This window comes from Halyomorpha halys, unplaced genomic scaffold (genome assembly GCF_000696795.3).
Source record: "Halyomorpha halys isolate HHAL.00 unplaced genomic scaffold, Hhal_1.1 Scaffold8.1, whole genome shotgun sequence".
In the NCBI taxonomy this organism is placed as follows: Eukaryota; Metazoa; Arthropoda; class Insecta; order Hemiptera; family Pentatomidae; genus Halyomorpha; species Halyomorpha halys.
In genome coordinates, this window is record NW_027111933.1 from 39,605 (window position 1) to 96,760 (window position 57,156).

Sequence of the window (57,156 nt, forward strand, 5' to 3'; positions counted from 1 at the left end):
AAATATGGTTTTGTTTATTTATGTTGTTCTTTGCTGACCGCACCCCCCGACAAACTTCTCCAATCATTAATCTACGGTCAGCTATCTACACCTCAAAAGTGATTATAAAAATAAATAAAAGTTAGAAAAAAAGCAGTAAAGTTTTTCGAATGTGCCCGCTTCCCTGCAGTACAAAACATGAAAGTACTCCCTTCTGGTAACGTGGAAACAGTATTCTTACTAAACAGTCAACTTGGGTTAATTGATTGTGCGCAAAGTTCTTGATAAAACACCACATAGAACAATATCATGGCATGTATCTGAAGCACAACTAGTGCCATTGTATCACTCAACATGGAATTAATGCAACACGTTGAAAATATTTGTGCGTTTATATAATTTTATCTGAGTTAGATACGTTTTTGACGTATTGGGACATGAATCAATTTACAAATATTTAATTATAGCTTTCGAGAGCAAAATATAAAAAAATGGATTTGGTGCTGCACAGCCGGGTTCCAACCTGCTACGATGTTTCCGGGTCAGTTCCAATTTCCTGCGGATTCTTGGCTCCCTTATTTTTAATCTCGCTGATGCCTGCTAAATTAAAAAGGTGAAAAGGTCCTGAAATCAGAATGACAAAGCACTGCGGTTTCCAACGGCCATAATGCCTTACGCTTCGTCGGCTTCAACAAGATTTCCTCTACAGTAAGCAGGTCTAGATTAAACCCATTTTCATCATAAATCGTATTCTATTTTTCATATGTGTGTATGCAGTCAGCAGTGACAGGCAAAAGAAAAAATATAACAAAATACATGTTTGGTAAAAAGATACTAGATCATTTTTCCAATTGCCATTTGCCTATTGGATTATACCTTCCAGTCAAATTCTCACTCCCTGGCAAAGCGTAAAAGTCATAAGTTATTCAGGCAAAACTGAAAAGTTAAATGAACGATTTTTCTAATTACTTTTTCAAACAATTCATCCACTTAATAATAATTAATTTGATAGCTTTTATGTAATTGAAATAAAAATTGGTACCTCCCCGTACCGTTCTGTCATCCCTCGGTTATACCGCTACTAATGTAAAGCACGCCTTCAGCGGACCCACCCACCCTATTTATCTTAAAATACCCCTATGCCAATAAAATGACATTTATCTGTTACATATGTCATTGTTTTATATGTAGATACTTGTTTTTGAATAATAAAAGGAGGATAAGAGAGAAAAAAATTTGCTTGACAAATTAATCTATTGATCTGTACAAATTTTCAGAAAGTATTTTTTTTGTTCATCCTGTGTATTCCCTCGATAGCTCCGTGATAGTGCAGTGGGCAGTACTAGTTTTAAAACAGTCCTTGTTCACTAAACTAGGCAATTAGTTGTCATTGTGAGGCCGGGTAAATTCCACTCCTCATTGCCCAATGCTGCTGTGGCAAAAGATCACTACCATCATCATAACTTGTAATATTCTATGATAAATTAATTTTCATTAAATATAAAGAAGTCAAATAAAATGAGATTTTTAAGGAGTGTATTTTAATTTTCTAAATAATAAATTGTTTCTTATAATAGGGTATAAAGAGAAACCAAACACCAAAAAAGAATAGGAAACCTGAACTGAACTCAGGTCGTTGTTGAAGTTTCAAGATACTAAGGAGATAAGTTTTAAGTGGTTGTGGCCTAGCAGTAAACTTGTGGGGCGCCAAGGTTTTGTTCTCCGTTCATCGAACCTCTCGGAAAACTCCTCTGTTCCAAAAATTATACTATGATGAAAACCGCCTTATCCGCTCTCATCTATCCCACAGCGAAAAACTTTATGTACCTTTGGGACTCGCCGCATTTGGATTATGAACAAAGATACTTTCGTCGAAAAGTTTTTATTTTAAAAATACAAATTATAAGATTATTCATTCATTATGAAAATATTTTCTATCAGATTTTGTAAATACGGTATTTCATATTTAAAAACCTACGTTTGTGCTTCCTTGAAAATACGGTACTCTTCACTTTCATTGACAATGTGCTGTATCAGAGTCATGTCCGAGTATTCAGTCTCATACCGTATTGCTTTATAGCCTCGGACTGTCTTCCTCCTATTTATAATTTTTTTTTTTTTTTTTTTTGAGTCCGGAGGTGAGGGGCCTCCTCGTGTTGTATCGAATTTATAATTTTAACTTGTCGCTATCAATAAGTACTTACGTTTCAAACTGTGACCTATATCACGATTCCAAATTATCACAAATCAATTTCCTCATAGTACAAGAGCCGGAAAGAAAAAAAGTCAGTTATCTCACCCCAATTTTTTATTACTTTAATAAAAACTATGTATAATTACTAGTCAAAATTGATGAGTCTGCCAAGTATAGGTAGGGGGAATAAAAAATGGCGGCTGTTTCAAAACCTTAAAAAACACTTTTGAGTGCTGTACGTCAAATGGTTTTTGAGATATCGATTTTTCAAAATAAATCCACTAACTACCGATCTTTCAGAACGTCCCATACAACATTTTTATGAAATATTCCTTTTTAAAAAGCTATATCTCGAGAACTATTTAACATAAATAACTCTTTTAGGGCTCATATTTTAGCAAATTTACTCTTCTTCAAATAATGTTCTCTTGGATTTTCTAGTGTTGTTGGTAGTTTTTAAGATAAAGAGCTCCGAATGAAAAATCAATGTTTTTTTAAGATTTTGATACAGCCGCCATTTTTTAATCCCCCTACCTATACTTGGCAGACTTATCAGTTTTGACTAGTAATTATACATAGTTTTCATCAAAGTAATCAAAAATTGGGGTGAGATAACTGCCTTTTTTCTCCTCTTGGGTTCTTGTAGTATCATACGTTATTGGAATCTCATAAGAAAAAGGTCAGGATGTAGCACATGTAGCAGCCAAAATCTCTTCAATTGCACTCCAGTTTATTTTTCCTCCTATTGACGCAATGGAGCTGGCATGATGACATGCATTCCCATTTACATTCCCCATATCCTTTGATTAATGCCTGGTGTTAACCTGCTTATCACGCTGCCACACCATGTCAAGGAACGTTCATGATCTTGCATAATTTACTTTTGGGACATTAACTTGTTTTCTTTCATATGATCCTTCTTATAGATAGTGTTACAGTACTCGCTATAAACATTTTAAAAAACTGTCATTTAGAATATCGAGCTCTATTATCTCCTTGTACAATAATTATACACCAAGTCCTTATCAAAGGAGTGGAACACAGCCGTCATTATTTAATCTCAGACCCACAGCATGGAAATAAAAAAGTACCATTAAAAACTGGAAATGCGAGGCACTTTTTCATTATAAAATTCTGGAGTCCAAAAACTTAAAAGTAATATTTACTTTCACTTAACACAAGCGAAATGTTACCGTTCAAGCCAAATCAAGAACATCGCTTTTTCTGTTTTACTCAACATATCATAAACACCATCAATCAATTTTGATAAAAATATCCAAAAATTCTGTACCTATGAATGTGAATTAGTACAAGCATGACCTCCAGGAACTAATAACCCTGTGACATGGGATTAGTTAGTTGCACTTCACTTCTCGTCTCATCACTTCTGGGTTTTCGTACCTCCAATTTGCTAGTTTGTGAATGCTTATCTCGTCTGAAACATGTTAAAAACCGCTATAAAATGGTTACAGTAATTACTAACAACTTCTATTTATTTATTGGCTGACAGTTTTTGAATCATTGAAAGATTGATTTGAGGTTAACTAAGATACACCATTGGAAAAAAATATGTTTAAAAATAGAATCTGGACCGTATGCGACGGCACTTATAATAGAAGTAGGAAATATTGGGGGCGTAGGCTATTGTAACATGATAACAGAGAGATACTCTGTCCCCCTTCATAAAATAATGGGGGAAAGGGAGAAACTGCTTTTCCCTTTCTTTTCTGGCGCCTATAATCTGGATGTAGAGAATAAAATAAATCTTTTGAACTCACCAAAATTGCTGGACGCTATAGTTATCTGATCTCTGAATAACATATTGGTTAGCAACAAAACTCCATGTAATGGCACAGGTAAAAAACGCCCCGATTTATTTTTTTATTATTATCAGTCCCATAAAGCAATGACAATTGAAACTTACAATAATGACCTTTATTTTCCACAATTCTATTCCTTTGTTCAACTCACATGGGGATGTCCAAATCTCTGATTTCTGTGGTGAAAAACACATCGCATCCAAACTTCATAGTTCTGGGAGTTCCTTCCTGAGGGGAAATCGACAGATAAGGCAGTGACGGACGGTCATTGTTGGAGCTCAGGATAAAATAAAACTTTAGCTCAACCCTGTTCTGCAATGATAACTAAGTGAACAAGGACGAAACACTTTTGGACAGATCTATTCATGTAAATTGTAAAGGAGTTCGCAGAACTTTATATTGCACTTCCCAATTTGTAAATTGTGAGTAAAAAAATATAGATCTCAACTCTTGACCCTTTATAAATTATTGTTCGCTCAGATAATTCGATTTTCCAAAGTTCTTTTCCTGCAGGTAACTTTTTAAGTGATTTTACAATCAATATAAAATGTTTGGAGGTGTAATTAAATCGAAAGAATAAGGTTTTGTAACTCAATTAGTATTTAATACGGAAAAGTTCTTTCTCCATTTATTTTATATATATTGTGTAGTTTTTCTTTTTATTAATCTTGTGACATTCGTTTAATTTATTAAAAAATGTTGGTATGGCATATTTACTTTGTAAGTTGTTTTTTTTTTTGTCTGGAAGATGGAAATGGACTTGTATTTTCGTCCTAAAACTGAATGTTAGTTTAGAAAAAGCACTCTACAATTATTTGTCTTTTATTACCTATATTACGTTCATACTGTCGTTATTGGTACTTAGTCATTTATTTGTCAATAAATCCAGGAGAGATTTCTATATGGAATTCTTCGACAAAATTTTTCATACCACTCTTTATATATAATCCTGCTTAGTTTAAACAATGGGACGTCTGACAAAAAAAGTTGTTTTTAAAAATTTTATTGTTAACATAGACCGGAGTTACTTTGTGACAGCCTTACTATCATACTATACTAGTAGTGACGTGACAGCCGTGCGGGCTGGGACGTAGGTTTCAGAGCGCCCGGTCCAGAACGTTGTGAATTCGATTCCACCTGGAGAAGTTAATTTTTATTTCTCGGCGGAAATGAATCACGCCATTCACACCTTGGTTAGTACGTGGCGACAACTCCAAGGTAGCCGCAAGAGGTTGGTAAAAAGGATCACGAGGTCCATTTTGTCCGGACTTGTTTCTCCTACCTGATACTACTAATGTCCTAGTAGTACAAGAGCCCAAGAGGAGAAAAAAGGCAGTTATCTCAACCGCAATTTTTTATTACTTTAATGAAAACTATGTATAATTAATAGTCAAAATTGATGAGTCTGCCAAGTATAGGTTGGGGGAATAAAAACTGGTGGCTATTTCAAAAAATTTTTTAATTGAAAAATCATTAGTTAGTGAATTTATTTTGAAAAGTTTATATCTCAAAAACCATTTGACGTACGGATGTCTATTAGCACTCAAAGTAAAGCTAGTTTAATGAGCTATAAAGTAGTTTATAATGTTTATCTTCGTAGGAATAATAGTTCACATGAAATTTGCTAAAATAAATTGATTTATAGTTGTTCGAACAAATTTTCATTTGCCAAATTTATATTCATATGTGAATATCATAAAAACTACTACCCCTACGAAGTGTCATAAACTACTTTATAGAAAATTAAATTTCCTTTATTTTGAGTGTTGGCAGACATATGTGCATCTTATGGATTTAAAGATATATTTTTTCAAAAATCCAACATTTTATACGAACAACTAGAAATTAACATTTTGTGAGTTTATTTTGTTAAATATCATAAAATCTACTACTCCTACAAAGATAAACATAATTAACTATTTTGTAGTAAATTTAACTAGCTTCAATTTGAGTGCTGGGAGACATCTGTACTGTAATGGTTTCTGAAATGAAGTTTTTCATAAATCAAACATAATGTCCGAACAACTATAAATCAATTTATTTTAGCAAATATCATGAAAACTACTATTCATACGAAGGTAATGGTCATAAACTTCTTTATAGTCTATTAAACTAGCTTTAATTTGAGTGCTAATAGACATCTGTACATCACCTAGTTGCTGAGATATAGATTTCTCAAAATAAATTAACTAACTACTAATCTTTCAGTAGATTTTTAAAACATTTTGCTTTTTAAAAGAACTATTGGATAAATAGCTCTTTTAGGACTAATATTTCAGAAAATTTACTCTTCTTTAAATAATGTTCTCTTAGATTTTCAAGTGTTGTTGTTAGTTTTTAAGATATAGAGCTCCGAATAAAATATTAATGTTTTTTTAAGTTTTTGAAACAGCCGCCGTTTTTTATCCCCCCTACCTATACTTGGCAGACTCATCAAGTTTGACTAGTAATTATACATAGTTTTCATTAAAGTAATCAAAAATTGGGGTGAGATAACTGCCTTTTTTTCTTTCCAGCTCTTGTACTATAGTGTGTAGGACGACCTCACTAGATAAAGTAACGTTACTCTACAATACTATCTTTGAATAGGTCTAATAAATAATGAAATAACTTTTTTTGTGTCAGATGAACCACTATTAAAGCAAATCAGCGACATGTATATTAGGCCATTGACGATTAAAACATTTATAATTTTACTACAAATGTTTTACAAGCCATATTTAGAAATATAATAACATACAATTGATATATAATAATCATGATAAATAAATATGGCATTCTCATCTACAATTCGCATTCTACAGAGAGAAGAATGTGGGTGCTGTGGACTCTGATCGGGCTGGCTGTAGTGTGCAGGTGCGAACAGAAGTTCGCCATTGAACCTCAAGACCAAACAACAATTGTTGGGAGCAGGGTGACACTTCCCTGCCGGGTCCTCGGGAAAGTGGGTAAACTGCAATGGACCAAGGACGACTTCGGGCTGGGGCAACATCGCCATCTCCCTGGCTTCGATAGGTACACCATGATTGGCAGCGATGACGAAGGTAATAGTCAGTATATTTAATTTATAATTGTATTCATTATACTTTTTAATAGCGATTAATTACCATGTTAGAAGGTTTTGGTCATGTACTTATAATGTTCATTGGTTACCGTTTTTTCTAAGTGGTAAGCTATTTCTATACCTTATAGTATGCTTTTTTTTATTGCAATTTTTTTTTTTTTTTTTTTTTCCCGAACCCTCAAAAACAGAAATAAAATGTGAATTAGTAGTGCATTACTGTGTAAGAAAGAAAAAGTATTTCGTGTTGTGTCTTACCTTTTACTACCTTTGGTATTTAAAGGTTACCTGTTATATTTAATTTTACATATGAGCTATCCATTCAGGAGCTATTTTGAGTCCAGAGGTGAGGGGCCTCCTCGTGATTTATTGCAAATAAAACTAGATGTCAACATTTTGTTCTGAAAACCATCATTTATATCTCAGGTCAACAATCTCTATCAGTCCAATAATTAATGGCCTTTACAAAAGGTTTGAGGTGAACCAGCTTTACAAAAGCTGTAACCTGATAAAAAACTTCCAATTGCCATTTCTTGATTAATTTGCAACAAGAAATAAATATTGGCATTGGTTAATTGTTATAAATAAATCGACTGATATTGGTCACATTTGGTGTTATTGAATTTCCCATGGGATGTTTTACAAGTGCCATCTAGTGGATCAAAAATCGAACAATGTTAAATATTAATTTTATTTACTCAACAAATCTGCAGCACTGTGACTAAAAAAATAACTGATATAGTTTATAACTAACAAAACTATATTCAAAGAAAAAGGTATTCTTTAGAAAATTATAGTAGGCATTATTACAACTAATCAAAGTTTCAGATCCTAATTAAACAACCTCTCTGTTAAAAGGAAAATTTTTGTAAGAAAAAATATTAATAATGTTTTGAAATAGATGTGGTCTTCAAGACAACAGCTTTTGTGACAGTATTTATGTCCACCAGCATAGACAAGGGAAGATGTATCTCCCATACAAAATGTCTGAAAAAAATATGAATTGAAAAACGGAATGTTTGAATTTTGAGTATTGCTTGTATTTATAAAGTATTTTACATAATACTGACGTAGGTATTACTTATATATTTAGTTAAATACTTATTTTTGATTAATACTTGACTTCTTATTATTAAATCTCCACAATCTCTTCTCCTCCCTCCCCCCCCAAAAAAAAGTATGTTTTATTCTCATGATTATAAATCAATACCTCTATCAAAATAATTGATAATATTGATTCCATTGCAATATGACAAAACTTTATATTGAAAATTTGACATTGTTTTGGTCCCTTTTTTTAGGAGATTACTCTCTGGAGATCTTCCCTGTTATGCTGGACGATGACGGTCAATATCAATGCCAGGTCGGTCCAGGCCCAAATGGAGAGCCTGGTGTAAGGTCGAGGTTCGCTCAGTTGACTGTGTACACGCCTCCAGAACCTCCACGGATAGTCCAAGGGGAGTCGCTTCTCACTACGGAAGACAGAGAGATAGAGCTGGAATGCATTTCCCTCGGTGGAAAACCACCAGCAGAGGTAAAAATTATTTATTTACAAATATTAAGATAAGTTCAAGGAAGCTCCATGCCTTACTGTATCCTTTAATAAAAACCTTACCATTAAAAACATTCCCATCAAACACAATGCACAATCGACTAATTTGGAATCCTCCTATAAGACTATTATAACATTTACTTGAAAGAACAGTCTAAACTTCCTCTTAATTACAAAACACTTATTCACATAACTATATGAAGACCTATATGAACTTGGAATTGAGCTTTAGGGCTGCACTAAACCATCAAATTCTTCTCATATCCAATACTTAATCCTCCTTATTTTGTCACAAATATAATCATCCATAATGACTTGTATGTTAATTTGAACAGAACCGGACATATTGCAACAAATAAATTTTAAAAAGAGGTTCACCAAAATAAATATTCAATTTTAAATTAGTTGAAAATTATTAACATAGCGATTCAATATTGTTGAATATAAGTTACGCGGATGAGATACTGACTGATATTGTTTAAAAACATCATATTTAATTCATAAAATTGTTGAATTTAATGTGATCTAAATAAGCAACAACATTGTGAAGAATAAAACAAAACAATTTTTAATTACTTATAGTATTAATTTTCAAATTATTAAAAAATTCTATGACTTTTTATTTTCCTTTGATGACTTTATTATGTCAAGAGTTGACTAGTTGTCAAAAATATTAATGCAAGTTATGTCACAGATTTAAAAAACGCTCATGAAAATTTAAAAAATAAGATAAACAAACATATATAAAATAGAATTAATATATATGTTGCTGAAAAATGCATTTTTTATAGACTGTCATATCAAATTGATACTATGATTTTGATGAAATTTAACCTTGAAAATACTTTTCCTTAATTACCTTCAAATTTTCATTCATAGTTTATTCCTAAGAAAAAGTTTTGATAACAAATTATTTTATTAAGCTCATAAATAAAAAAATATATAGTTAATTCAAAATTATATAAATTTTTTAAAAGTCAGTTAAATTCCCGAACAAACAAATACAAAAAAATATTTAAATTCGACCAGTATTAGCTAAAATATGGGCATTTTATATTTTGTACTCTAGCTTTTAGAAGTATTCCCTGCATGTTCTCATGGAAAACCTGTTGTAAAATTATACATCCCTTGAACATTTGCTAATACTCACTTGAAAGATAATTAAATTGTCATTAAGACTATTTTTAAAGTATCCTGATGTTCTCGTGGTTACTTGTTCACTTTTTTTTTTTTTTTTAAATAAATTGGAGAATATCTTCAGGAACATTACAGATACTCCTTTGAAAAATAATTAAATACCCTACAAAGCTAAATTAAAAAAAAAAATCTCAATTGAACTAATAATAACAATGATACAGCAAATAATTTAGTAGACTTTGACAATGGGGTATAGAAGGTCCTCAGATTGGACACTCAAGATAATTTAATTTAATGTTTATTAATACAAAATTAATAAAATTTAAATTAAAGTTGATATTTAGGATTTTAACTATAAATGTAACTAAAAACTTTGTTTCCATTTCTCAAAAATAAAATTGCTTATTTATGTATTATTTGTGTAACATATTTAAGTTAAAGAACTAAGAAACTTCTATAGTAATAATTTTATTTTTCAGATCACTTGGATTGATGGCTTGGGAAATGTGCTTAAGGACAATATTGAAAATATAGTCGACAGCATGCCTGATAAGAGAAGATACAATTCTAGATCGATTCTAAAACTCATACCAAAAAAGGAACACCACAACACAACATTTGTCTGTCAAGCACAGAATCAAGCGGAAAGAACGTACAGAAGTGCAAAACTCAGGCTTCAAGTGAAATATGCTCCAAAGGTAGACAATTTAACTCAGTATTTTTCTGGCAGTTTCTTATATTTGTTTATCAATGTGTTGCAGAAATTTCATAGCATATCTCTCTAAAATATTTCGTTTCTTAACAAACCATATATGAACAAAACATAGTTTCCTTTTAGACAATATCTGAGAGTCTGAGAGCAATATATTCTGACCCTAATCTATTCTCTATCATAAATTTAAGGAGATAATTCCTTTTTGCTGTTTAAAAGAATTATTTCGGCAAATAGAACTAAGTATCAGTTAGCACACCTGGTTGAGAGAAAGCTGGACATTTGCCATATGGATGTAGACAGATGACAGACTGTTATTTCCACCTTCAGATATATTTGGAACTCCTCCAGAAGGTAGACAGGGACAGAAGAAATCTACAGTTCTTCTTTCTGCAGAAGAAATCTACAGTTTTCTGCCAGGCTTCAGAATTGTTTTTTTATTCACTCTCAATAGTTGATATATTGGAGTTTTAGGCCTAAGAAGGATAGTAATTAATGATACAACTATCCTATACAATCATTGATGAATTGCTGCTCCAAAATAGTGTTCAGTTGGTTTACTCTTGTTAACATTTTGGTTATAAAATGTATAATTATAATTTTTATGCATTGAGTAGAATGAATGTGGTCAACCAAGTATCGAATCCTTACAAAGCTAATTTGACTGGGTTCAGTTCATGTTTCATGTGCTAATTCAAAACTATCAGTTTTTGAGTTTTTCACTTAATTTTTTGTAAAATAACAATACATTTCACGTTTTGAAAAAATAATTTCAGAGTTATTAAAAAATTTGTGTTGTGAACTTGCTTAAATGAAAAGAAAGTTGTTTAATGTATTAAAGATTTTAATGTAAGCATTAACTGGCTATTCAAGCTTTTTGCTACATAGATTAATAGCAGGCTGAAGTTTTTAAGAGAATTTTATTACCTTACTTTGGTTTGATTATTTTGTTCTCTTAATTGACTTTTAATTTCAATAAACAAGGCTTGTGTGTTCAAGTTATCTAAGTGCAACAAAGCTAATATGAACAATAACAAGTTCACAATGTGAATAACAAGTTTTTCACAAAATATAATATTTCCACCTCTATCAATGTTGTCCCACCAGATTTAACTCCAGAAAGAATCTCTATTCAGTTGGAGCAAGCACAAAAAAATGGAAGTCTGTATGACCACACCAGTCAGTCTATTCTCTCTCAATGTTTTTGGTACTTAAATTTCTGGACCTATCATTGCTTCAAATTTTCATGTATAAAATATAGATAATTATGTTTTTATTTTTAGAGAAAAAACAAGTGGTTAAATTATAACTGAGAATTATTGAGGTGATTAGATAGGAAACAAGTTAATTAGCATTAAAAAACTTTTTGTTTTTTTCTTAAAAATGTCTACTGTAAGTGAAAGACTATACCATTATAATGTTTATACAGGTAACAGTTAGTGTTATTGATGGCAGCACTAGGCTGATGGAAGGTATGGATGTTCGGCTGAAATGCAGTGCTGATGCCAATCCCCCAGATGTAACTTACAGGTGGTATATAAATGAAAGGCTGGTTGAAACCGATCTTGTTACCGAACTGCATCTTGTAAATGTAACGAGAGCTCAACATGATTCAATAATCAAATGCGAAGTGCACAATGCTGTTGGAAAGAGTGAAGAATCTGAAACTTTAGATATAAGCTGTAAGCCTATTATTATTACTCGAGTTTACATAACTATTATTTTCCTACCTTAAATTATTAAATTTATATTACCATCAAAGTAAAATCTTTCTTATCTGAAAGAAGTAGTTATCAATACTCATTTAGCACCTATAATGTGAGATAAAATATTAGATAACAGAAATTATTCATTAAATAGAAAAAGTTCATTGATAATAGTTTAAAGTTTTTTGTTTTGTTTTTTAAATTAGATAAAGTATGAGACAAACTTTATTGATATAATTTTTGAATTACAACTACCAACATTATTTTATATTTATCCAACTTTATATTATATTTAAAAACCAAAACTTTAAAAAGTGGAGAAAGTAATTATTTCTGAGAAAATATGAATTAAGTTCTTCTAACTATACAAGCATAACTCTACCTTAGACATCTTAGAGAGTGGAAGAAATTTATAAGTTTTATTATGTTTATTGATAAGCATAAAAAATATCAATTTTTAGTGTATCAAATTATTAGTTTTTGTAAGCTACATGAATATCATCCCTCTGCTGATGTCAAAGTAGGGAACTCTCAGTTTAATAAAATACCAGATAAGTAAGAGCTTACATTTTATAAATGTTTATATTTTATTTCATGAATTGACTTTATCTTTATAGAAATTAAATTAATCTTAACAATTTACCATGTTTTAGATGGTCCAAGGTTTCGAAAGCGGCCACACAGTGTGCAAGCTGATCAAGGGGCCATGATAACTCTAACTTGTGATTTGGACGGGAACCCTCAACCAGATATTGTTTGGTTTCATGAACCAACCGATAGGGTAAGAGTTTCATTATATTTAAATTACTGAACAAATAAACAAAATCATATGTTGCTTTTTGTGGCTACAAAAAAAAAAATTAGATATTGATATCAGATGAATAATTTAAATAAAAGAGTACCTATATGATATACCTATAAATTTTTCATAAACTTTAGTATTTAAAAATAATATATAAATAGTTGAAATATTTCAGATTATAAATTTAAAGTTGAATCAGTCTAATAAAAGTGATTTTTAAGCTGGTGTCTTCTCAATAAACTAAGTTACTCTAAATTAATACATAATTATCATATAATCCAAAAGAAGTTCACTTAGAAAATTTAAAGTCATTAGATACTGAAATATAATATTACAAAGCTGTTTTTAACCTTCAACTATTTTATTCATAATGAAAAAATGGTATTTTTTATAGGTGGTCGGAACATCTGGTAATCTCAGCTTGGTAGTAACCCCAGAGACAACTGGTAGATACTACTGCAAGGCGAGCGTTATTGGTTTTCCAGAAATTGGGGCTGAGGCAACAGTTTACATGAAGGGTAAACCATCCATTATTTCTCACAGGACTCAGTATGGTGTACCTGGGGACAATGTAAGGATAGAATGTACTGCCTATGCTGTCCCACCTCCATCAAAAGTAGTGTGGAGTCACCATGGAGAAGAGATATATAATGATGCTAATAAAGAGTATTCGGTAAGCAATAAAAAACCATCTCAGTTTCGCTACTTAGTTCATTGCGGTTATTTTATCAACTTACCTTTTCTTTCAATAAACAGCATTGTCTAAATGGTTATAAGGTTTCACTTAAATAAGTTTCACACTTGTTAAAAAGTTTATATTAAAGTTTGAAATTATTATGTAGGTAAACATTTTTTTAATTTTATTTTATTCAATGAGTATAAAGATGTCATGGCAATGACACTTATACAGAGGGGAAGTTTTTCTCTTTGGAATTTATCACTAGAATTTTTTTATATCACAGTGTAACTTTTTTTTTAAATTTAATAACTTTATTTCTTTAAGGTCCTTGAAGACCCCTTGAGTGAAGGAATCAAAAGCACCATGATCATTAGAGAATCAAAGCAGGATCATTTTGGAGTTTATAATTGCACTGTCATCAATGCCTATGGTGCTGATCATCTTGAAATAACCTTGAAACCTCAAAGTAAGTAATTACTACTATTTTAGTAAAAATAAAAATATAGTCTACCCTTATCAAATTTGTTTTATCTTACACATTCAATTTTTTCTAACATGAAGCAGTCCATTTAGAAGTTATAACTTTTGTGTTAGCCCTTAGATTTAATATCATTAATTTATTTGAAATTTATTTTAATTAATTTACTATTATCTAATTTTTTATTTTACTTTTTTCAGAAACATTTCCTCTTTTATTAATACTGGCAGGAGTGCTTGGTGGCATAGTTGTGATCATTATTATCACAATGGTTATAATACTTTGCCAGAGGAAAGTGAAGAAGCCTCCTGGTAAGACTTATTCAACATTCTAAATCATTATTACTTTTTGAGAAATCTAAAAACAAATATCGAGGACCCTTTATGCGTTATTTAAAAAATAATAAAATCTAACTAATAACTGCACGATTTCTTACAAACCAAATTTCACATAACTTTTATTTTTACATGAGTTAGGTTTCCTTGTGGGTAGAGTATTCCTATGCTCAATGAATTCCTATACAGTTAAAAGTGACTTGGATTTTCTCTTAACAAAAAATTAATTGAGTTTTATTTTAGTATGAATCTGTTTTTCAGAAGATAATTGGTCAACTTGACCTTAAAACATTAGTAGCTTTCATTAATTATGGATTAAATTAGGTACAGTTCTAATCACTGTACCTCCCAGTACCTTTCAATTTCAAGAATAAGACTTCTACAAATAACTGGCCTCTAGGCCTTTCAGGGGCTGTAAGGGACTGATTTATTTAAAATTTTAGTTTTCCTTATTAATTAAAAAGTACTTTCAACATATCTTTTATATTGATTACAGTGAACACAGGATTTATTGCCAATGAACAGTCCGATGTTGAGAAACAGTGTAAAGAATCGGATCGATCTTCAAACATTTCAGATATTAAGATGGAACTGAGAACTGGCTCATCTGTGAGTAACGTCCATTGTGAACTGGATTATGGAGGAGGTGGATCTGAGACAGGCAGCGAGAGTGTGGTCACTCGGATAGGAGTACCCCTAGCCGGTCCAGTGCCTATAGACCATAGGTATTCCAACCGCTTCTCCTCATCAGATTATCCTGAACCAGTCTTCCCACCTAAAAACGTAAGTTACCAAGCATACCTTGTGTAGCTTGAATTGTTTTGTTACTGAGGGAAACTTTTGGTCTCTAAGTAGTTCAAATGTTAAAATCACATTTTGAAAGGCTTTCTTTATTTTTATTTTTTTTTATCACACCAACACAGTTGCACCGATCAATCAAATTTATCCTTGCAGTTATTTAAGATGGAAATTGTTTTCCCTTTACTTTCTTGTTTTTGAAAAATGTTCTCAAAGGGCTTTCCTGTCGACTTTCTTTTCTACTATAATTTTTTAATCTGCCAGTATATCATTCTATATAACTTTTATAAAACCTACTAAATTAAATTGGAAGGCAAATTTTAACTAATTTATTCAATTTTTTGGCCCAGAAAAATTTAAATATTTATACATCATGAATACAATGGGTTTAGTAAGTAAATTCATACTTCTTGAATTTCAATTTTTTTATTAAAAAATGTGAAAAGTATGAATCTGACCCATTTATAGTCCCATACAATTAAAATAAACTTAAATAGTAAAAGCTGCAAAGAAAAATCATTGCTGGAATGTTTTTTGTTCAATTTTGTTTATTGTTCATTTGTTGTTGCATTTGTTGTAATAAGACAGTTAATAAATGACTTGTCTGAGTAGGTACATAAAATGAGCCTTTCAGAAGGTGAATTGTTGAATTTGGCTGTATTTTTGTAAGAATAAAAAATATATTTATTTTTCTAGTCATAAAGATCTTATTAAATGTTGAATTGTTTTTATATACTCGTTTATTTGTTGTACTCAACTAACAATTGTAAATATTTTAATTACTAAAACTTATAAGCCAGAGCACCAGCTATAAAAACTTGTATAATTTGAATGATTCCACTTCAATCATTCACAGCAATAATAATCAGTAGACATTTATAAAAACATAATTAACTCATTTATAAAAATTAAAAATTGTTTCGAAAATAAAATAATTGTTCTATGGTAATATTCCAGTTAACAGGATATTCAATTAAAAAGATTGTGGTTAAACTGATAACATCCCAATGAATATAAATTATAAAACATTTATGATAATCTTAGCTGTCATTTCTATATCCAAAGCCATATGAAGCATCTCAACTGAAATGTACAGAATTATTGGATAGCTTATTTATTTGTTTTATATTAAATAAGACAATCGAAAATATCTCCAGAAAAGTATACTTCTATTTTTAAAATAGCTATTTACTTTAGACAGTATTTTAGTAGTTTCAAAAATTAAATAAATGTCTTCCATTGACTTTAGACTAATTAACTTCTAAGTCAAATGAGACGTCAAACATTTAACCTAATTGGGACCAAAAATGGCTCATATATATTTGAAAATAACACAAAATCAAATTATCAAATAATATGCAGAAAGATTTAATTTTTGTCATAAGACTTACAATTAAATAAATACTATGAATTAAAAAAAAATTTTTTTTTAATTTAATATTTTTATTAAACAATGTATGAAAACTTTATAACAGTAATAAATTCTAATAAAACATTTTAATCAGACAACTGTATCAATTCTAAAGTTGTTGGTAAAAAGTGTAAAATAATGTTTTTTTCATAATTATTTCTTAGATTTATTTTTTATGATATTGAAATTCGTGTTTTATTAAAAACAAGTCATTAATTTATATTTAAATCAATATAGCAAGTCAGAGATACTTGAAAATATTATGATAGTACAGAATTTCTAATAATTCACTGTTTTGGACTCGCAGTAAGGTAGTTTACACACGGGTCACTTGCCATGTCATTGGTGAGCTATGCCAAAAAACTGATTCTCATCTTCCTCATTTCATGTCAGAAGATGAGTCATCAAGGTATGAGTTGGCAATTACCAAGAAAGTGTTAGTATACTCTCTACATTCAGTTGATTGATTTAAAAATGTCCTGTTCTTCTTTGATAAGTAACAACGACAATATATTATTATATTGCTACTCCATACAACCCAAAAGATTGGTTGGCTATCCAATAAAACTATTTGATGTTGATTCATAATGAGGTATTCTACATTATTGATAAAATCAACTAAATAAAATTACTTATTAAATAACAACTTATTGACAATGCATTTTTATGTTATTTATTTATTTTTTGAGAGAGAAACACATTTGTTAATATTTTATTGAGGATTTACAAATGCCTGTATTTACAAAAGAAAAATAACAATAAACATTTATGATTATTTCTTACATGTAAGGTTGAATTATCAGCCAACTTCAGTCCATGCTTTTTCCTCACATATCCTGATTTTATATAATTATACAATCAGTCTACAAACTCAGTGTTATTATTCTCCATTGTACCAGATTAACAAGTAGTTGTTGAGCTTGAGATCTAAAACACAACAAGACTAAAAGGGTTTTCACTCCAGACAATATATTGACAGAGGTCCCCTTATCATTTACCTAGGCAGTAACAACCAGGTGTTAAAAGATTACAAGCTTGACAACTCTACTACAGTCCATTTGTGAACTCCGTGAAATAAAAAAAATATTAAATTAAGTTTTACATATACTTTTAGGTTTCAGTAAAATTAAAATACGCGTTAACCAGTCTGATTGATTTTAAGTCCTGGCCTAGGTTTATAATATAAATCAGAAGTATTTGAAGGCAGCCATTACCTAGTTCTATCTAATAATAATTTTAAAAAATATTCAATTAATTATCATTGACTTTTTTTAGTATACTTTTTTGTGGATTCATTTTCCAAGGGATGTCATTAATTTTCCAAAATTAATGAAATGAGTGTAAAGTGTGATTTTTTCGATTGAAATTAATTCTTTTTAAAAATTTACTTCTTATTCCTCATTCACTTGTCTTGTCAAACAAGAAAAACCTTTTCTAAACTTTATCCTTTTCTTTTTGTCATAACTTTACTAAAAGAACTTCCACAGTGAAGCTGATCTTGATTTTTAAAAAAAATAATCGACATCTTTCAATCTTCTTAATGCTTTTTATTATTTTTTTTTTTAATATATAATTGTGGGTATTCAGCATATTATTGAAAATAAACTGTTCACTATCTAATTATCTTATAAATATTTGTTTAATTGCTGGTGGTCTGCTGTTCTACATTATTCTTTAATTTTTTAATGGTACAGTTAAGATACTTTTAACTAACAGCCATATTTTCTTTTAGTGCTTACTTAAAAAAGGATAAAAATTACAATATCAAATATTGAAAATTCTGATACTTAATTTTCACATTGATGACTTTTTTAATGCTTGTCTAAATGCAGCATTATGTTTTGTTCACTTTTAATTTAAGAATAAGCAAATATTAACGATTTGACTTGATTAATGGTTCTTTTCTTATCCTGCATGATTCATTTTTTCTATAATTCTCAGAAACTCAAAAAAAAGAAAAGCATGTGTATTTTTCTTATTTTTTTGTCTTGCAATACTTACTAATCACACAATTAACCTTGCACACGATTCTGAGCACTAAGCACCCAGTTAACATTAGCTTAAAGAGATATCGAAAATCAATTAACTATACTAACCACTAATAATTTGTTTTTTTACTAACTTACCAATGATTTATTGTGTTATGAATAATTTGTGATTGTTGGGTGTTAAACAAAAAAAGCATGGTGTGGGATATTGATAATCATATGAACTGTAAGTGGCTAGAGTGAACTTTTTTTAGGACGGGCAGAACAACAACGGATATGTACCATATGTGGACTACTCAAGGGATTACAACCCTCCTCCTCCACCTGTGACAAGCAGCCCCCCGCAGGTGGACCCCCGCTTCTCCGCGGCCTATGGGAACCCGTACCTGCGCAGTGTCGGGCCCAACCTGCCCCCGCCGCCACCACTTACTCCTGCACCACCACCTTACTCAGCCAGGAATGGCCTCTTGCCAGGTCAGCGTCCGCAGCAATACATCACAGCCGCCCAGCCACAAGGTGTCAAGAGGGCGTCTCTAGCCACGCATGTATAATATCATCTCCCCTTTGCTAATGTTAACACTTAGTGCTCATTCTTTCCCGAATGGATCGTTTTTACTATTCGTATCAAACTTTTTTGCTCCTATTAAATGTGGAGCCCCTGTCGTGTTTCATTTTCGAATTTTGAGACTGATATTATTAGGAGTTTAAAATAAGTGTAGTGTTTTTTTGAATTTAGAATTGAAGATCACTGATCGTTGCCTTACGCTGTGAGAGGGTAGGTAGTAGCAGGTAAAAAAGTTTTGTAAATTATGATTTTTATCTTTGACTAGGAACTAGTGTTGAAGTGTGGTTATGAAACTTAATAAAAAAATGGAAGGATTGAAATAGATAGCTCTCAACCAAATAAGCTCACAGAAATATAGAGAAAAGATAAATATCCTGCAATAATAAACAAGAATTTCATCAGCTGAAACTAAAAATAATATTCTTAAATGAGTCAATTTTTTTTATTATTACATTATTTCTAAATAATGTTTGACACGAAATAAAGAGTTATCTTATTAAATGAACTGTAAGTGTTTTCATGAATTCAAACTAATAAGTGTATTGACCAGTTACAAAACCCTAAAATATTTTAATTGAGTATGACAATTTTAATTGAGTATAAATTTTCTACTAATTTATTCTTCTGCTTTTTTTCTCTATTTTTGTTTGGTTCAGAAAATTATGGCTTCATTACAAGAATATGAGAGAGCAAAGGGAAATTCCATATGACTTTGTTGAAATTAATATCTCCTCCTAAAGATAGACTTTTTGGCCACTAGTTTGATTTGACACACTCCAAATAAACTATTTTCAATGTATAGATATAACTAACCCTTTTCAAGGTTTTGCTTGCTCAAATTTATAATAGTTTTTTTTCATGTTTTATGTGATCTTACATAATTTATTAATTAATGGATAATTATGTCTATTGTTCAACATTCCTCAGATCAATTAAATGTGTTGAGGAGGAAGAGGTACTTCCCCATCATTATTGTATCTTATTTTTCCTATGCTATATAATTGTGGTCATGCTATAACTTATCTCTGAATGAGAATAAACTTATTCCTGGATACATCAAAAGTAAAAATCTTAGAATGGATTTAAAACATTTAATTTTATAATAAAGGAATTTTTAGTAATCCATTATGATAAAACAGTTAGCACTTTAAATTCATAAACTTTTGCAAACTAAAAGAGCTAAAATATTTCTGCATTAGCTTATTGTTTATAATGACAACTGGTTGTCAAGAATTTGTTTCACTTCCTTCCACAGCCACACTTCACTGTTCTCTTCAAATGTAACCCTTTCATTATTTGTTAACAGCTATAAATCTGTTCATTATGTTCTACTAAGAATTTTGTATTAAATGTCCAAATGTTTGTCATATTTTTGTGGAAATTGAAGCACAAAGATATTGTTTCACAGGCGATTCAAAATTGCAGATTTTTTTCTAAAGCTGGGTAGTTCTTGTGTATTTTTGTATAAAAAAAAATTAAATAAATAAATAAAGCAAAAAAAAAAATTAAGATCTCCGAGATCAAGCCAAAGATAAAAAAAAAAAAAACCTCTACACTCTGTAAACAAATTATTTTTTATTTTTTAAATCACTCTCTAGATTTCTAACATATCAAATATAAACTTAGCAATTTTGAGGTTTGATAAATGATTAACTATTTATCTTTTCTAACTGGTGTTCTTTTTCAAAAACTATTCTTACTTTTTTATGATAATACAATCATTTAATAGCTAAAAATAAACTGAGGAATAAAAAACAGCATTTAAAGCAGATTATTTATTTTACTTAGGTTTTCTGAAAATGTAATTAGTGTACATATTGTATAAGTGAGTGTATATATTCAGTAATGAGTCAGGATCATGATTGTAATATAAACTGTTGGCATTTCAATTGTCAGCTTCGAAAATCCTGCCTCAAAACTTCCTTTAATGTGAAAACTGTGATTTTACTGTTATTCAAATGAGTTCATATTATGAATCTAAGTTTAAAGAGAGTTTATAAATATATACATATATATATTAAACTTGTTTATAGTGTAAAAAAAGATAATTTACTATAATTTGTGTATAATTTAAAAGTTATGTAAACCTTCCAGGTCTTCATACATTATAAATGTATATTTTATTTTACATTTTATCAACTTACGAGTTGTAGATTTTTCAATGTATTTTCTTTATTGAAATAAATGTGTGGCCTAAATATTGTACATTTGTATTCTGAGTTAGTTTATATATATATTTTTTTCACTTTTATTGTTTCTTTATAAAAACTTCTATTGCATTATTTTGGCTTAAGCATATAAATATTGAATGAAGATGGAATAGAAAACAGTACTTTTATTATTGATTTTTTTTTTTTTAACTCGAGTGTTGTATGAGCAGGAGTTTATATTTTACAGTGCCATATAACTTATATAAGTGTTATTTTAAAAAAATTAAAATAATAAAAAAATGGCATTGATATCTAGTAGTCAAAGATTTCTGGAACATATCATCCTTCCTTTCCTAAAACTGTATCTTTCCATTTTTGATACCTTTCATTCATTCCTAATCTATAACTTTTAAAAAATGAAAAGTTAATGTTTCCTCAAATATACTACTTTCTAAAAACTCCAAATGCTCATTAAATTATAATATATTCTGTTATCCTTTATTTGTAGTTACAATGTTAAATAAAACTAATAATAGAAATGAGTCCAACAAATGTGTAAATTTGTGTGTCATTCAATGTAGGCCTAATGGTTCATTTACAGATGTATAAATAAAATTTTGTTGTACAATATATTGGTCTTAATGTTTCCTTTTTTTATTTTATTAGATTAAGAATATAGAAAGTAAAAACATAAATGAGATTCAGTAATCGTTCTATTTATAGGTAAAAATATAAATCAGTTTTTTCAAATGAAGAATAACGCAAATATTCATCCATAATTAAATTAAGTCTGTCGGAAATAAACCTTTCTACAACCAAGAACACTTGTTTATTCTCTCCATGTTATCCAGATTTTGTGAAATTAAAGAAAAACATTGTCAACTTTGAAATATTAAAAAAAAGTTATTTAAAATATTTAGTCAGTGTTTATTGATTCCATCTCGCTATTTTTTATAATTGAGTATCAAGCTTAATTATATATCTTTGCCATTTGTAACAATTACAATTCAGAAATCGATTAGAAATAAATTTAACAGAGATGGATAGGGTAAATTTAAATAAAATGGATAGGGTAAATTAAAACAATACGGAAGTTGAAATCAATAGAATGAAATATTAATAACAAATAGAGTAATGAATAATAAAAATGTACAGCTGGAGTAATATCAAATAAAATATTCAAAGTAAAAGAAATTGTGGAAAGAACAAAAAATAAAAAATATATGACAATGTTAACTTCTAGTCCAGCAACTGAGAAGGAAATAGAAAGAAGATAGCAGGAGTGAGAAAAAATGAAACAAATATAAATTTATAGTAAGGTATTACAATTATAAAACAAGAAGTGTGAGGAGAGATTAAACTAGAAAAGTGAACACAAGAGAAAGTATACAAAGTTTTATGGTATATCATAATAAGGTATCAATACAAAACTACAAGGTATTAATAGAAGAAGAATGAAATTAAGTAAGAGATAATAGAATAAAATAGAGGCAATAGAATGAAGAAAATTAAAAACATGCAATGATGGTAAGAGGTAAAATAATATAGGTAAATTATATTAGGTATAGGAGATTTTTTTTTTGTAATAAACAGTAATTTTTAATACAGAAAAAATATGACGTATTACTCCAGCAGTACTTATTTATTTTCTACACTCCCTTACCTTTGACAGTATGAGTGTTTACAGTAATCCGATGCTATGCCTGATTAATTACATACTATAGCAATTATTACTTCATAATTTATCTGTTAAAATGATACATCTTCAGTCAAATTCATGCATCTTCTAGTGGTCTTTATGGTGCTTGTTCTTAATGTCGTAAGACTGAAGTGGGCAGGACCCACCACCCTCTTCCAGCCATAGGTGAAATCTTTGAAGTTCTAATCACTGACAAACTGAGGAAACTCCTCCTTAGTGAGGTTATAAATTCCCTTGGTTCTCAACATCATGACTCTTAATCCCTTGAATCCAACGCAGGTCATGACCATGAGCAAATGCTGAGTTCAGAAACGTCATGCCAATGTGAGAGACTGTGAAATCCAATACCCCAAGAGGACCTGATTTGTCTCTAACTGAGATTGTACAATAGACAAATTTTCTTGGAGTGTTCCCTTTAGGGGTTTTCACCGACCACTGACTCTATTACTCAATTGTATACTCCAATATTGTCTTCTTAAACGTGTGTTTGAGTGGCTTTTTTGTCTACCACCCTACATACCTTTAATTAAAAACAGTTTTAAGGAAAGATTAATGAATTTTGCTAGAAAAAAAAATAAAAAATTGAAACAAAACTGTTTTATATTTGTGAAAAATGAACACTAGACACTTTTACTCACTAAACAAAATATAACTGGGAGTATTTACAGCATTTGATCTATTTAGATAGAAAACAAGAATATTAGACCTATCCAATGTGATAAAAATTACAACAATATTTGACATAATATAGCAATTACTTCATTTAGAATCTTCAAATGTAATAGTAGGTGCATCAAACTGATGAACATTCTTTTCATAAAGATCTTCTGGAAGCGGATCGTCAAGATCACTGGGATAGAATGTGGGGAAATGAGCAGGTGCTTCTTTCCTTTTCCTATAATATTAAATTCAATTATTATATTAGAAGTATATGTATATATCATTCATAAAATAAAAATTTTATAATAATTTACAAAAGTTTATAATATTTTATAAATTAAAATAATATTTTTATTTTCTATACAAACTTGCCTTAGATTTCCACTCAAACAAAAAACATTGATTTAATTGGTACATTGAATTTTTCACACTTAATTATAGTAAATAAACATAAAACATAATAATTAGCAGTAAAATAAGACACAATTAAAACAAGAATAAATTAAATAAATAAAAATTACAATCAATTCAACAAAATATTAGTAATCTAATTTAATATTAAATTAAAATATTCATAAAAAAATAAATAAATAGACTGATTAGGCAACAAATATCTAACTAAAAACAAATTACCAACAGAATCTATGAAGGATCTTGAACTTAGTACATGGTGGGAAAATAAGTAATCTAATCTATCTATTTGGAATAATGGTTATACAAGGAAGAAATCACAAGATTTTTTTTCTTTTCTCTTTCCTCTATCTTACCATTTCTGACACATGGGATGGTTATCCTACAAATTACCAACCTACAATAGCAAGTATAGGAGGGTGAAGATTCATTCACCAAATAAATTTCAACCCATCCATGCTATACTCGCACCAACACCGCTTCTAACACAAGGTTGTTAAAGTGAAGCCCTAACACTCTTGGCCACCATGGCCTCAATCATAACGTTTATTCTCCAACACATTTTAGAGATACTGCCTGGGTGAGTTCCAAGGGATTCTTGGAATCCTAGAGACTACCCAAGGTTGATATTGCCTTAAATAAATTATCTGCCTATTTATTATTATATATAGACTTGATCCAAGCCTAGGAGTTAGTCGTCCAGAGACTTAACCACAGAGCTATTCTACTCAACATAAATTAATGAATGCTTAATTACATGACTATACAGCTATAATTTTTGTAAATTACATTTCATAATTCAGGAAAAGATTTGTTTTTTATTGTATTTATATTACTGATGAGGTATTCCATTCATGCAATACACAAAAAAAAAAATGGTATAAGAGGTATGTCCAGAAAGTATAAGCACTGTTGAGATTTTGTCCTGTGTAAATTTTTTTCAAAAGTTGGTAATGCTGAGAAGTAGTGGAGGTCTCTACAGTGAGTACTAGAGACCCATGTCAGAACCAAAACTTTCCTCTTAGTGTCTGTTTCTGTGAAATAAGTCAATTATCAATAATAAGCTTCTGCCATGACTTTCACCCAGCATAGAATGAGAAGGTGGAAAATAAGTCATTTATTGTAGAGAAATTTTACATCTTAAGTAAAATAAAACCAAAAACATATTAACTTTATTGTAAAAAAATTTGTTGTGAGATGTATGGTTTTAACTGTTTAAATAAATCTAATCAAAATACAGTTTAACAAGAAAATTACACAACATAAATTAGTGACTTCTGTCAGGATGTCAGAATATTTATATACACATATATAGCTGTTCATTAGTCAGTGACTAGAATAATTTGGTTATCATCATGTAAATGGAATCATCAAGACTAGCAGTGTTTCCAGTACTTTCCTTTTAAACCCCACTTAATTCTTTTGGGAGTTTTAAATTAAATAGAAAGAAAAACAAACATCTTATCTTTAAAGTTAACTCAATAAAAATCATCAACCTCTCACTTAAACTCACCATCGATTTATAATGGCAAGTACACTATTTTTTGTAATATTTGTACAATTTTTTATTATAACACTCGGACTAGTACACTGCAAATGAGTTTTAAGTTATTTTGAATATGATAATAGATCAAATAGACATGTAAATAAAATATGGGAACTACCAACTGACATTTACAAAATAAAAACAAGCAATAAATTTATCAATATGTGAATATAAACCAAATTCGTATTTGGTATCCATCCTACTGCCTGATAATAAATAAGCATGTTATTTCACTATCAGTAATCGAAAATACAATGATAAAAGAAAACCAGTAAAAGACACTTCCAGTACAGCAAGAAAGTTAAGGTCAATGTCTAAGATCAATAAAACATCTTGATTAACTAGGCATTGGTCTATGGTGCTATTTTATAATTTATTTAATATAGTGCCATTAATCTCTGTTGACATATAAAGCCTATAATATTGAAAAAAAAGAAAAAGGGAAGAACAATCAGCAGATTTCTTAGAAGAAATATTGTGGAAGCGGATACTACCACAATCTCATCGCTTCCCTTCACAATGAGCTGAAAATTTATTTTCTACTACTGTACGGAGGAGGGGAAAGAGAGTCCTCCAGCAGGTCAAGAGAGCAAGAGATATAATGACAAGAAAATGGTGTTCAAAGTGTAGAAATTGGATATGTGGGAAGCATTAGAAAGAACTTTATATGAATTTTTGTGAAAATTAAAGTTTTGGATTTTTAATAAATTATTTAATTTTAATACTGTAATTTGTTTGTTATTTAATCCTTTCAGTACATCACAAAGAATCAGATTTCAATAGTTAAGGTTTTGAATTTAAGTTAATAAAAATTGGGGGAGATGTCCACTGAGCGCCTGAATTAAGAACAAAATCTATCATGCCTAATAAAAGATTAAAAAATTCTCTCTATAAAAATTCATTCTATCCTCTATTAGGATTCAAAACACATGTTTTATTTAAAGAAAACAAAATTATATTTGCTCTCCATGACAACCTAATTGAAGTAAAGAATTATGTCTTAGAATAGTAGTTAAAAAAGATTATTATAATAATGTGTTAAAATAATTAACTTTTTCTCAGAAACATAAGCTTCTAATAACCAAAACTTTAAATAATTTTAATAAGGTTAATAAAAACAATTAAATACAAAACCAAGTTTGATGAAGATACTGTTTTGTTACTATTTTTCATTATTTTTTTTAAATACAAATTGTCAAACTGACAATAAAGAGACAAAGTAAGTGGAAAACATTTTTAATTTATTTATTTAATAATGTGGCATAAGAGTTGTTAAAACAAATTATTTAAATACAATATTTTTTCATTACATTGCTACATTGCTGTATATATATATAGAGAGAGAGAGAGTGTGTCTCCGACTACTATTAATTAAAAATGTACTGTTTGAGCTTAATGTTCATCATGATATGAAGAAAACAAATACTGTTAAATTATTTGTAAAATATATTTTGGTATTACCCCATGTTTGACAAAATAACCTGGACAAAAAACTTAATCATCAGAAAAAGTGAAAAATGTTGATTAGTCAAAAGCCCGTGGGTAATACCTTAACACATATTTCAAATTAAAAGGGGCACAAATGAACACTTTTCTTCATCATATTGATCTTCTAATACTAGTAGTTTTCAAAGTAACATAAATAACTATAAATTGTGAGATACTGTTTGCCAGTTTCATTTATAACACTGTTTTTGCAGATCTTTACATTTATTTGATGATTATGGTATGAACTAATTTATTAATGTTTCTAAAATTACAACAGTGATTGACTTTCAGATAGTAAAACCAAACCCTTTCTAATTCCTCGGCTAGTAACCATGTTGAATAATTGAATAATAAAAAGGAGATTACCTACAATGACGTATTAATATTTCTGCAATGTTATAATCTATTTTAACTAAAAAAAAACTGAGTATCCCAACAGACAGAGATAGGCAAAAATTAGCTATAGCTATTAGTTTCATAGTTGCCCAACTCTGCCAACAGTGTCTAACAAAAATTCAGTGTTCAATTATCATCATATCATTAATTTTAATAACTAGTTTACAGTTCTATATTTCTCTTTAGATTGTTGAATTAGGAATTCAATGCAGCTTTCTTTCTATGAATAGTTGAATTTTCAATCATGGACAGCTTTTCTAAGCAAATTTTAGCCATATAAATTGTTTTGCACAGAAAGTGGAACAGCTATTACAAATAGCAAACTGCAAGTGAACCAATATCCAGTTTACACATTAAAGTTCGTTTTAACACTTGGATTTATGGCAACACCAGCATACATTTGGAAAAAAGTAGATTTTTTTTTAGATCTTTTTTTAACAGGACTTCCTATAATATTATTTCTCTTCTGAAAATGACATGGCTTCTTTCTCAATAGTTTTTATAATTAAATGTTACTCGATGGTAAAAATAATAATACAAAATATATCCATGAATGAAAGACATTAAAAATGTTCTTATCAAATCTTATCCAAAAAAAAATTAGACTTTTGATTTGCATTGGAGTGATAAGGGGAGATTTCTCCAAATTGAGTTAGAAGGTTGAACATTTGAATATAAATTGAGTTAAAGTTAGAGAAATGTCTTTTAGGGTCTCAACTTTTTCTGTTTCTCCACCACAGTATTTAACCATTAATGAAACAATGGGTATATTTTCCATCTGTCTCAGAAGGAAAATGAGGAAGAAACATGATATTAGTGACGGAGCTCTACTGATCACATTTTTATTTTTAAAAAATTACTCAGGATAACAGGAAAGTTCAACATTTTATCAGAATTAGATTTCAGTTATAATTTTTTAAATAGCTATTTCAATACATTTTAATTTCTTTTGGTATCAAATCCAAATTCACATAATAGTAAAATCAATAAAGAAATAAATTATGATTTAAAAAAGAAAACATAAATTTGATAGATCTATATTTTTACTTTTTAATTTTTTTAGATTAAAACCTGCATCAGGGGTGACCCACTGCACAGTGAGCAGTCTATAAGACATCCCATTGTGCAGTGGGTTGTTCTGTACTAAACTTGTCAAATTAAATTGTCTACAACTATTCTATGTTATAGGAGTCCAAATCAAATGCAACGTTTGTCAATGGATTGTATGACCTATCCGTGGAGTATAGGATATCAAGGAGATAGAACTTTTAAACTATATGCCTATTACAGTACAACCTATACCGATCCTACAACCAGATCTACAACACCTGATCCTGTAATCGAAAAGTTGATGGACATTTTTGATTAAAAGTTTTTTTTTTTCTAATTTGGCTAAGAATAGCAGCATATAATAGGTTTTATTAGAAGAAGCTTTCAACACATATTTGATATAGTTTTATACTGAGTCATTACTCTTTTAAAACCTACAATTGGTGAATCTATATCACACTGAACAATATGAAAAAAATCATTAATTAACTTTTATAATACTAATGTACAATTGATCATTTATTTACACATAAATCCTTCAACTATTTTTAAAACTCATTGAGTAGTTTACTGGTTTAAGTTGGGAAATATACTTCCTATAAGAAATAAGACATTTTACAAATTATTTTTTCCAATAGTTGTATTTACTTGTTTAAAATTTTTACTTTATCATCTTACTGAAGCATTTGTTATCCCTTATCAAGCACTATATGTCTTCCTTATTCAGTCCTCCTCTTCTTAATTAGCATTTTTCCAAAATAAGTATATCATTGTTTCCATCACTCATTATGCAGAAGACTCTAGTAATCTTTTTACCCTTCTGAGTTATTCAAAATGTTTGCCAGATCTAGGAATACCTAGATCAGATGAGTCCCAGGATAAACATAAATAGATTAAGTCAATATTCGATTAAAAGCCAGGCCTCTGTTGTAAATTTTAGATTTCATAATAACTTTCCTACCTTAAATATAAATTACCATCATATTGGAATCTGTGACTCTGTTAAAAATACAAGTATCGTCAACGTTCTACCCAGTACATACTGAAGTATTATTTAGCTATTTCATCATTCTTGCTTCCTCATTCCCAGACCTATAAGTGGACTTCTAGTTTCCTACTAAATGTTTCCACTTTAACTATGGTTGAACAGTCTTAAAGAATTATTTTTTCAGTACAGATAAACGTTAGTCAAGAACTCCTTTGTGAGGTTTGTCTTAGGGACCTTGGAGTACTTCTGCATTTCCAATTGTTACTTGGCAATGCTTCTACTCCTACTAAAGTATAGTCAATTTCCTTGGCTCATAACTTTATGAAACTATTAACAACCATTACCTTCTCTTTAACTAAAACCTAAAAGATTTCTTTTCTATTGCCTATCAATAAAAAGTAGATATAAATATAATCATAATTGATAGAAATTAACAATAAAATCATAAGCAATTTTAAAACTATTAAATGGCAAATAAAAGTAAGAGAGTAATGATCAAATAACCTGAGAGGGAGAATGGTATCATAGACCGTAACCACTGAGTTTGTTTCTCCAGGTATTGATAAACCTTGCACATAAAGGACATTGTACTTCGTGTTGATTCTCCATATCTGAAATAATTATAAATATAAATTTAACTAAATTAAATATGATATTTATGAAAAACATAAAAGATAACTTTATTAATGTTCAGTCAACTCAGTTAAGATGGGGTTCTGTTCATTCACAATAGCAAGTCAAAATAGTCATATATCTAAGAAAACATTTAATACCAAAATAGATACATACAATATTTTATTTGTTTGTAAAATATTCAGACAAAAAAAGCTGAATTAATCAGTCAATTCATACAATGCTAAATTCTGGGAACTATACCTGGTAAATATAAATCAGGTTATAGCATTGTGACAAATAAGATGAGAGCGTAAGGTCATGGGATTTAGTAACAAACAGATCCCTAAAAGCTAGTAAACATTGAACAAATGGGTACATGTCCAAGGAATAACCCAAGGCCTAGGTTTGAGGATTGCATCAAGACTGATCTTGTAGATTAGGGTTTGAATAGGCCTCACTGGGTAGATCGATTCCCAGTAATTTGTGGTATTGGCATCGAACCTTCAGGTTTTAAACTTTCCTAAGGCTTTATTATTACAATTATTGCTAAATGTACACAATTACATAATATATTAGAATCGGACATAAGATTTATTCCATTTTTTTTTTTCCGTTACTAATATCCACGTTGCTTATAAAAACATTCCCAGATTTGTTTTTACATTTTTTTTTCATTAAAAATTTGCTTGATGAATGTGGCAAACTTTGGAACACACTCATCTGTATTTTTAAATTTTTGAATCACATAATTTATTTAGTTATAGGCTGCACCTATATCTCTTACTAAAATTTTTTGGATAGTTCTTCAGATTGATCAAATTCTTCTATTGGAGTTTCTTTGATCTTAATCAACTCTTTATTGGTAAACTTCTTATTATCAACTTCCAAAGGTTAATTAATACATGCCTCTTCAATTTTCAGATTTAGTTGTTAAGAAATTTGAACAAACACATCAGCCTTCTGTACTATTTTTTTCTTATTCATTGAAATTCAAACCGTTAGTATATCTTTCCAACCTGTCTGGCCTGGAGAATCACCAAAAATCAATACAATTCCAAAAGGTTTTTAAGTTTTCATCACAAAATCTTTATCACAGGGAAAAAAAATATGAGAAATAAGTTCATGAATAGAACTGCTAAAATGAATTACAATATTTATGGTATTAGAATGGACATCACATTCGAGTGTCCTAGTATTAGCAGACATAAGGAATGATGGGATGAACCACATCATAATTGTTGGAAATCGTCAGTGATGTACAAGGGAATCCTGCAAAAATACTAGCACAAAAAGTGTGATGTAGGTATCCCTTGTTTTAAAGAATTACATAGGAAATAACTATTTTCCATGCAATATTTTTTTTTAAATCATTTAATTTTATAATGATCTATGTTAAAATAAAATACAATTATAATAAAAATGTATTTATAATACAAAATACCAAAATTTGAAACTTTCTTTGGATGAAAAATTATCTTTGGAAAGGGCATTAAATTATGCCAAGTCTGATTTTATTTTATAACAATGTTTCTACATTTTAACATGTTTCATTAAGAAAGAAAAGTATACTAAGTCTCATTTTTTTGTTTAATTTGCTCATTCTTTGAGGGTTAATGGACATTTTTAAAAACATACTATAACAATTAACTACTAATTGCATAAGTTTAATCATTAGTTAATAATTACTTTTAAGCCTTTAATTATTCTTCGCTTGTTGCCCATGTGACCAGGCATCTTGGTCCCTGGCCAGACACGAGCCTTTCCTCCACCTCCTCCAATGTTGCCTCCCCTCCGATGGGTCTTTGTAACACCATGTGTTTTTGGCATTCCCTTGAACCCCCACCTTTTCATCACTCCCTGGAACCCTCTATAAATCCTGTAAAAATGAAATTTTGATTGGTTTTATGGTTGAAAATAAAAACATGAAAATGTGCACTAGAAACATTCTCAGGTACAAAAATATTTGGTTTGAAAATACATAAGATACAATTAAAATGATTTAATTAAAGCATTGGCTAACAAATAGTTATGATAAACAGATTTATCTACTTCACTGGAACATCTTATCTTGTTCTTTTAGGCCTTTTTCATGATAAAAGTAAGCCTTTCACATTTTAAATATAATTTTTCCATCTGTAATATAATCAATCACATTTAAAATTCTAATAGACAACATGATAGAAGGCAGATGGCCATTTTTGCCAAGTTGCCAAGGGACTTGTCCTGCCATTTAATTGTCAATAAGTGGCAATTTCAATCTAGTTCTCCTGTTCCGCTCAGTTGTGAGAATCAGTAAACAAAAACAAAATACCGATAATTTTTTATCAACTGAAATAAATTAAGATTATAAATATATGGCTTTGTAATCTTAGTATATTTTCAAATATGTTTTCTAAATCAATTATTAACTTTATTATATCATTGTCTAACATTATTACCTAATGTTAACACATTTAGTATGTATTGTTAAGTTAGTTTTATTTGCTACTCTTATTTTTTTTTCATATACATTATTATATTTCTTAAGTAATCAGTTAGTTAACAAAAATGGATTATGTGTTGTTTGCTTTAAGGGAAGTAATATTATTCTTAACATCAGTGCTCTATATTTTGGGAACCATTAATTTATTAATTAATGTTAAGACATTTTATATTCTCTACTGAACATGTTTTAAAGTTATATTTTCATCACAATTGACCTCTCATTACTTTTAATTGGTTTAAGCAATCTTCATTTTATTATCTTAAACTATAAAATGAGAGATGAAAAATTCCTAACCTTCCATCAGTGAATGGTGAGTTAGGTTTTTGAGCATGAATTGGTAGGACCACATTTAAAAGACCCACTTTATTTCATGATATTAACTGTAGTTTATAATTTTTATATTTATATTGGTTATAACATTTATATTATATTAGTATTGGTAATGTCAACTATTTCAATTATTGTTTTCATTTGTTAGATTTAAATATAAATTACAATAATATTTTACATAAAAATTACTATCACGATTCATTTGGGTATCAGTTGGTTTCATTACCTAATTATTCACTTCTAAGGTTTTTGATGATGCTCAATTCAAATAAATAATTATATTTTCAACCGGGCATAAGTATTTAGATTAATTATTACTGTTTCAGACCACCAAAAAAAATCAGCTTTAATTTCAGCCAAAAAATTATATTACAGTAAACTAAGTATTATCAATAATCTAATAAATATGGAATCTGTATTAGTACTATTCAAATGAAAATATAAAATTTCTGAATTAAAGTAAAGAGGACACATCAGAATGAGGATACATTTAAAAAAGTTACATTTGAAAATATTTATTTAACATGTGAACTGGAAAGGGTTAAATTTTAACTGAAAAAGATAACACCACTTGTAAAAGGTTACATTTGCCTTAAAACAAGATTAATGATTGAATAATTAATATCAGAAAGATTAGGGCCGTTCATAGCTCAGGTAGTTGAGGCACAGATCTAAGCAACCTGAGAACTTTAGGCAGCACCAGTTCAAATCCGGCCTGGGGGTGGACTTTTTCCATTTTGTGCCAGCCCCACAAAATGGAAAAGTTGACCCCTCCTCCCCCACCATGGTTAGAATAGGTTGGTCACCTGTAGATAACCACCTCTCCCCATATGTCAGAAATGAACAGAAAGGGGAATCATAAAATAAATAAATAATACCCGAAAGATTTATGGTGTTCACAAAGAAAATTAAAGCTCTTATAAGATTTGTCAGACAAAATAAGTGGAGCTGAATGGCTACCCAATGCTCTGAAGTTAACATCATAGTGGACTATACCTAAATTATGGCCTATATATTTCAGGTATAGTATATTATTGTAAGACAACGAGTTAATACTGAACCTATCATTAAACTGGTGATCCCGTGCACAGTACACTTCTTCGTTTCAAACCTTACACTCTTTATGTGCCCACTAGTTTGATGATAGTTTTGAATAAACCTTATGCTTTATGAAGAGTTTCAGTACAACATTGATAGAAACATGTTTTCTTAGACCACCACTTCTATATTTCCATTATGACATTTATTTAAAAAAATATTAAATGAAAAAAAAAAAAGTGGGCCTTGTTATCAATAATGAATTAATATGCTATAGAAAGGTCCACCTTACAACTTACGTAAATCCTGCAGCATCAATAACATCACCAGGTTGAAAATGCGTAGCATAAAGAGGTGTACCTGGCTGAATATTAGCATTAGGACTAATAAAGAACTTGCTCAAAATTCTTTTAGGAGGAAGTCCAGCACCAGCGAACAGACCACAATATTCTTTAGTATACTATAAAATAAAGAACATACACAGTCAAATAATTATAATAATTATTATTAATATTAATCATAATTTACATTTTAAATTAGAAATTTAGATTCCACCCCACAAGGAATCAACAAATATTGGAGAGGAAGGAAAGAATATATCTTGGAGAATACATTAGAACTAAAAAATGATGATGATGGACTGAGGATGAAGATGTAAAGCCCCCAGGCATAAGAGAGGCTAACTGTACAATCTAAACAATAAATACCAAATTAAAACCATAATTTTAAGAAAAAATTGATTTCAGAATATTTTTTATTTAAATTACAGTTTCAACAAAGAAAATAATGAAGTCAAAAAACATTTGACACATGTCCAAGGGTTCTTGGCAATGCAGCCTAAGAGCCAAGAAAAAATATTTTATATAATTTTAAAAAATTTTTATATTATTGGATTCCGCCTTAGCTCAGCATGTATTTAATGGTTATTATATACCAACCAATTTGTTTATTTTTTATGCAGAATAAGGACAAAATATTGTTGATCGTATTACACAAGTTTAAATGTATCAAATTAAAGTTCCATCAATAGGTAGATTCTCCACATGTTTTTACCATGCCATTGTAAAACTAACATCAAATTTAAAAGTTTTTAAGGATATTTATTTTCTGCTGATTTCCTGCATTCAAGAAAAACATTCACAACTCTTAACAATTTTATTCAAATCCAACATTATTATAACTGTTGAAAAGTTGAATTTCCACTCTTTCAGCTCATATCAATATCATTCAAATTTTTTTTTTTATAAAGGAGATAAAAATAGTTTCAAATAAAGAAATACTTTTCAAACGTTTAATTTTATATCTCCGGTTCTAATTTGTTTACAATGAATTTATTTATACCATTTTGTGCAGTTGAGATGGCCTTAAATCATTGGTAAGTTTCAGGTAGTGGTGTTATAGTTTCAGGTAGTCGTGTGTGGTGGTGGTGTGTTAAAAAGTTATTGGATTTTTGGTGATTTTCTAGAAAAAATACAAATCAAGCCTAAGTACACAAATTAGAACCACAAATATAAAATTAAATGTTTGAGAAGTTTTTCTTTATTTGAAATTACTTTTGTCCCAATATAAAAGGAATAATCTTAACTATTCATTATGCTACTCAACAATATTAATATATCACAAACATATTAATATAAAACAATATTAATCAATTTGAAAGAAATTGATATGGATTGGTAGGGTAGAAATTTTAATAGATTTTTCATGTTAATGCTGAACATGGTGAACATACTATCAGTGTAAGGACTGCACAGAAATGGTTTAAAAAATATAAAGTTGGAGAAAGCATCATATATGATAAATGCCCACAATTGGTGATTATCAAGAAAATGTTGTTCCATCAACACTAGATTGCATATGGCTCGAACAACACTGAAAAAAATTAGTGAATTGAATCGGGAGCTTTTGCCGCATCTTGCTTACACCCTGCATATTGCCTCTAAGTGATTTTCACTTATTTTGTGCCTTTCAAATTTTTTACTAGGGAAAAAGTTAAATTGTAAACAGGATGTACAATGAACTTTCAAGTTTATGTGCATCAAAATCTGATTCTTTCTATAGCAATTGAATTAAAAAGCTACCTCTAAGATGGTGAGAAATTGTAGATAGTGAAGGAAAATATATCATTGATTAAAATTTTAAATTGTGTTTTATTTACACTATTTAAGAATCTACCAAAAGTGCATAAAAACTTTTGGAGTGCCCTGATAGTTTTCTATTTTGATAATATTAATATCTGAAGGCATGATTTTGCAAAAAAAAAGAAAACAATACATACCTTTTGTGGATCAGAACTTTCAGCACCAACAAGAAGAGCTCCCAAAGTTGAAGGTTTTTCTGTTTGTCTTCTTCTTCTTCTTCCAGAATTATTATTCTCTGGAGGAATAAAACTAACAACATGATTGTCAACTACCTGAAATACAGATTTTTATAAGCTACAATCAACAGTTTTTTTTATTGTATTGGTAAAATAATTTTGTCTTTAAATTTTAATAATTTATAAGATAAAATAAATTGGCTTAAGTGAAGTATAGCAGTTATAGTCAGTTCTCAAATTAAATTGAGATTCTGTTCACCCACCTCTGTCGTAATCAGAACAAAAAAAATTAGTACCACAGTATTTACACAATTTATTTGCTAAATGTAAAGACATGGAAATAATTACAGAATATATTTTATTTGAATTTATTCATTCAGTATGAGGTACTGACAGGACATTATCTCATGAAATTGATTATATCATCCAAATTTTTAACAAAATCCATTCCCTCCATGCAACTGTAGACAAAAAAAAATTATTTATTTTTTGTTCCTCCTAACAGAGATGGGTAAACATTAGCTATAGCTGAAACTAATAGCTACAAATGCCATGCACACAATCCTTTCGCATGAATGAACCATTAATAAATAAATGTCATATCCATGACAATATTAGCTATTAGTTTCAACTATAGCTAATTTTTGCCCATCTCTGCCTCTGAAGTCCAAATGATCATAAGCTAAGGTGGTACTGAGTCAAAAACTGACTATACTGGACCTGTAAAATAATTATATATCATAAAAGAATTTTCATAATTAATATTTCACTAAAAAAAAATTATTAATACCCTATAAAAAATTGAATCAATTATATTTGGATAGATTGATGGCAATCATTTCATATCCAACTGACAAATAATTTAATATAAAATATTCATGCTAACTAGTATTGAAAAAGAAATAAATAGCAAGACGAAAAATTTTTGAAAGAGAGACCATAATAAATTGAATATGCCTGAAAATATTCAATTTAGTGATTTTCAATACATGGAAGTTGTAAATATAGGTATTGAATCATGTAAGTAGGCACAAATGCCGCTTATTAACAACTCAACAATAGTTAATTTGAAAAATTTTCAGCTTTGAGGGTTGAGGTTCAATAATACCTGTAACAGTGTTGACCAAATAATTTTTCCTTTTACATCCCACATAGGATAACAACCGATCTTTCTTGTAATTAATCCACATCTTCTTGTTTTCTTTGTCCACTCTCCTTTGATTAGAGGTTGATCTTTTAATGGGCTCGGAGTATCGTAAGTTGAGAGACCACTAATAATAGCTGGTGGACCAAATTTATCATGTGAAACTTCTTTGATAAAATTTTTATTGTCTGAAGTCAAAGATTCATCATATTGCTGAAAAAAATAATAGGAGATTTGTATAGAATGGTCATCACCACAATGGATACAATATAATGTATTAAAAGTATATATGTTATTAAAAAATACAATATGCCTTTGATAATCTCCTGAATACTAGCTCCCGACCTAAATTAGGTTCAAGCTGCTAATTAACATACTTCAATATACTAAACACTGAACCAGTTAGCTGGTCTGTTTAGACAGACTTTTCTTTTTTGAAAAGTCTGTTTAGCTATCATCTTGAACAGCCCAGATGAAGCCCTACAAAGAGGGGCGAAATGTCAGATAGTGAATAGTTGAAAACTATTTTGTTCTTTTTGACTGCAACCCTGACAATCTTCTTCATATTTGAAATTATGCGGTCAACTATTTATTTATATATATAAAAATTAGAAATTTCGAACATGATTTATTTGGAGGATTTTTATTTCTACCACCATCCATGGTTCATATAATAGCTTATAACTCCCTATATTTTATTCAAATCCTGTGTAACAACAACAACTGATGGAAAGCTGAATGTTTGCTCTTCCAACCTATATTAACACCATTCAGACTTAATGTCCTTTTAGAGGCAAAATAGTTTCAAATAAAGAAAATCTTTTCAAACACTTTATATATATCTCCAGTTCTAATTTTTTATATTAGGTTCGATTTATTGTATTTGGTATGGTTTATAAAGCTCTAAACCACTCTTAAGTTTCGGGTATATTGACTGATTTGTACTGACGTTATTGCTATTTTTTTTTTTTTAATAGAATTTAAAGGCTCATGTAACCCAAATATTTTGAGGAAAAAAAATTTTTTTTTTTTAATTCCTACTAAGGGATATCTTGGGGAGCTAATATTGAAGCACAGAGAGGTTATTATATAATTTAAATACTAATCATATTTTATGTATATTATATGAGACTATGATAGATAATCAAATTATCTAATAGAGGAAAAACACCTAAATTGAACCAATATTAACAATTATACAGCGAAGTTTGCTGGGTTTTTTTTTCCTGATGTATTCTCAGAAGATTATCATAGTAAACCAATTTCTTTTTATGTCTATATCTATATAAATAAAAATTTTATTATTATTATTAAAGTTACTCATCCAAGACCTTCGAAAGCTCTTATCCGATTTACAGGCTACTTTTTTCTAAATGTTTGGTTTTGTCCACAAACTATTTTTACATTGTACTTTCATCAAAACTGATAGAAAACTGACAAAACATTCGTTATTTCATATTAAAAATATCCCGAAACGTTGCTGTATGATATGAAATAAACTATTATAGTTTAATAAGGAAGAAATTGTGTCATTTACTAAATCCATATAATTCGTTATTTAATTTTTATTTGTTTTGATATATTTAATTTGATATGATTAATTCAAACAATATAATGCATTAGCTGATGTCATTAACATAGTAATGATCTCACAAAAAAAAAAAAAGCCATTAACTAAAAAGATATACTGACTGACTTAAGAAGATTGTCCAAGTAACAATCAAGGTAAATAATTAATAAATTGTACCAACAATTTATTAAGAGCCCATGTCAATCGGTTAATATATCTTCTTGGTTAGTTAATAGACCTTTTGCCTGTATATCCCCTTTATTTTACTCATTGCTAAGTTAGTAAATATATCTTTTTGATATTCATCTTTAACTTCCTTGCTATTTTTGATTTATTTTGAAGTTAGCTGATTAAATAGATATCTTTCTACATCTCCATCTTCATATTACGTTTTATTTTCACATAACTAAGACACTTACATTATCTTTACCTATTCTATGCCATTTTATGTTATTACGGATGAAGATCTGCAATGTGGATCAAAATTGTTGCTTATTTCCAAACGTTTTTCTTAAAATTTCTTTTATCTTTTATCTTTACTACAACCTGGAAGATCTTCTTAATAAATTTCAACATTCCCACTATGGTACAAGCTAGTTACTTGTATATAACCTGTTATTTTTAGATTAGAACCTCAATACTAATATTTTATCAATGTACAATAAGCTTAATAGATCATACCACTCTTTCCTTCTTTAAAAACCACAATGGAAACCTAAGTTTCGGTGTTGGAGGTCTACGTTCTCTTATTTGAAATGACTGTCCCAATGCTGTGACAATGGGTAAGTTACTGAAAGTCAGAAGAAAGCAAATTTTCAATTAAAATAACAAATATAATTAATGTCAGATTGTAAATAAATCACAGTGAAAGCATTTTACCAGGAGTCCTTAGGTATACAACCATAAAACTGTATTTTGGAACCAATAAAATTAAATAGCCTACTAGGTATGACCCTTGCCATATTTACAATGCTTTAAAAGCAATAAAAATATTTTATTTTTTGATAAAATTAAGCCATACCCTCAGTAATGCCGATACCCAATAAAGGTTATAAATCTGCCTGTAATCTGACAAAGAGGTCACAGGACTACGGGGTAACTTAAACTATCATTTATGAGGAGATGGTCGGGGTGCGGTCAGAAAATAAGTTTAAAAAACTTATTTAATAGTCCAACGTTTCGGCCAGAATTTCCAGCCTTCATTAAGGCTACTTCTAAGAGTACCAAGTACCCTGATGAAGGCTGAAAATTCTAAATTAATTTAGACGCATAAATTTAGCTGTCTGTAAAAATTAATTTTAATTTCATTGTTTAAAAAATAAAAATTATCGTAATTTTTAAACCGAAAAAACTTCATTTTAAACATAACAAAAAAATAAAAATTTCTAACGAATATTTGTTTTGTTTTTTCAATATAAAAAATAATAATTAATGAATTTTATTCTAAATTACCTATATATTAAAATGGTATACAAAACCTTTGGAAGAGCATGGTCCAGCCAAACCCCTTCTGTAGTTATAACTAACTAAAAAACATCTCTCATCCAGAACGTTACTTAGGCTTATACACGTATTTTCTTGCCGAGTATTGGGGTGTATCTTGTATAAATCTGTTTTTATGTTCTTTTTGTTGGTTGAAATATCTAGTTTGTTGTAATTGTAGGCTAGCAGATTTGTGAGTCGCGATTCAAAGAGAACAAAATGTTATAACCTTGATTAAGATTGGGATGGAAGATTTCTACAGTATTTTATCTTCCTCACTACCAAAGATTTGATAGTTTTTTATTCATGGAGACATTTAAAAAAAATTTACGTCCTCAGTATCGAAAATGTTCACTAACATTTGAATTACAAGACATGTTAAAATTCCCGTCAATACACCATAACCCGTCCATTAATGGTATACCGAACGTGTATGTGGGCAATATTAAGGTCGTTACCTTAACATATACAGAGGAGTTCACGTTGACTCCTCTGTACACTCTAACTCAATGAGATAGAACTTTTGACAAGAGCTAATTGAAATATGCTCCGTTTGGTGATCTGCAGATGGCTTTATGGATTATTTTGACTGGGAACGTAGTACTTCCAACTACCTGGCCATGGATGTTCGCAAAATCAATCACTCTGATCATTTTCGCATGTGATCTCATGATGATTATGACAATAATATGTGGTGAATATAACAACGTTGGCAAGATGAAGTAATAAGAAAACAGTAGAGAAGGGAATGTAAAAATATGAGAAAAAAATAAATTAACCGTAACTGTAAAAATGTACAAAATTTTACCGACTTTGTGAAGATCTGAAAGCCAAGTGCAGGGAGTGACGCGTGTCAACGGCCAATTTTTTAGTAAAAAAATACGTTGGAATAGATGACGGCCAAGCGGAAAAAGTCAAGAATACGTTTACAAGTAACATTACTTAGATGTGTTAAAGTACGAAACATAAAGATTGAGGACAAATAATTTTAAAATATTTAACATGGAGGGGGAAAAATAACAATAATAATGTTTTAATAAATTAAGTATTTGGGAATATGCTAATGATGAGTTCTCTTTGCTGGTTTTCAAACTGATGGAAAAGCTTAGAAAAGAGATAAGTATTTTGTCATGGTTGCGGACTGTGGCAAGTATAGAAAGTATGAACAAAATTAAAGGAATGGTTTAAAGGTAATGAATGTTTTGAGGCAAAGAATTATGTTAGAAGAATATTTGTGTTGTGTGGTGCAGTCATTTAGGTTTTTGGTTTCACCAATGTAAGCGGAATTGCAATTGAAAGTGGAGCAAGGGTAGGATCCTTAAAATGCGAGTAGATTTGAGTTTGCTAAAAGATCTGAAAGCAATTCAAAAATTAGGTATATCTGAAAGAGAGGAGATGTATGGTAGTGACGAATAATATATTCAGGTAACATCCAATCCTGAATATGTACAAATGGAGGACAGCCCGCACTACTATTGGCAAATGGAATATGAGGACAATACTGGCCCAGGTAATGGTATTTGCGGATGACATTGTCCTTATAGCAGATACTAAATAGAACCTACAACAAGCAGTAACTGAATGGGAAGCTGAGCTAGAAAGAAAGGAAATGACCATCAATGTCAGGAAAAGCTAAATAATGCATATTGGCCGGGAACAGGAAAACGTTGAAATACTTTACAAAGGTGAACCAATAGAAATGGACGAATACACTAGGAACAGTGATCAGCAAGAATGGAAAGGCAGACCAAGAGATCCAATAGGATAAAAGACAAATGCAATATAGTTATAGAGAAGAGGGAGGTAAAGACGAATGTTCAAGTACATGTATTCAAGGCTGTATACCTACCTACCCTCCTTTATGGAAGTGAAAGCTGAGTATCACTAGATAAGCACCTAAGCAGAATTACTGCAATAGAATTGATGGGCTTGGTTTGCCTGGACAGAGGCACCTCCACACTGAAAGGCACTAAGGAAGATGAGAAAGAAAGAAGAACGTCCAACACTTTTCACACTCCGCTATACCTAACGTTTGAATGAATTATTAGTAAATTAAAATATTCATATTTATTTATTATTTTTGGATTATATAACTTTATATTTTATGTCTTTAGTCTAGTTATTTTACTTGCATATGTACTTAATTACCTACATATATGTTTTATTTCCCACTTTTTTCATAACTTTATTTTAAATAATTTTCACTTTGTACATGTATTTACAAACAAGATTTTCGTATTTATTATATTATTTATTCTTTCCTCTTACTTAATTTTAATACTTCTTTTTTCATACAGTCTTTATCTTCTTATAATACTTAGACAATGTACATGTCTTTCAACACTATTTATGAATCTATAATGTTAGTTATTTTCTAATCATTGTGAAATTCCTTTTACTTATTATGGTTCTTCACTGAACGCAACCCCAATCTTCTCAGGTATATAAATAAATAAAATTTTGTAGTGAGATGTGGTAACCATGGTAAAAAGCAATAATATATAATTTAAATAAAATACATTATTAAAAATATAAACATTACAATACATATATACATAGGATTAAAAAGAAATAATTGACACAATTATCCTTGGATCTAGGTTCTGTGATAAAATCATCAAAATATTTAAATCAATTTATTACAAAGGTTTTATACATAAACATGTCTTTATTAAATCAAAAGATCTTTGAAAATCTCACTGATAATTGAACGTTTATTTAAAATATATATATAAATAAAAATTTATGATTTATCATAAAAGGTTAACTTAAACCTGTATAATTAAATACAAATTAAAGATCTATAAAACATTTGAAGGGTTCAGGCGAGAACGATCAGATTCCATTTTATTTAAATTCAAGCTAACAGTGACATATGTAGGGGATAATGAAAGTTTTCTTTACAATTATTCATTAATTTTATAAAATTAACACTGAAGAACGGAGTTCTTGGTTTTAAAAAGAAATTTATATCCAATACTTTTATAGGACAGAATAAAAAGTATAAAATGTGATCCTGATTTGTTTCTACCAGTGCCCTTCCTTGACTTATATCTCTGTGATTTAATAACAATTAAAGCTCCAATAACATACCATATGGATTGGTGATAAGGTTTAACTTTGGTATAATAACAAAAATAATAATGTTGACCACTACATCCCATGAAAGGTCAGAGGTTCAATACTTTGTAAGAAAGTACTGTTTGTTGAACAACAGTTATATAAGAAGGTGATTTTTTCAAAATCACATTCATCCGCCAGGTCTTACCCACTTATAATTGCTGGGTGGGTACCAGGAGAACTCCTGAATCCACAATGTTGACTCATGGCTACAGTAACAGAATAAATAATTATTTGCCACAGCCTGATTTGAGCCCAGGCCCTTGGAGTTAGTAGCCCGGTGCATAACACACTAAGCCACCCCACTCCCCTATAACTTTGGTATAATTAGAAAAATCAATGGTAACTAGACTAGTTGATATACTAGTTAATCGTTAAATGTTTTTAAAACAACATTCATTAAAAACAAAACAAAAAACATGATTGATTTATTTTATGTAAAATTTAAGCATAAATCTAGCTTGAACTTTAAATTTAAAAAGCACTAACAGTATGTCTATATACTTCAAGCTGTGACACTTTCTAAGTCCAAAAAAAACAAAACAACAATATTATTTTTATACTATGAAAAAAATGTATCATTCTACACATTTATACATTTATTATAGGACATTTATTTCTTTTCAATGATCATTACGTAGAATACCAATCTAACTTTATGTAACAGTGAAATTTCTTTTAATTCGTCTCTAGAATGACAAGTTGATTTTTTTTATTTATAAAAAGATCTTTTCAGACTTATAAAGTACCACAGCTTAAGTGACCATACAATAACTTTTAAAAACAAATACAAAATTATTTCAATTGACTAGAAATTATCATATTTTATTTTTGATTTAGTAAGGAACATTAAATTTTTAATAAAACTGTTACAACTTTATAGCCTTATGCCAAAGCTATGTACGGAGTAAGAGTTGAAATTTTTAGAAAGGTTAGATTTTTTTAGTGAGAAAAGTTATTAACTATCTCTTATACTCTGTATACATTTTAAGTTGTCAGGTCCCTATTCAAACACTTGCTTCCAGGGATTCAACCTTTGCCTTTCAAACAAACACATAAAAAATATATATATACAATGATTGACTAAAATTTTGAAAAGCTAATAAAATACAGGAAGACTATATGATAAATCATTAATTAATCACAAATTTAGCTATATTTCTAATCATCTATAATCATTTCATTTATTGTTTCACTAGATGATATGAGATGACACTGAGACAATGCAAGTTGGGATGTCACGTTAAGCTCTAATTCAAGTTGGTTTAGGTTCGATCCTAAGTCATTTGAAGAGTAATTGATGAAGTATTTCTAAATCTATACCATTGCAGAATATCAACGTAATTTTGGTATTTACTGGAGGAAGCGATTTTAAAAAAAAAATGTTCAAATAACATTAGTTCTATTTGGTAAATCCAAATTATCGATGTCAAACCAAATTAAAATTTCACTATAAAAACTGGACAAAAATATTTTTCAACAGACTAAAAATAATTTGGACCATGTAACAACAAGATCCTATTATTTAATTAGATGTGATTCATTTAAATTTAATCTAAAATGTATTTTTAGAAAAAATTGAGTAAGGAATAAAACATCAATGATTTTTAATCTAATTATTTAAAGTACAAACCACACATTATGAGTCTTGATATGAATGGTGTGGATAGGATGAATCCTAACAACTCAAGAAAAATTATTTTCTTAATTATAAACGTAAGACATTCAAAGAATTAATTATTTTATAACAATTACCTCATGACCAATCACAAACAAGTTTTGAATTCTAAATCAGATAATCTATTCATGTAATAGGACAATTAAAGATTATCATTTCAAGGAATAATTAATATTTAACTTACCATTAAATGGCTAGTTAATGATTATTATAAACATCATTAACCATTAAATAGTTTTAAATGATAATAAATTATCAAACAAAAGTACATTAATTAATAAACTGCTTAGCAAGTTCAGAACTACTTCTTAAAAATAACCTCATTATAAACAAAAAATCTACTATGGATATAAAAATATAATATACTTAAATTAGATTTTACAAATCTGTCCTTCTTATTTGTAAAAAACAATACTATTGACATCTCAACACAATTAATGTAATTGATTGCCAAAACTTACACAATAATAAAATCAATACTGATCTTTAAATAAGTTTCTTTTCTAAACTGATATGTAAAAGGTACATGGTAAATACTAAAATACACAATAAATCGATTAAACTAGTTTGTCAATATAAAAAGTGTTTAAAATAATACTTTTGAAAGGTTTTAGAAAAATACAGATTATACTATACTTTCACTTTTTTCTAACAATTTTTCTCGATCCTCTTTCCCTCTCACTTTAGCAGTACTTACTGGATTTTGGCTGTATATTACAGTTGCTACGGTAACAACAAATATAGACAAAACTGTATTCAAATATATTGGAATAGAAAAAAGGACTCTAGATAAAATTGCGGTAAATACAAGTTCAAGCCCAGATGCAAAGGTCTTCAATATTGAATTGAGATACCGTAGAAAGAAGCTCGTTACGATGCCAATGGCTGCATTATTAAATATCACAAGAAAGACCTAAAATAATAATAAATTAGTAACTAACACTTAAATTACAAATAAATTATCTGAAATTAATGAGAGTATATTTATAAAATTTATCGGAATACTTTAAATAACAAATTAACTCAAGAAAATTTAGGTTTGATAATATTGAAGATCTGTTTCACAAAGATGTGGTCCCATCAGCTTCCCGGTTCGGGGGACAACTTTGCACTATTCCATGTTACTCAGTTATAGATATATCTCAAGTCATAGTAATTACTCTGACTATATAGGGGGAAAAAAAGAGAAATGGCTAACATACTCTCATGTCCATTCCTATGAAAAACATATGAAACACTATACAGAGGTGTGTTAGGTACCATTTGTAATTTCCTACAATTTCAAAATGTTTCAAATCTTGAATTAAAAGATTCATTTTTTTTTTTTTTAAGAAGAGTTACAACAACTTCTAATCATAACTTTTTTGTTGAAATATTCATTTTGACCTATACCATGTCTTAAAAATGAATTAGAATAAATGAGAATTGGCCCATTAATGGAGCTAACTGTCAATGTAGTTACCCCCACCCAAAGCATTATCCATTACTACCATTTCCTTATTCTGAAATATGATAAAGATTTTTAATTCACAATAAAACAAGTTTCATACAGAAGTATAAATATCATGCCTGGAAACTAAAATGAGCAGACAGTATTAGTTTTCAGTTATCTTTTGAAGAAAATGTGTGCAGAATTGCATTCAATACTTGTTTAAGCTTGGTATGTAAATGCTCTTGGTAAATTACAGTGCAGGGAGTGGTTTAAAAATTCAGAAAAAGGGATTTTGACATGAGAACTGAAAAACCATCCTGAAAGTTTGAAGACAGTGAATTTCAAACATTGCTGAATGAGGATGACAATAAAACACAACTCAAAGATCAATCAAAGCGAGATGAGAAACCATCTTTATAATTTTGTAAACCATGGGAAAGATCCAAACAGTACAGAAATGAGTTCCATACAAACTAAATGAAAGATAGTAGAAAACCAAAAAAACCACTTGCTGTTGCACCAAATGTTACTTGCTATGTACAATAGAAAGTCATTTCTCATTCGAAGTAATACGATGCAAAGTGGATGTATATCAAAAATCTTAAACATAAAAGATCTTGGATGGACAATAAACATCAACTGCAATGTTAAAGCCCTATAAACGGAATGGTTTGATTTTGGTACGATCAAAGTGTGTTATCTATTATGAGGTGATGAAAACTGGCAATACTGAAGGCGTCCAACAACAAATGATCAATTTGAACCAAATATTGCATGAAAAATGATCAGAATATAAAAAAAAGAAAAGAAAAAAAAGGCAATTTTGACTTGGGAGACGCGAGCTGACACACCAACTTTCTTTAAAAATAAAGATCAACAAAGCCTAAAATAGTTTAACCTGCCTTATCAAAGGTAATCAACTCAGCAACTGTCAACTGGACTATTGAATTGCCTCACGGAATGTTTTGACCTCATACAGACCTGGAGCACCGCAATTGCTACTATATATTTTTGGCAACTATAAAATAGACATAGCTGCTATCTAAGAGATCAGGTGTTTGGGATAGGATATATATATATATAGAAAGAGGAACTATACTATATATTACAGCTGTAAGGACTGTCTCCACATTTTTGGTACTGGTTTTTGATGTTGGTAGGAGCCATTGTATTTAGTTCTTTGTAGCTCTGAAGAAGAATTACAATGTGGGCTGAAATTTCGGAATTAAATAATTAGTTCCTACTATTTTGGTGTTTTTCTTGACAGTCAGACAGAACATCTTTACTCAATTTATTAATGGTCAACTATATCTATATAAATTTTTAAAAATAAAAAATACTTTATTTACCTTAATGTTATTAAAAGGAACATAAGTTTCATGATCAAATAACTTATTAATATTTCCACCAAATGTTAAAATAATCACAATACATATTATAGAATCAAGATATTGAAAAATATTTTGTAAGTAGAGACTAAGGTTTTCACTATGTGATTTTAGCAGGTACTCATTATAAACACCAGCTAGGCAAGAGCAAGCCACCTAAAAAATAAAATTTTACATTTAACATTAAAAAACAAACAAAAAGGAAAAGTAGAAAAAGGAATAATTAAAGAAAAAAAAATGAAGTATAGCATTTTAAAAACAGTTAAATAACCTGAAGTAAAAGCAACATAGAACTGAAAGATGCGGATAGACTGAGTTGTTTTCCCTGTGCTTGTTGGGCTATTTCAACTGGAGCATCGCCAAAATTAATCACCTTTAACATGCAACCAGCTGTTAAAAGGACTAAAGAAAACCATTGTTTTCCACTTAATTTTTTGTTGAATATTACCTATAAAAAAAAATTATATAAACAGTAAGTAAAAACTAGAACAAACAAAACTAGAACTGATTGAAATAGGATTTGAATTTTAGTTTGAAATATTAGATAAAAAATAATCGTACTAGAAATAAATAAAAATTTGAATAGCTGTGACTGATTATATTACAAATATACTTATTTTGTATTTATTATCATGCATAAATAGATTAACTTTTAGTTTTTTCTTGTTCTTACTTTCTTGGTAATAAGTAAGAAACTATGAGTTTCAAAAAAATAGATATTTTTTTTATTCCTTCTAGAACTGAAACAACTCTTTCATCAATTGCTGATAATTCATTTGTATGAAATCATTGACAGATCTGACCAAATTAGGGATGATCAAGGGAAATCTTTATCATCACAGCTAAACTTAGTGACAAAACCCTTGTACATCACTTTTAATTGTCACACTCTGGACTTTAATTTTCTTTTCCTCATATATTGATATGAACAGTTTATGTTGCAAGCTGGGCGATTTCCTCAATAGGAAATGTTGCTTGGCATAAATTGCTGTATACTCCTAGATTTAAATTCTTGAGAACCAAAAATATTTCACTTGATGATGACGAAATTCTGTGACTGAGCAAATGATGATCTGCAGTGCAGCATCTGGTTATTTTTCTTCTGTTTTGATACATTTCTTTTTTTTTAAAAAAAAAAAAAGATAACAATTTGTTCTTTTTTATTTTTCAGAGGATTATTAGTTGACCAAATGTAATTAACTGTGGGACGATGGTCTGAGTAGCATTCAAAAACGGTACACAAAGAAGCGAATAAATAGAATTAAATTAATAAAGAAAATTATACTAATTAATAAATTAATAGTAGTAACAAATACAATAAAATTAAAAGAAGGGAAGAGTGAGGAAATAAATAAGGTGCAAGTAGGGTGCAATAATACCAAAAGGGACAATCATGGGGTTTTCATTTAGCCCAAATGAAGCCTTGTTAAGAGGGGTTAAACTTTGGTTACAATAATATAAACTAACTATATATATATATATCCTTCTTTTTTTTTCTTGTTTTACTGATTTGACTATTCCTAACCTAACAAACTTCCTTCTTAACTTTTTCCATATTTTTTTCCCATTTCTTTCTAATTATTGTTATTTTAATTTTTTTTATTCTCCTGTCCTATTCTTTCCATCTTATTCCATATCTGAAGTATTGCAGTCCCTCACTATTGTTTTTATTAATAGTTAATACATCTTTTCTACATTATATCACCTTCTATATGTTGTATAGTCCATCGTTATACTCTTATTGGATTATTCTACTTTTTAGAAAGAATATATTTTTTGTTCTCTAGTTTATTATATAGTATTTTAACTTAGTATTAATTTTATACAATTATTCTCATTTCCTTATAATAATTTTATAAATTTAATATTTTTATCTGATTTTTCTTGCTACACACAAATTTTCTGTTACACCTAAGCAGTTACCTCCAACAATGCCATGCCATTCATTCACATCTTTTATTTTGGTTCATTGCTTGAAAGTGAAACTAGTCAGGGTGTACTCAAATCATCATCTTTCATTTTTAAACTACGACAACCCATAAAGGGTCAGGGTTTCAGTACTTTGTAAGGAACTACTATATTTTTATAACAATAGTTATATAATGATTTTTTCAAGATCACGTTCAACTGCTAATTTTTTCTTCAACTAAGGGGTCCCATTTTATGGGGCTGGGTGGTCCCCAGGAGGGCTCCAGAACTTACACGGTTGACGCGACTACAGTAACAGAAAGAGTGATTACCTGCTACAGATGGATTCGAACCCGGGTCCTTAGAGTCATTTTTATTTACTTAATTACTTTTATTTTTAATCCTCACTCGACTAAGCCAGTCACATATCTCCTTTAGTCACATTTGGTCAAAGTTTTGTAGGGACCACTTAGATTGGATACCTACTATTCAATAAAATGGTTATCAACCATGTTGTTCCAGTTACTAGAGCTCATATTAAATTGTTTGAACAAAATAAAATAAAAAAAGAAAAGATTAAAACAAAATAATCTAATGTACTTGAAAATTACTTGAAAAACTACTCCTGTTGCTACTACTCGAAGCTGGAGAGCAAGGAAATAAGTTGTTGGATCAAATGTGGAGAGATTAATATATGACAAATTGTTGTAAATGCAATAAAGACCAGCAGGCACAAAATAAAGAGCTGCAACTGAAAATTTAAACCATATATATAAAATTATAATATTAAAGAGCTAAAAATAAACTATAAGATGAAGATACAAGGGAAGTTACACTATAATATATCGTTATGATAGTGATGAATAAAATGTAGAAAGGATAGAGCAGGAATAAAGAGCTAGGAATTAGAACTAGGAATAGAGCAGTTATAAAAAGTATTTGAACACTAAGAATATGGATTTATTCATCCAAACTCATCCAAGACCAATGTTTCAAACTCAGCTCATGAGTTAATGAAGTTTAAAATAAGAAATATTTAGATGGAAGCAATAGGAGGTAATAGAGATGGTTGTGGACAAAAGATTTAATAACAAACCGTTAGGGAGCAATGTCACTTAATAATAGTAACCAGGCAGCAATGTAAGATAACTAAAAAAGAGTATAAGTTACAGGTTACACTAAGAGATAATTGGCATAAAGGTGACCAACCCTGAGCACCAGATGGCCATGAGTGTTAAAGCAACACCTAGTAACTTCGAGTCTGAAGAGGAGCCGATTCACAGCTGGCCTGTGGGGATTGAAATTTCTTTTATGGCAGACTCATAAAAAAAAAAAAAAAAAAAAAACCTAAAAAGAAGATCCATGTATTAAGAAAATGTTGCTTTTATCACTAGCACAGTGACTTTTGAAGTGGACATTGTAGGAAAGTATGTTGGATTAGGGATTGGCAAGTGGACTGAGCATTTAAGAGGAGACCAATAGCAAAAAACACAACTTATACTGAAGAAGACTCTATTCCGAGAAGAATGTTATAGATTCTAAAAAATTGCAAAGTAGACTATGTAGATCTATTAAATATGAATCAATATACAGTATAAAATAAAAACAGATTTAGTAAAGCAATTGGAAGTATAAGGAAACATCAAAATTTTCATATAGAAATGGGAGGAAATATAATTAAAATATTTTTTTTTTTTAAATTTGAAACATGAATTTGCCAGCAATTATAAAATTTTGTGGTGTGCTTAAAAAGGTAGTAGTCCCAAGCATTATTCAAATATGTCTGGTGCAAATTTACTCTACAAAATGAGAAAAGTCAACCATAGTTGTAAGTTATAGCCTGATATCATGAGATAATTTGATTATATACTAATTCAGGGCCTGACTTCAACTGATAAGAGGTTCCTCTTAAGGAACACATGTCGAAAGCTCTGATCCAATTAAAACAGCAACAAAAGAGGTGCAGATTACAAACCATAACAAAGAACACAGTGTATAAGTCTATACATGCCCAACCAGTGTCTTTGAGTGACACTTGTGAGTTACCAACTTTAAAATTGACATTTCATTAGTAATTGTTAAATGTTAATGTTAAAAAAATGTTTCAATTTGTATGGAACTATGTTATGAATGCCAATAAAAGTTTCAAATGACAAAATTGTTAAAATAGGGTGAACAATGAGAGAATAAAGTACCCATTAAGGTTAAAATTTAAATACTCACCTCGAGTATTTCTCGATGTCTCACTCACTATTGATAAAAAGCCATGTCTGAAAGAAAATTTATTTTCAGTACATCAAACATATCTTAACCATCAACTAATTCTCATTTTTTAACTTTAATTAAACCTCAACTTAATATATATCTAAACACCAAAGTTACCTATCACAGAAAAACTTACTGAAAACTGTATCCAACAATACATACAAACAGTTTAATTCCTTCAGTTAAGAAGACAGCAATTTCGGTATCATAATTATATTTGTTATCAGATTTTTGGGACTTGGTGACCAACCAGCCTAAAACAACCAATTTTAAATGTGTAAATGTTATAATATGTACTGTATCATTCAAAAAAATATTCACCTTGGTTGACAAACAATGTAATATACAACAAAAACAACCATAACGACCATTTGGATGGAAACATTTCCAGACAGCTAAAAAAACCTAACATTGTGCTCACTGAGTTATATCAAATTTATAAGTTCCCGTTTATCAACTATTCGGTCAAACGACAAATAACCAGAAGCAAAAAATAACATAACGCGATTAAATTATTTTAAGAATAACATTAAGGTAATGAGATAATAAAACTTTTCATTGTCATTTTTTTATTGCATGAAATTAATTTCAAGGAGAACATCTTATCTCACCGCTATGATAACAGCCTTAGTACCCACTCCATCAACCGACATCGGCTTTATCAGTGTAGCGAACCGGGAATTACTACAATCACAGGTGAATCCAGCGTTTCCACCCTATTATTTTCAAATTTCCCTATTGGTTGGTCTAATTTCCCCACCTTTTGCCTCTGCTAAAGCCTAAATATCCCTCATTTTTTCCCTCCTTCCCTAATATAGATAAAAGCACATCACTGCTTTGCTTTGATTGTGGAAAATCTGTAAAACTGGTGTGTTCATTTTATTTTGAATGGGACGTATTCCAAGAATAGTACCCTGGGCTGAAATTTCTTTACTAAGAAGATCTTTTAGCAGACAAAGCTTATGGTGCAACCTATGAAATTCATAAAACACAAAATAGGTCGAAAACATTCCCTACAACTCCAACTAAAAATGTCATTTTTCAATGAATAAAATGTTGAGCATTTTGAAACATTAAGTAATTTATTATAATTTGAAGTTAACAATAAGTTTTCTTTTAGTAACAATACTGTTTTTAGGTAACTTTAGATTTAAAACGGTTGTGGGCAGTAATTATTTTTTGTATTGAAAAAAATTTAAATTTTGGAGAAAAGTGACTGACAATAAATTATAGTTTTTTCACCATTTTTATCGATACTATAATTAATTATATTTCATCCTGGATTTACACGTTTTCAACCTGCCGCAAATTCGATTAGAACAGTATTTATTTGCTTTGGCTTAAGTATTACATTATATAATGACAAAAACTTACATGATATAGGGTGACCTATAATTTTGTCGGGAAGTGTAACTCCCGCTATGCCACTAGAACTTAAGTTCAAAACTATGATTCACCACATATTCACCAGGTTACCAACCTATTCTAGCCATTGTAGGAAGGTTTAAATTTATTACTTGGGTCCTCCACAAAATAAATTTCGTCCTATCCTGGCCGAATTCGATCCTGCACCATCAGCCTGAGCGGGTTGAAATTTATTTTGGCTGAACCCACGTAATGAGTTTCGACCTTCCCACTCTAGACAGAAAAAGAATAGTAAACTGTAGTGGAATTACCCCGTGGGCCAGAAATGGCTATATCTGGTCTAGATTAAATGGTAAAAAAAATTTAAAAGAAGGCTAAAACTTTTTTAGTTTATTATTTGTTTTCTTTTTTTGTGGCCACTTTGTATGTGCATTTCAGCTGAATTCAAACGAAAAAAACGTGTCTCACTCTAGGATAAATAGAGATATACTAATTTTAAACTATTTGTATGCTCTACATTTTCTTGTCTTCAACAACTCATCATCTAAGTAATAAGGAAAGTAATTTAAAAATTCACAGCGATGAAGTGAAAATATACTTAAAACGTGTCTTTATAGCCATAAAAGTTTATTAAGGAAAAGATACTAACCTCATTTTTTTTTCTATAGTTCTAGCAAATAGTTTTTAGTTCTTCTATAGCACAACATGCTGTAGAAATTTCAGTCATTTAAGTTTTGTCCTTTTTAGAATCTAAAATTTCCAAAATGGCACAAAGTCATTTTCGACATTTTTAAAAGTAGAATATCTTAAAAGGGACCAAGTGAAAGATTATTATAAAAATTATACTCTATACTCTACCTCCAGGGCTAACGAAAGAGTTTGATGTGGGGTTGTACCTTATGCTACAAATTTACTTGTTTAATAATAAATATGGAAAAAACTTCATTACTTCGTAATACTTCCGGGATTCTGAAAAGGGCAAAAACCTTGAGTGGCCACATCTTTTACTAGAAATATATATTTAAAAAATCAGAATATTGATAGTAAAGACTACGTAATTGTCATTGATATGACGAGTTTAATAAAAATTGTTGCAGCCTTATGGAGGAAATGATTTAAAAAAAATTGTTATATCGATTATATTAGATGAGACTTCCTGTAAGTCTATTTGGAAAAAAAAGTTACGAAAGTATCCTCAAGGAGTTTAAATGCTTAATTTTATTTTCATTTTCAAGCGAGGGTGCTCAAATACACACACACACACACACACACACACACACACACACACACACACGTACACACGTATGTACAAACTCACACATGCCGTTTTCCTTGACTTGTTTACTTTGACTCAGGGGACCATAAAATGTTTATTTCAGCTGAAATCACATTTCATCACTAAACAATACTTCAGAAAAAATGCAATTTGCATGGTTATCAAGGATATGTACATTGAAAATGTGTAAACTTTGGGATCTGAGTTATGTAACTATGATTCATTACATTTTAATCCCAAGTCACGTTCACAGCGAACTAAGTACTTCTCGCTGGCTGTTGGTGTAAAAGTATAGATGTAATGTATAGTATAATAACGGTTATAATAATAAGTATAACAGCCAGTAGGAAGTTGTCAGTTCGGTTTGAACTTTTTGAATCTTAGTTTATTGCATAACACAGAAGGGGATTAGTAACCTTGTATTCATAGAAGGAATTTTGAATAGATTTAAGTATGTTGATATTTTCAAAAGAAATTTAAAAGAAAGTACAAGAAAAATAGGGACTGAATCAAATTTAAAACTCAATCAGTACAGTGATCTTGATAATAATGCGTTATCTACTAAGGCTTGGTTACTGTACTAATACCCTTAAGTTCTCGGAATGCTACTCTAATTGCCCTATATCCATGTGACGGAATTTTTATAGGCCTATTATAGATCGGAATATTTAAAATGAAAACGAACTTAGGAAAAAAATAATTCTTGAGTGGCACGAAATAGGAAAAGAGACAATTAAAAAATTAAGTGAATCAATGTCTAAAAGGCTGACTGTGTAATCAAACAAAACATTTTATGGACCAAATATTAATATATTTTTACAAAATTAATTTAACTTGGTATTAAATTTATTTATTAATTTAATTGAGTATTCCCGAAAGCTTTTGAAACTTTTAGATATTTTTTAGTGTTATGTTAAAAATTCCTTTCAAAAACAGAAAGATATATAATTCCGCATTCCAAGAAATACCTATACTATTTTAATGCTACTTCATACTTCTACTAATTCACTTTTTAAAATTTTTTTTTAATAATCACAATTTATTATCATAAATCGAGCATAAATTTGATTATTATACATAAATACATTCAATAAATACAAAAATATAGGAGTTCATAAAGAGGTTTACTATGAGAGCATCAGTATTCTGGGGTTACTGGCAAAACGTTATTTTCAACAAACATTCTGGGGTTATTAAAATGACAAACTATGAGTTATAACATAAAGAATCAAATCTAAAAAAAAATGTATTCGTTTCTCCCATTATATTTAGAGATAAGGAGGAATAATTGCGTTCATTGAATCTTACGTTTTTTTAAACCGAAAATCGACGTTTATTCATCTTGTCCGTTCTTGTGATCTTGTGATCCATGAAGATGTCAACTCAACAATATTATTACTAATTAATAGCATGTTTCCAGAAACGAATCATCTATCAAATATTTTGTTCTTTTTTGACCGCAACCCTGACCATCTTCTTCATATTTTAAATTATACGGTCAACTATTTATATATACATCTATAAAATAAATTCACTATTTTCATTACTTTTTTTTGTGCCAAAAATCTAGGGGGGGGCCGCGGCCCCTCCCCCTGCTCTCCTCTGCCTACATCAATGGCCCACTGATCCAGAAATTAAAAGATCTTCGCCACTCTCTTCAAATCACTTATCGAGGGGGGAGGTAGAGAATACCCTCAGGTAATAGGGAGTCCTCCCACCTTAGGATATTTACATAGGAAGTGAAAACACCCATATAGAGGTATCTCCGTTATATATGATACAGAAAAAAATAAATTATTGGAAGAACTACTATACTTACTAAATAAAAATTAAACAAAAAGTAAAAAAAATATTTCAGTTAGTTTATCGATAAATACTACGTTAATCGTTCTACGGTTTAAAAAAATTGTTTTTGTATCAAAAGATATCCCCAAAATACATTCATAAGATTTACCATACACAGAAAAATTATTTTTCATCATATTAAAAAAATTAATTATTTCCACTTTTTATTTTATTTTTTTTTACCAGATCGGCCTGGTGGCCTTTACCTGGTGGGCCTTACATGGTTGATATAACTTATATTATATATATTTTTTTAACAGTTGATTATGAGGGGGTATAGTCATACAAATGAC

At 29.5% G+C, this 57,156-nt stretch overlaps 3 protein-coding genes across 3 annotated transcripts; 1 reads left to right on the forward strand and 2 right to left on the reverse strand.

Moving 5' to 3' along the window:
• Window positions 1-6,797: 6,797 nt before the first annotated feature.
• On the forward strand, window positions 6,798-21,997 carry rst (roughest; the record flags this gene model as incomplete). The annotated part of the gene is given in 10 exon segments (XM_067049846.1): window positions 6,798-7,037; window positions 8,356-8,588; window positions 10,223-10,441; window positions 11,885-12,137; window positions 12,815-12,942; window positions 13,358-13,636; window positions 13,967-14,108; window positions 14,321-14,431; window positions 14,952-15,238; window positions 18,907-21,997. Coding segments are annotated over 10 exon segments (2,181 nt in total). The 3' UTR covers window positions 19,204-21,997.
• Window positions 21,998-23,648: 1,651 nt separating this feature from the next.
• mRpL3 (mitochondrial ribosomal protein L3) lies at window positions 23,649-40,172 on the reverse strand. Its single transcript, XM_014415882.3, has 8 exons — window positions 39,984-40,172; window positions 39,786-39,894; window positions 37,499-37,747; window positions 36,352-36,486; window positions 34,373-34,533; window positions 31,907-32,096; window positions 30,110-30,216; window positions 23,649-23,961 (listed from the first exon to the last, which is right to left on the reverse strand). Exons 1-8 carry the CDS (start codon window positions 40,064-40,066, stop codon window positions 23,826-23,828), a joined length of 1,170 nt encoding a protein of 389 aa, XP_014271368.1. The 5' UTR covers window positions 40,067-40,172; the 3' UTR covers window positions 23,649-23,825.
• Window positions 40,173-43,206: 3,034 nt separating this feature from the next.
• senju (UDP-galactose transporter senju) lies at window positions 43,207-53,073 on the reverse strand. The gene is made up of 7 exons (XM_014415819.3): window positions 52,699-53,073; window positions 52,514-52,631; window positions 52,336-52,382; window positions 50,724-50,863; window positions 48,476-48,652; window positions 48,166-48,360; window positions 43,207-46,297 (listed from the first exon to the last, which is right to left on the reverse strand). Exons 1-7 carry the CDS (start codon window positions 52,787-52,789, stop codon window positions 46,010-46,012), a joined length of 1,056 nt encoding a protein of 351 aa, XP_014271305.1. The 5' UTR covers window positions 52,790-53,073; the 3' UTR covers window positions 43,207-46,009.
• Between the last annotated feature and the right edge of the window lie 4,083 nt (window positions 53,074-57,156).

Coding starts and splice junctions, on each gene's coding strand:
- mRpL3 (XM_014415882.3), bottom strand. CDS start 40,066: ATGGCAAGGGTCATACCTAGTAGGCTATTTAATTTTATTGGTTCCAAA. Junction 36,487..37,498: donor TTTGGTCAACACTGTTACAG/GTATTATTGAAC, acceptor TCTGTATTTCAG/GTAGTTGACAATCATGTTGT. Junction 34,534..36,351: donor AAAGTTCTGATCCACAAAAG/GTATGTATTGTT, acceptor TTTATTTTATAG/TATACTAAAGAATATTGTGG.
- senju (XM_014415819.3), bottom strand. CDS start 52,789: ATGTTAGGTTTTTTTAGCTGTCTGGAAATGTTTCCATCCAAATGGTCG. Junction 48,653..50,723: donor CAACAGGAGTAGTTTTTCAA/GTAATTTTCAAG, acceptor TTTTTTTTATAG/GTAATATTCAACAAAAAATT. Junction 48,361..48,475: donor CTATGTTGCTTTTACTTCAG/GTTATTTAACTG, acceptor TTTATTTTTTAG/GTGGCTTGCTCTTGCCTAGC.